Source organism: Rhipicephalus microplus, chromosome 8 (genome assembly GCF_043290135.1).
Source record: "Rhipicephalus microplus isolate Deutch F79 chromosome 8, USDA_Rmic, whole genome shotgun sequence".
NCBI classification, from domain to species: Eukaryota; Metazoa; Arthropoda; class Arachnida; order Ixodida; family Ixodidae; genus Rhipicephalus; species Rhipicephalus microplus.
This window is the reverse complement of record NC_134707.1, coordinates 122167966-122228913: the sequence shown is the minus strand read 5'-3', so window position 1 is coordinate 122228913 and position 60948 is coordinate 122167966. Positions and strand designations below refer to the sequence as shown.

The 60948-nt window shown below is 48.5% G+C and overlaps 1 long non-coding RNA gene across 1 annotated transcript; it reads left to right on the top strand.

Annotated features, from left to right (window-relative positions):
* Positions 1–1496: 1496 nt before the first annotated feature.
* Positions 1497–48469, top strand: LOC142769362 (uncharacterized). Its single transcript, XR_012885794.1, has 2 exons — positions 1497–2610; positions 44011–48469. It is a non-coding gene; the product is annotated as an uncharacterized LOC142769362 (long non-coding RNA).
* Positions 48470–60948: the final 12479 nt, after the last annotated feature.

Sequence of the window (60948 nt, the reverse complement as noted above, 5' to 3'; positions counted from 1 at the left end):
CTCAGATTTCCGTGCACGTTAAAGAACCCCAGGTGGTCGAAATTTACGGAGTCCTCCACTACAGCGTCTCTCATAAACACAGGGTGGTCTTGGGACGTTAAACCCCATATATCATTCAATCAAGTGCTTCGCGTTCTGTGGAAAGGAGTGATAGTTCGGGGGCTTACAATTGAGAACTCAGTGGTGTGCCTCATATCGTGCGCTCACGGGAAGACGACGAATGAGGCTGTAAAAGGACATATCCATGGGCAGGGCAGGCTTTGATGTAAGGAAAGCTCACAGCAAAATTATATTTGAAGAGAGGCCCAGGAAAATGAAGCAGAGTAGATGGGCAAAGAAGGTGTTGAGATATTTGGATTGCGAGAGCGTAGGCACAAAGTGGAGAAAAAAAGCTAGAAGGCTCGCCAGTAATTATACGGCTGGCATGGCAACAAGCAGTGTTAAATGGGAACAGACACAAAATTTCGCGGCCGAGGTAGCCTGTGGCGTCGATTCCCAGAAACATTCGTATAGGAGGGTTGCACGTGACGTAATTCGCTTGAGGCGCTATCGGCGTTTGCCTCTACCGCCATGTCAGTGGTCTGGTTGCGCCTTTTTTGAAGCCGCCAGCGGCCGCGAGATGTTGTGTGCGTGCCGCTATACGTACGGTACCATCGTGGTGAAAATCGACTGAGTGCTTACGCGCGTGACTTCCGAAGTCGGGCGGAACTTTGCTACGAACATAAGGTTCATCTTTGCGGCGGATATCGACCCGTTTGACTTCAGCAGCAATGAAGCTGTGTGTGATGTGAAGTGCTATTCCCGCATCGAGCTCTCGGACATTAAGGACCACCTTAATGGCGGCACAAGCTTCGCAACAAGGGACCAACTTGAAGCCTAGAAATCGATGGATACCCACTACTATGTGACTAGCGGATGGGTCCAACAGCACCGAGTTAGAGACCACAGAGACGGCCGTCGCGTCGTCGTTGGAAACGTGACTGGTCCCCTTTGTTCAGTGCTCGGACGAACAATGTTTGTCACCGCGGTGGTGTCGCTTCACGAATTCTTTGCGTGGAAAGGCCTCACCGTTTGCAAGAGCACGTGAGGTGATACAATTGGCATAGTTCGTTCGTGGTTTAGCCTAAGCCGCTTGCGATCAAAAATGATCTTTGCTGCAGGGTCCAGCGACGCGTGTCGGGCAGTTACGCACCCAGAGATCACAAACGGTCTCAATTGTAACTGATCGACGTTAGTGTGATACCACCGTTTATGTGCTTAGCTGTCCATTCTTTTAAACAGTCAGCGACGCAGTGTGCTCTCGTCAAAGCATGAGTAAACAAGAACGCACTGTGGCATATCCGCACATCGTCGCTGACTGTTTACTAAAACACCGAAGTCAGTAAACACGCCGCGCCTACCTGAATGATACCGCTGATAAGCAGTGATTTCGGACGTAGTGCGCGCGCTCGTCTCATGTTGCGTAAACAAAGCTTCATAGCACGTCGCGAAAACCTAAGTTTTTCACCAGAAAAGCAAAGCTCCATGATGTTGCATAGGTTTTGAACACTTAGCGGAAATGAAATGTTTAACACGCACGCAGTATAGTGTGTTGGTGAGCCATTCAAACCTTTTCGATTGGTGTACAATCCCCTTAGATATAGAAATACTAAAAAAAAGCCGACATTAGATGCATTCTTATCACCAGACTTCTTACTCGAGTGGTTATAGCAACCAAATACGGCACACTTCACCATTATGACCACAGAAATCTCGCACGGACGCCCGTGCGAGATTCCTGCGTCCGTGCAGACACTCCTTAGTGTACGTTCAGCGACTACTTGCCGGCGGCGGCCGAAAGAGAGACCTCAAAGATGGATACGCTGCCTCTTCGACGCTGGCGCCGTCTCGTTGGCCACGCCCCTGTGCAACCCTCCTATATCATCTGCAAAATATCTACAGCGAATATATACTCCGTTTCATAGATCAGGTGCAACGCTGTGGAAGCTATGCGGGAAGTTCGGCAAGCAAAACCTATAACTCTGTGCGTTCCGTGGTCACTCGTGCGACATCTGATTAGTGTCTGTGCACCCTGGCGTTTCTTTGTGCTCCCCTTTGGTGCGAATGGCAAACAGAAGAAAGTGGGGTGAGCAAAAAAAAAAAAAAAACGTGGGTACCGAACGACCCTGTGGTGTCCTATCCTGCACTGACACTGAAAGTCCAGGTGACCGCCTTCGTGACGTATCCAGAGTAGAGAGCCGGTATGTGACGTCACGTAAAAACAATTCTATACAGACACATAATAATAGACGTTAAACTTCGTTTTTTTTTCTAAGACGCATGATATCTTCAATTGCTTCTCGCCCTAAAAACGATAGAACAAAATAAAATTGTTCGTGGTAAGAGCATCGAACTACTTTTTGTTGCGAACGCATCGACTCCAAGAGGTCTCGCTAGTTTCCGCAACGTCGCACATGATGTGTTAAACAGATTATAGTTGGTAAGGTATTTAAAAATAATTTTGAAGTTAGCGTGAGCCCTCCACTCCATTGTGCCATTGACAACCTCGTAGGGGACCCTTTGGAGACACCCTACTTCCTTCACGTCACCACGCTGCAGGCAACAAACAAGGTATGATGGCGTCATAGCCACCACTTTTCTTTTAACGTTTTTTTTTTGTGGGTGCCGCCATTTCGCTAGCGGGTGGCCCTTTTCTGGTCTGGCAACCCATATGGCATGCGGGATGCTTGCTTTTTGCATAGAAGGTAAGCGTGCGGCTGAAGTTTTATCGTTTCTGTCTAGTTTCTACAACGTGTATTTCGACTGAAGTGATGGGGGTTCTTTAGAAAATGAGTTCATGAGACGTTCTGACCGGGTCGTTGAGGGTCAATTGTTTCGTTTTATAGTGCCGCGAACGAGTCCACCTCTGTTGCTGCACTGACTTTCAGCTTGAGGAATGCGCAGTATTTTAAGGTATTTCTCTTTCAGAATGAGCAACAACACTTCGAGAGTAGTGAATATCTTTCTTGAGCTGTAGTCATCCGCTTTTCTCACAAGATTTTATAATGCCACACCGTCGCATCGGCTACCGCTCTTGCATGAAGCTATGCGTTAGAATGTAGTGGTTCGCCTTTATTTAGTGGCACTGGTGGTTTTCCTTAACTGCGCACTAACTGTTGTCTAAATAGTTTCTAAACTCTGAAGGAGTGACTGTATCTTATTGTAGTGTTGTGCGTTTACACCAGATGGCCTTCTGAGTCATTGGACTCACAATAGATGGCGCCACTGCGCTCTTGTGTATATAAACGATACTCGCTGATTAAACTGGGTTATTGTCATGGATCGTACAGTGGTGTAGCGTGGTTACTTTCACGTGTCGCCGTGCGGCTACACGACATTCTGGCGACGAGGATGGCTTTCACGGGCATTTTCCCACCTCCTCCTTTTCTGGCCACCCCCGGCACGCCCGATGTGCCATGGGCCCGATGGTTACGACTGTTCGAAAGGTTTCTGCTGGCGTCCGGAGCGAACGAGCTACCCGCACCCTGTCGCCGAGCCTTCCTGCTGCACTGTCTTGGGACGGAAGGACAGCGCATTCTCGACGCGCTTCCATTTAGTACGACGCAAACCAAGGCAGAGACAACGAGTGCTGCACCCGGTGTCACGGCCACGCCAGATGCCGCCGCTGGAATCATCGGAACCACTGCACCTACTAGAACGCAAGACATGACCAAGGGAGCCCTACACCCACCCGACGAGTACGACGTAGCCGTTGAGATGCTTTCGAAGCATTTCGCCGCCCCTTGCAACGTCCGCCTTCAACGCCATCGATTCCAGGAGCGTCGTCAATTGCAGGGTGAGCCCATCACTGATTTCGCCGTAGCGCTTCGGGTGTTAGCAGCTCTTTGCAATTTCGCCACTCAAGCGGACGAAAACCTGTGTGAACAGTTCGTAGCAGGCGTCACGTGCCCGCGGCTACGAGAGCGATTGCTGCTGGAGGGCGATAACCTTACGTTCGATCATTCTGTCGAGGTAGCACGGCTTCGTGAGCAAAACCAGCGTGAATCCGAAGCCTTCGCCAATCCTGTGCAGCGCATTAGCAGTTGCGAGACAGCTCAGCCAGGCACGATCGACAAGATAACGGCGATAATTGCACACGCCTCCCGGGCCGTCGCCACCTCAGCTGCTCACGCGCGTACAGCGCACCTTCAGCTGATATGAATGCCGCCGCCGCTGCTGTCCCCGGGCCTAGAAATGTAAATGCCTGCGGAAACTGCGGCTCAGCACGGTGTTCGCCTACGGAATGTCCCGCGCGCGGTCGCACATGTTTTGCCTGCGGACGCCGCGGCCATTTTAAGAGAGCATGTCGCCGCTACCGTCGCGGCCGAGAAGGGTATTCTGCAGAGGTCCAGGAAATCGTTCCGGAAGAGGATGCTACCAGTGTCATTAGCATCTTGGCGGTCCGTACTGATAAGAGCACAGGCGTCTACGTGGATGTCAATGTCGCGTCAGCTACCGCGACGACACGGGTGCATACCATGAACTTTTTGGTGGACACAGGCTCGGCCGTGTCTATTACGGGTGAGCACCAATTCCAAGGCTTGTTCGCAAACGCAGTACAACTGCCAAGTTCCCATCTTACATTGCTGGATTTTTCGCGCAGGAAGATTCCCGTTCTCGGGTCATTTCACGCCATAGTCACATACAAGGGGAAAGAAGCCATTGTAACTTTTCATGTTACGCCATGTGGTACATCTCTCCTTGGCCTGGATGCTGTTCAAGCCCTTGGCCTTTGCATCATGGGAGAGGAATCGCACTGCCTGCAAATGCCCACGCAGGAATGCCAAGAGCTTCCAGCAATGAGTTCAGGCCTTCCCCAAAGCCTCAGGCATGAAAAACCCCTTGGCCCCCCCAAGTTTGGAATGCCGCCAACACTGTGGACCAAGTTTGGCCACTTGTTTTTGCCTGGCCTGGGACCTGTAAGAGGTGTGCAACACAAAGTTAAGATGAAAACTTCCATCGCGCCAGTCGCACAGAAGCTGATACCCCTACCATTTTCAGTCCGCCAGCCGGTCTTTGACGAGATTGAGAAGCTACTTGCTGCTGATGTCATTGAGAGAGTCAATGCTTCCGAGTGGGTATCGCCTATTGTAGCAGCCCGCAAAGCAGATGGTAGCATTCGACTGTGTGTCGATCTCCGGGAACCCAACAAAGCTATAGTAGCAGACAACTTCCCTTTGCCTCATTTGGGGAGCTGCGTCATGCCCTCAATGGAGCCCGCTTCTTTTCCAAGGTGGACCTGGCATCAGCCTACTACCAGGTCGTGCTGCACCCAAACAGCAGGGACCTAACTTCATTTATAACTCACGATGGCCTCTTTAGATTCAAGAGGGTCTGCTTCGGGTTGGCATCGGCACCAGCTGCGTTTCAGCAGATCATGACGAAAATTCTCGGAGGTTGCAAAGGGGTCTTATGCTACTTGGATTACATAATCATTTTTGGCAAGATGGAAGCAAACACAGGCAAAACCTGGAGCAAGTGCTGGAACGAATAGCAGAAGCTGGGCTCAAGCTCAACGAAAAATGCGTCTTCAACACGTCGGAGCTGTCGTTCTTAGGACATCGCGTCAGCGCAGAGGTATAGCACTGCTCCAGACCAAGATTGATGCAATCATCAATGCTCCTGCGCATAGAGATGCAGCCACGCTACGTTCCTTTTTGGGGCTAGTTGAATACTATTCCTAATTCGTCCCGCGACAGGCAGAGCAAGTAGAGCCAATGCGTCGTCTACTTCGCAAAGACGTGCACTTCGACTGGGATGACGCTGCGAAAGAGAGCTTCGCGGGAGTAAAAAGACTTCTAGCATCCCACAAGGTCCTCCGAATGTTTGACCCGACGCTACCTGTCATTGTAGCAACAGATGCCTCTGCGTACGGTCTCGGTGCCGTACTGCAGCAAGTGGAGGGGTCCCTTGTGCGTACTGTGGCATTTGCATCGCGGACATTAACAGAGACAGAACGAAAATACTCGGCCGGAGAGCGCGAGGCCCTTGCCTGTCTGTGGGCCTGCGAGAAGTGGCTCGTTTACTTCTGGGGTAGATCATTTACTCTACTGACGGATCACCAGGCTTTGATGGCACTGCTCTCATCCCGTAGCACAGGACAGCGGCCACTTCGTATTGCAAGGTGGACCGCACGACTGCTGCGCTACAACTTCAAAATACAGTACCGCAGTGGAGCCCACAACCAGGTAGCAGATGCCTTGTCCAGACTGCCCGTGCCAGACACAGAAGGGGGCTTCCATGTTGATAAAGAGGTTGTGTCCTTGGTTACATCATCTGTACATCGGGTAGGTAGGTAGGTATAAACTTTATTTTTCCTTTGTAAAGGAAAGGTGCAATGGAAGAGAGATGAGGAGAGATTGCTACGCTCGATAGTCCTCCGCAACCCTCTCTGCCCAACCCAGGATGGCCTCCTGGACGTCGGGTTTCAAGCTGCGCATGGCAGCCTCCCACTGCTCCTCATTACTAATTAGTTTTCGAAGGGACGGTGGAGGGGGGTGCTTAGGGCACCCCCACATGATATGATTAAGATTTGCTTTCTGTGCGGGGCAATATTTACAGGAGGAGGACGGGTAAAGAGAAGGGTACATGAGGTGAAGAATGTAAGGAGAAGGAAAGGTGTGAGTCTGCAGCTGTCGCCACAGTACTTCGCGCCTTCGTATGGATTTCGACGTTAGCGGCGGTAAGGATAAACGACCAAGGCGGTAGTGACTACAGATGTCGTGAAATGTTAAAAGGCGATCCCGCGCAGCAAACGGTGCCGTTGTCGAAACGGGGCCTGGCTCTTCCAGCGCCTGCGCCCGGAACGTAAATCCTCGGGCGCTGGCGTGAGCCGCCTCGTTACCGGCAAGGCCCGCGTGCGCGGGAGTCCATATTAAAGCCGTGTCTTGTTGCGGGGGATGGGCCAAAAGGAGGGAGAGGGCTGTTTTGGACACCCTACCCGCTCCAAAATTGTAGATGGCAGTTTTTGAATCACTAATAATAAGTGAATAATTTGGAACTGTAAGGGCCAGAGCTATGGCTGCTTCTTCCGCCTCCTCAGAAGAGGAAGCAGAAATAGAAGCAGCAGCAGATATCTGACCTAGCGAATTCACAACTGAGAGGGCGAAAAAAGGACGAGTACTGTATTCGGCAGCGTCAACGTAGAGCACTTCTTTAGAAGTAGAAAATCGTTTTTCGAGAGTTTTTGCACGCTGTCGTCGACGTTGCTCGTGGTGCACAGGGTGCATGTTTTTAGGGAGCGGCGGAATGAGTAGATTCTTGTGTATTTCACGCGGAATAGTGTGTTTGGCGTTAGTGGTTGGAGTTGGCCTGATACTGAGGGTATCGAGTATGTATCTTCCGGTCTGTGTGTTGGAAAGACGAGCATATTGTGAAGTTAAGTGTGCTTCAATAAGTTCAGTTAAGGTGTTCAATGTGCCTGTCTCCATGAGCCGTGCGGTGGACGTTCGAATGGGGACTCCGAGAGCGAATTTGTAGATTTTACGTAACAAAGTGTCTACGTTATTTTGTTCTCTTCTCAGAAGGAACAGATAAGGGAGAGAATAAGTCACTTTATTGAGGACGAAGGCTTGGATGAGGCGGAGGAGCTCTGCCTCTCGTAGCCCGCCATGCTTATTAGATATCCTGCCTATAAGGCGTAGAGTGTGGTCCACAGTTGTTTGAAGTGCTTTAATGGTGTGTGTGTTTAGTCGATTTCGTTGTATGTGTAGTCCAAGCACCCTGAGTCTGTCAACTTTAGGCACGGGTGTATTGTTCAGTGTTATTTGTATATCAGAGATGTGCTTTTCAGAGCCCCGATGGGCAGGAAGGAGGAGCAGTTCAGATTTAGTGGGTGAACAGGTCAGATTCATGTTACCCGCACAAACCACCACCCTGTCAGCAGCAGTCTGCAGAGTTTCCTGAATGTGACCATCGGAGCCGCCTGTCATCCAGAGGGTAATATCATCTGCATAAAGTGAAAATTTGAGATCTGATATGGATCTCAGCGTTCGAGCCAGCGGCATCATCGCGATGTTAAAAAGGAAAGGTGATAACACTGATCCTTGAGGTGTGCCGAAACTCCCCAAGGAGTAAGAACAAGAGTGTTCAGACCCAATGTAAATAGTTGCCGTACGGTTCGAAAGGAACGCAGATATGTAATCATGAATCTTTTTACCAACGCCTATAGCGCTCAGTTCACTCAATATGGCAGTGTGGCTGACGTTGTTAAAAGCCCCATGGAGATCGAGACTGAGAATTGCTTGAGTATCGAGGCTAGAGTTAGGGATAATGATGTCATGCTTCAGTCGAAGCATGACATCTTGACTGGAAAGGGATTTACGGAAGCCTATCATTTCGTGAGGGTATAAGTTGTGTTCTTCTATAAATTTGCTAAGGCGGTTGAGGATTACATGTTCAAGTGTTTTTCCGATGCATGAAGTGAGGGAAATCGGACGTAGGTTGGCTGTGTTTATGGGCTTACCAGGTTTTGGTATGAAAATAACTCTGGCGTCCTTCCACGCAGCCGGCAAGGTAGAAGTGTCGAAGCAGTGGTTAAAAAATTTAGTGAGGGCTATAATTGAGTTTTCATCTAAGTTGCGGAGAAGTTTATTATTGACGAGGTCAGGGCCTGGTGCAGATGAGGTGCGAAGGTTCGCAAGCGCGTGTCTAACCTCAGCCTCCGTTATGGGGCTACTGAGATCATCATTTGGTTGTCCGATATAGTCAGGTGCATCGTATCGATACGCGCTGGGTAGGTGTTTGTCGCGAAGATCATTAAAAAGAGTGTTTAAGTTACCTTTGTGCGAGTGAAGTAGTTTGTTAATGTGATGATTATTTGCGGTACGTGATATGGTAGGGTCTAATAAATGCCGCAGGAGCTGCCATGTCATCTTGCTGTCTAGGTGGCCATGCATGCTTTCGCATTTCTGGGTCCATTGTTGACAAGCAAGCTGTATGGCATAGTCCTGAATTTGCAAATCGAGTCTCGCAATTCTCAGTCTCAGTCGGCGATTATGTCGCCTCTTCTTCCAGCGTTTGAGGAGAGATTGCTTAGCTTCCCACATGTGAAGAAGTCGGGTGTCAACTATTGTAAAAGGCGTATCAGGTGGTAACATGGTGGTATGCGTTTTTGTGTCAGTGTGCAATTGCTGTACCCATTCCGAGATATCATCTATCTCAGTAGGCGCCGAGCAGTGACGGGCCTCGCGAAACTTGTTCCAGTTAATAAGGCTCAGGCGCTTGGGAGCTAAAGGTTTGTGTCGGAAGTGTATGGTAGTTTGAATAATGTAGTGGTCACTACCGAAGTTAATGTTCAGGTTGGTCCATGTGACAAAGTGAACGCGATGGCTGAGTGTAAGATCGGGAGATGTATCTTTAGCTACACTATTACCTAATCTAGTGGGCATGTCTATATTGTTGTGGAGGGTGAGGCGGTGATCCTGTATGTGAACCCACAAAGCCCTACCCTTGGGTGTAGAAACAGAGTGGCCCCATACTTGATTTGGTGCATTAAAATCACCAAGTATTAGGAGAGGGTGATGTTTCGCGGCCGCAATGGCTCGGGCAAAGAGAGTATTGAAGCGATGGTGTTTCGCCTGTGGCCTACTATAGACGTTTAATACGTATAAAGGCGATTCTTGAGTTTTACAAGGAAGGACCTCCAAAAAGTTGTGCTCCACATCGACGCCGTCGAAATTAGAGTGAGTTACCGTCAAATGTTTTTGCGTTAATATTGCAGTATCGGGAGAATTTAGAGATTTAGTTTGGTGTACACTGTAACCGGGAAAAGTTATGTTTCCGTGGGTCTCTTGTAGGGCAATGACTGCAGGGGGTTTGGGGCAGGAGGCCAAATATTGTTGAAGAGTCGCTTTCTTTTTGCGGAACCCCCTGCAGTTCCATTGCCATACTACAAAGTTCGAGCGATTAGGGTTTGCAGCCATTGTCGGGAGGGGGTGTAGGAGAGAAGGCGGGTACGGCTATATTTGGATTATTGGCCGTGACGGCCGCAATCCATGCAGTGGTCTGCTGCATTTGAGTTTGTACAAAATCTAGAAACTTGTCAAGTTTGTCATTTATGGCAGCTTGGCCCGTCTCCTGAGCTGTGAATCTGCTCTCTATGTGAGAAATCTTACTTTCAATGACGGCGAATTTCTTCTGTGTTTTATTTTCGAGGGCGTTTATCCTATCGTTAAGAGTTAGAACTGTGTCGCTGAGAGATTCTTCTTCGCGTGGTGTGGCAGGGGTTTTGCGCTTATTTGAGGGTGGCAGCTGGGAGGTGTCTCGAGGCATTGTAGTGTCCATGTCAGTAGGAGGAAGAGGTATCGTGGGTTCAACAGCAGGGGGCGATTGAGCAGGAATGAAAGATCGTGGTTCGGAATGCTGCGAAAGATTGCTAAGGGGCATTCGGGATTGTAGCTCGAGCTTTAACTTTTGAATTTCTGCCTTGAGGCTAGCGTTTTCAGCTAGAACTTTTTCTAGGCTAATGTTTTGAGATAAGGAGCAGTTAGAGGAAGCTGCCTGTGCCCAGCTTACCTTTAATGGGTTTGGCAGATGACTGGTGGAATGGGGGTTCGTTGACTGGGTCGGGAAGTCAAGTTCTTTGGGAGTCGAGTTTGGGCCCCGCCTCTTGCTCTTGCTGCGACCCCGCTGTGGGCCACGCTCTTGCGAGCGATTAAGGCTCGGTGTCCGGGATGATGGAACTTCTGAGGGCTTAGGTGTCTGGTATTTAGGTGTCTTAGTCTTGTAACGCTGTTTGCACAATGGGGAACCGGTGATGTGAGCTCCACCACACACGACACAGACGGGTTCACATTCATGGTCCATTGAGGAATCCTTCAGTCCGCACTTGTGACAGATTGCATCGGGAGTAGAGGGGCAGACATCCTGGCGATGTCCAATTTTTCGGCAACGGGTGCAGGCTTCCACCTTCAGTCGGAATGGGCGGCAGCGAAGCGTGCAGCCTTCGTAGTTGATGTAAAAAGGGACGTGCGTGCCACGGAAAACAACCAAGATGGTTTCGGTGGTGCTCAGTCGGCGAGCGGCCCCAATGGTCATGGCTGGATTACATCTTTGGAGGGTTGGAAGGATTTCCTCGTCAGCGTAATCCAGAGGGAGATGAAACCTTCCACGACAAGAATCTACAGGGTCGGCAACGTGGGTGACGACTTCGTAGGGGACTCCGTTGAACTTTAAGGTCCGGATGTTGTGGTATAAATCTGCTCGGTCCATGCTTGACGTACTCACGAGCACTGTGTGACTGGTGGGATTGACCCTGATTTGATCAGGGCTGCTGATGGGAAGTCCAACGAGCACGCCATGAGCGAGCGGCGTCGCCTCCAGCAGCGACGCCCGCTGCGACGCTGGCCGCGTCGCGCTGGGCGCCTCCACTCATACTAGGCCGGCGGTTAGGCCTAGCGCGGAAGCGGTCGAGAGTTGGTGTGATGTGTGATCCAGGGTCCAAGGACCTGAAGAGGTGGTCATAACACGGTAAGTAGCCGGAGCCAAACGTACACACGTCAGCGTTTGATCGGGATCAAGACGCTAGCCTGTACATCGGGAGAATCTTCAGGTTGCTACCGCGGAGGATGACATACTACGGCAGGTAATGCAATTTATCCAGTCATCATGGCCAACAAAGAAAAGACTTGCCGCAGAACTGACACCGTACTACGAAATACGAGACGAGCTCTCGGTAGTAGATGGGTTGCTTCTGCGCACAGAACGCGTTGTAGTGCCTGCCAAGCTAAGGGATACATTCATCAGTTAGCTCATGAGTCACACCCGGGAATTGTGAAGACTAAGCAGCGCATCAGGGAGAAGTACTGGTGGCCTTGCCCTGACAAGCATGTGGAGGCCGCCATCCGGAGTTGCAGCGCCTGTCAAGCCTCGGACAAGAGTGTAAAGAACTGGCAAGCCCCACTACAGCCTGTCCCGCTTTCTGACAGGCCTTGGGACAAAATATCAATCGACATCATGGGCCCCTTTGAACGTGCACCAGCCGACTGTCGAATTGTCATCGTGGTAGTGGACTACTTCTCCAGATGGCCAGAGATTGCGTTCTGCAGTGACATCACTTCTCGCACGATGATCAACTTTCTGCTTGCTGTCTTTGCGCGAGAGGGTTACCCAACGAAACTAGTCTCAGATTATGGCCTACAGTTTACGTCGAATGAATTCGAGTTTGCAGACAGGGGAATCAAGCATTTCTTCTCGGCAGTTTACCACCCTCAAGCCAATGGCTTAGTGGAAAGATTCAACAGGGTCTTGAAATCGTATATACAACTAGCTCTCCTAGACCACAGTTATATCAAGACCACAGTTATATAGAGTACCTGGGTATGCCTCCCAACTGTCGGCTGTACCCCTTGAAGCTGTTCACGAAGAAACGGAGACAATACAAGAACCACTGTTGGCGGACATGGAGACAGACGGGTCGGAAGGGAACGCCACAGCACGAAAACCGTCCTCGAAGGCAAAGAGCCACACGACCCAAAATATCCCAATACAGGAAGCTGCACAGTCTCCAGGGGAGTCAGCACTGCCTCCTCATACGCCAAGCCCACCACGGCCTCCACCAACGGGGAACACGACCGCAGGACTGGGTGCTGATCGTGCCGACGAACCAGAGGTCGTCCATCAGCCAGAAGAGCAGCCAATGCCCCTCCATCGCTCTACATGGGAGCGAAGACCACCAGAGAGACTCGGGGACTATGTGCAGTGACTTGTTTACAGTAGAGACTTACTATAGTTTTCTGTCACGGGTAGTGACTGTTTCTTTTCCATGCACATAATCTGTGTTCTATTATCAAGGGATGGGGTAGATGTAGTGTTGTGCGTTTACACCAGATGGCCTTCTGAGTCACTGGACTCACAATAGATGGCGCCACTGCGCTCGTGTGTATATAAACGATACTCGCTGATTAAACTGGGTTATTGTCATGAATCGTACAATGGTGTAGCGTGGTTACTTTCACGTGTTGCCGTGCCGGCTACACGACACATATTTGTTTGTTTGTTTTTACTCGTTTGTTTTTACAGGTATGTACTTGCATGCAGCTCTTACATGAAACGACGCTGACGTGCCTGGTCATCCCCTTTCTATCTTTTTTAAAGACGATAGTTCTTCTTGGGGACCTTCGACGCAAAAATTTTGGTCTGTCTGTCTGACTGTCTGCACATTTGTCTGTTCGTCCACTCTTAACAGCATAAGGTATTTGAAATGGCCCACCCCATCTACAGTGCCCACCAATATTGTTCAAGATTTAGCGTTCATACTTGTGCAATTGTCGAGTGAAAAGCAATTATTGCGCATGTCTAAGGCACCACAACAACACTTTTATAATCTGCATGGGCGTCTTTTACTAGAAAAGGCATGCATAGGTAATTTTAAGGACCGTGGCGCTTATCATGCTGCACTGACCATGCAACGCTTGCACGAACAGGCGAGTGTTTCCAGCGCTTTGCTAAAACGAGACGGTGGTGGCACCTACCCTTCGCTTTGCGTTCTACGCCTTATCAGCTCTGAGACGGGCGCGCACACCTGTCTCAGAGCCACGCGCTGCGTTTTCCGAGAAAACTGCCAGATGGCGCCCATGTCTCACGTGTGACGTGACTTGATGCGCTCGTTCACCTTCGCTGCACGCTTGAGGCACTCTAACACAGCGCCTCCAGAATACCATTCACCAATTGTCTTGCGCAGAACATCAAATAAATGTTTTGTTCACTCTCTCCACACACAAGACAATCGTCTTTCGATGACATTTGCAGATTACATGCAGATACGGGGCCATTTTCTTTAAAATTGCGATATTTGAGTGACTCTCGGTGTCGTGGTACATTGACCTGCGATAGAGAGAAATGTTACTTGGGGCTGTTTATCGGGGACATTTTGTCATCAGTGGAATAGCTGTAGGCTGCGTACCTCTCGTTAGGAGCCGAGGTGAAGCATTGGTTTGAAGTCGTTGTGGTTCGTTCGTGGTTCGGCTGAGAAGTGCTCTGAACATACCCGAGTGCCCGTGCAAGGTACACATTTTTCCCTGTTTAAATTTGAAATTCATAGAAGCCGCTGCTACTCGTCAACAGGAAAATGATGCAACTTGATGAGTCCACACTCAGAAAAACTCCGTGTCTAGTGACACACGTGGCATACTTCTTCCGACAGCAGTTTCCTTTTTCTGCAGTTGTTACTGCACCCAAAAACAGCGCCATGGCTCCCTGATGACCAATTCTTGACCTTAACAGCAATGAAGAAAAACAAAATCTGCAACTTGGCTCAATACACGGCAAATCGCTCGATAACGCCACACATATCAGCATCAAAACACACACTAAGAGCCATCGACCACATGCCAGAAAGGAGAAATGCGTTGGGGGCCAGACCGGACCTCCTCGCCCGATGCAAAGGTCTATATATAGTGGTTGGTTGCGAGTGCTTGGTCATGGCACATGCTTAGAAAGTTTTATGTTTGGCGACATTGCAGTCCCGTTTTCTATTCGAAAGTAATTCTCGATGTGGACGGTGCTGAAGTGTGTCTTAGGTCTGTGTTCCGAGAAGTTAATTCGAGCGCGAAAACTTGACACGATCACTCACACACGCACACACCCATGCATCAAACACACAGCGCTCTGTGTGTTTGATGCATGGGTGTGTGAGTGATCGTGTCAAGTTTACGCGCTCGAATGAACTTTTCGGAATGCTCTACTAACTAGCCCAACAACAAGTTCTCTTAGGTGTGTGTGCTGACGTGGTCAAGAGCTGCACACACTGGAGGTCTCTTCGGTATGGCTTGCGCTGCCTGCACTAGTTCTGAAAACTGTCACGGCTGTGCCATCGGTGGTGGGGGCGCGCAGCACCGGTTCAGAAAGTGCCAGTGCAGCCGCGACACTACAGCGCGGTGGCTACTGCCAAATTGAAGATGCAAGTGCAAGTAGAGTTCATCGAATAGCCAACGCAGCGTGTATTGATGTTGTTTACCAAAACACAGGCACGATGGCTGTCTTCATGCCGTATAAAGAAAACTGCTCGACAGCGTCCATGATTCCGACAACGTCGATCTCTACAGTGACAGAGGAGGTGTTAACGGAGTTTGTGTTGGTCCTTTGCTCGTTGTACGTGAAATTGTCAGTCATGTTCTCAGGTACGGGAACGCTGTTGGACAGTTACAATAGTGTGATTTCAAGAGCCGGTTCATACTGTCTATAATGATGATTTAGTGGTTTAGTATTCAATCCCGCAATGTCGGCCTTCTGTTCAAGTGCGTGTGAGGCCATAGAGCAAAAAAAAAAGCGAAAAATCCCGGGAATTTTTGACCAACAGAGTCCCTTTTCTTCTCGCTATATCATTATAACACACGTAAGCAAGCTCCCTTGAATACATATTTTAAAACAGTCTTTTTGAAGGTTCCTTACCGCCTCGGTTTCACACTTTCGTAGCGACGAAGTGAGCGCACAGCATGAGCTGCATCTTTGCTACGTTAACCTCTATTTCTTCAACGATTCTTACTGCAGTGGGTGGTGGATTACAACCATGGTGTATTTTTCTGCTCATGAGACACACACCTAAAAAAAAAACCTGTCAGGATAGCTGTCGATAAGACACGGTTAAATTACCCATCGTTGGCACGAGCTTGACTCAACTATTTGCACGCGCGCTCTGAACAGCGCGCAGCATTGTCTGCTCCAACCTTGGGTGGAAAAATGGGCGCACGGCATGCTGCGCCTCTCCGCCCCTCCTTTTGAGCAAGTGCAGGCCAGCAGAGAAATCTTGCAGCACTATGCTTGTGGATAGTTAGTTAGCGCTCGTGTCCTTCTTGTCTATTTGTCGTCATTCTGTTCTCACGCTCTAACTATCGTCATGTCGTACCAACTATATCCCAAACTGCCACACTACTATGCTTGGACCATGACAAAACGAGGAAGCCAGTGCAGAGCGTGCGCGCGGCACTAAATCGAGGAGAAAGGTGCTGCACTATTTGAACTGGTGCCTCCGGTGCAGCCAAATCGAAGAGACTTTATGTGGCGACAGTTCCAACTCGTTTTTGGAGCTCTCAAACCGAAACTGAAACTGGTCGATATTGAGGAGCCTGTAAATAATTATTTCTCGCATGCTGCAGCAAACGATGAGTTTAGTGATGACTAACATGCCCTCAGCAACAAATTGCAGCAGAAAGACGTGAGGCCAAAGTATTTGTGTCAGTACCCCTTTAAGCCAAAAGTCAGAGAGGCAGATATGATTTATTGGATGGCAGCGATTGAAAAGAAACCGTCTTTCAGTAACTACTGAAAGGAAAAAAAAAAAAAACGAAAGTCATCTAGTTTTTTTTTTTTCTTTGAAAGCATGTCTGAAATTTGGCAGCTGATTTTGTATTCACACTTGTAAACGCGGGCCACCCTGTGTATGTGACGTAAGGGACTACTTTTTTTTAAAAATCCCACCTTTTCCCGCTGAATGATGCAGCGTGCGCTCTCTTCTACGTGGCGACCCAACGCGACAACAGTTCAGTTTTGTGAGCTGCATACAGCGTTTTAGTCGTCGTTGACGTCAGGTCTTGCAATACTAAGCAACGAGAAAATTTGTTCGAGGCATGTCGGGTGCTCCACGCACCGGCGGGTCGAATTGCAAAAAGTAGTGCTTCCGCGCTTAGATAGCAGCTGCAATCATCGTTGAACTTGTCACTGATAGGTTCAGACGAGCTATCACAGCTCCATTCCGCGTCGCATGGCATTTACAACTTGCCTTTTGCGCTATGTTTACACCCTGGGCAGCCATGGCGGGGTGTAGCAGATCTCGTGACGTCATCGGCACCGGATTCTCATGACGTCATCTGATACTTACCACGAAGGATGGAGCAGCTTTCGGTTTCGGTTTCCGTTTTGACTCGCCGTTTGTTGTCTAATTAAAATTTTTGACGAATGCCTGGGCAAAATGAACCACCCTAGCTTTTACAGGACTGTCAGCACTATTTGAAAGCATCATTATCTCAGTGTGGTCCAACTTCACCGATACAGTAGGCTTTTCATAAAAATGTTCACCTATATTCTACTTCAAAAGTGAACGCATGTTTATTTTAAAGGTGATTGTTGTTCCTGCACGTAAAAAGAAGCCAAGCCATTCTCAGATTTGCTTCCTTAATGAAGACGTGGTCTTCTTGCAAGTTTGGACGCGTATGCCGCAAGCGCCGTAAAGCGTCCTGACAAACCCACGAAATATTTTGCCTGCTTCCTATGTGAAAATTTCTTTACGCTGTGCAGTTGCCACTTCCGGAAATACTCCCCCCAAAAAACGCTCATTGTTCCTGACGCGCAGATCGCGAGATCGAATCCCGGTGACGGCGGCCGCATTTTCGATCGACGCAAAGATACTTGTGGCCCGTTTGCTTACATAATGGAGTTCCCACAATTGACTAGAGGAGAATCTGGCACCGCAATCATTATGCGACCATGGGAATGATGGGTAGTACACGGAATCGCCTAGTCTTCGTACTTGCAGGCTGCGAATCGCACTTGTGGCTTCGTTTATTACAATGTTTCGCTTATGTTTCGATTAAAAAAAAAGGAACTGTCTTGAATTTCGTGACCCGATTTCAAATGGTAGGCCTATAAGATTAAGGTTTTCTTATAGTCGTAATGCGCTCTTTCTCGAGACGTGGCGGCGAAACCGGATTCTATGCATCGCATGGCGGCGCTGTTCGTTGCTGGCACGTTTTTGATGATTTTTAATGATAACAAAGGCAGTGAGCATAATATACAAGAAGTCACGCTAGAAACAGTGTATAAATAAAAATATTTAGGCGTACGAATAAATAACGGGGCTGAGTACCTAAGGGAGCACGAAGGATACCTAATGACTAAGGGTAACAGAAATGTAGCTGCAATGAAAAAAAATATGGCACTGTGGAAGTAAAATAGGTATGACGTTGTGAGAGATGGATTTGGAAAGGTGTCATGGCTCCAGGTTTGACGTTCGGCAATGTGGTCTTTTGCATGCAATCACGAGTTCAAGCAAGATTGGAAACTAAATAACGTGGCATAAGTAGAATTCCCTTGGGAGCTCACGGGAATACCCCATATCAGGGGGTAGGGAGACATGGGACGGACATCGTTTGAGTGCAGGGAAGCTAGCAGCAAGGTATATTTTGAGGAACGATCGAGAAAAATGGGAGAGGGACGTTAGGCTAGGAAAGTTTCAGATACTTGTACATAAAAAATGTTGATAATAAATGGAGGAAACGAACTCGAAAATTATCTAGCAAATTTTTTTATCTAACAGCAGAATACCAAGCCAAAAGGAAACATCGGTTAAGAAGAAGGTGAAGGAAACAGAGAGGGGCATGTTCAAGATTGGAATGCTTACGAAATCATCACTGGAGACCTACTGAACTTTCAAGCGGAAAATTGCAGAAGTCCATCCATCCATCCATCCGTCCGTCCGCCCACCCACCCACCCGCCCGTTCGCCCGTCCGTCCATCGATCCGTCCGTCCGTCCGTCCGTCCATCCGTCCATCCACCATCCATCCATCCATTCATCCATCCATCCATCCATCCATCCATCCATCCATCCATCCATTCATCCATCCATCCATCGTAGAGTAACTGTATGAATATACAGTTACTCTACTGGGGTGTAGCTTGCCTGCAAACAGTCTTCAAGCACAGACACACCTATTCAGACTGTTTTTTTATTGCGCGAAATGCCTTTGGTCGCACTAAACCCTTCTCATGCACGCGCGCAGGCAGTGTGCTCCGTTGGGGATAAGACTCGCTCTTGACTCAAGACAACCTTGCCGCTCGATCGCCATAAATCATTCTCAGACTTGCGGACGACTTGAAGGCGACTTGGCTCGGTGGAAGTGAGGACAAGGTTCAAGTCAGCTGCGCGGATAGCTTGAAAACGACTTCATGCGTTATTCCAAAAAGGCCACTTCTCGAATGGACGTCGCACGGAGGTTGACCGTCTTTGAGTTTCCTTGCCGCACCGCAAGCGTCGCATTTTCTGAGGCGCACTGCCTGCCGAAGATTCCTCGACCCGCTTTAGGTGACCGAGGAAGTTCGATAGAGTTGTATGACGAAGAACAATTCCACGCTTGATATAGACTGAAGAAGAACGCCGCGCGGGAGCTACTGGCAATGTTGACGCTCCGTGAAAGTTGGGACAACCGATGACAGCCTGTGCCTCTCATGTCACAGCTACTAATGACATTGAAGTTTTTACGGCGTTGGCTCATTGGAAACCGTCACCAGGAATCTCGTCTGCATTCCGCAGGCAACAGCGTGCCGTGCAGTTGTAAAAGTTACGCTACTCATTGCAAAGCACCTGTACGCAATGCTGGTGCGCTTTTCGCAACCAGCCGCACTTCCTCACTTGAGTTATGAGGAACTTTTGTGAAGTGGCACGATGCGCTGAAACTTTACTGTGTCGCATGAGGTTGCGCGTGGCATTTACGAATGCGTACTCTTGTCTTCTTGGAATGGCGAGCACTTCGGCATGCAACATTTGCGCCTGCGAGGAAACGCTTGAGCACATTCTATGCCACTGCCCAGCGTACCAGCCTGAACGACGTTTAATGAAAGCCAAGCTCTGTCGGTTGGATTCACAGCCGCTTACAGATGATAAGATCCTGGGACCTAGACCGACGGTTTCCCATACGCGCAAAGCCACGAAAGCCCTCTTGTGATTTTTGAGGACCACCATACTTCACGACCGCTTGTGAAAGAACAGCGTGAGACCGTGCTGTGTAGTCTCGAGCTGACTATTCATCCTTCTCTTTCTTACTCCTCTTCTTTCCTATCTCTTTCCTTTTTATTATACTCCCTTTCCCCTACACCAAGTGTAGGGTAGCCAACCGAGCCAAGCTTGGTTAACCTCCCTGCCTTTTTTTCTCTATTTATCTCTCTCTCTCTCTCTTTTGTGAAGTGGCTGAGTTCCCTGGCGTTACAGGATGTGTCGTCTGCACATAGGTGTGCACGCGTATTAATATCCCCGGTGGTGACGACGCTGAAGTGTTCCGTAACCGCAAAGACTATTTTTGTTTCTTCTAAAACACGACGGCATTTTCCGTCGTTTCCGTTTCTTTCGGTGCAGCTGTATGGAATTGACAAAATTTACCCAAAGCTGTGTCTGTGTGGCTCGTCTATCCTTTCGTCCCATCTAGGGCGTTGTTTCTCGATCAGATGGCATCATTCGCAGCAGGAGCGTAGCCAGGGGGTCGCACACCAGGCACGTGCCCCCCTCCTCGGATTTTTTTACGCCATGGCATAGAGAGCGAGAAAAGGCAATTTTAATGGGGAGCCCCTCCCGAAATCATAGTGTTGCCCCCCCCCCCCCTTCCAAATAAAAAATTTCTGGCTACGCGCCTGGTTCGCAGCCCAACGCTATACGAAAAATTCCACAAAAAAAGGTGCCCCTGGCACGGGTTTCCTGACCATGTCTCTCCCCTTTTACCATCATGCAGCGAGACTTTGCTGCAAGCCGCGAGACAAAATTCTGCTGAGGGCCGGCAATGTCCTAACCAACGCTTTTCCTTTTGTCCGCCAACCTCAACAAAAGATACGAATCACTTTTGTTTCCACAACATGTTGCTTTTCATTTTTTCATATATAACTGTGATAGCCCACCACAAGCATGTGCACGGGCGAATAGAAAGGCGAACACCTTGAAAATGGCGTTACCCCGCGAACCAGGTCAGCAAAAATACACGCCGTGTTGTTCGATTAAAAAAAAAAAGGCAGCATATCCATGGAGTGAATGACGGAGAGTGGGGCGAAGCATCCGTCCGTCCATTCGTTCTTGCTTCCATCCATCCATGCGTGCGTATGTGTGGCTACCCGTGCGTCCATCCGCCCATCCGTGCGTCTGTTCGTGGATCCGCACGTCCATCTGTGCATCCGTCCCTGCGTTCGTCCATGCATCAACTCCTGCGTCCGTCCATGCGTCTATCTGCCCGTGCAGCCATCCGTGCGTCCATCAATGCATCTGTCTGTGTGTGCGTTCGTCCACCTATTCAACACTCCAAGTACCACCATCTCGCATTTTGTCAACATATATTCCTATATAATATAGAGCACCGCCATCCAGCGGACATTCCAAAGACTGAACGATACGAGGCACACGCACACTTTCTTACGGCTTGCGCTTCGTCACGGTCTACTTCTCACCTTTAACCACCTCGAGTTCATGGTACATACTAGTTCACTGTATTCATGGCACTGCGACCCAACGCTCGCTAAATGTTCCTAAAAACAAAGGAGGTTACGCCCAGCGAGTATAACGTAGCAACCCTTTCTTGTCAGAAAGTGCTCAATGTATATACATGCCAATGGCTGCTAAGGGAGAATGAGAGACAGGAGAATTCGGCTTTAGTCAACGCGCAACCTGCGAATTTTTTATTGTTCAACAATGCACAGAAGAAATCTCTCACCGGCACCACCTTGGAGGTCAAAATGTAAGACTGGTTACACACTACGATTACTACTACGACTACGAGGGACGAACGGGTGCCGCTATAAGGAGCTTCGCCCCTAAAAAAAAAAAAAAGACGGAGGAACCCAGTGCGATGTTTTTTTCACTTCCACACAAGCAATCGTGGAGAAACGCGCCGCAGTATGGTGGCCACTAAAACCAGTGGGCGAAGGACGCTTTACAGAAGCGCTTGTCCCTGTCTTTCTGTCCGCGTCTAAGTATGCGCTCTCATTTGAAAACAATCATGAATCACCTACTCGCCCAATCAACCATATTGGCTTTACAGAATCAACACTACGCATCGCTGCGGTGGCGGGCACCACGTGCCATTTGTTAGCAGTAAAATTACGAAAACATGCTTGTGGCACTTTGTTCTTATAGTTATTTTGAAATGTACATTTTTTTGCTGTAACACCAGACTTACACGAACAGCTACATTATTAATCTCGCTACCAGGCGAGCAACGTGTTTCTGCATTGCAGCTCGTTCTTGACTTGACCAGGTAAGACAACATGAGCATCTATGAAACGTGATGGCGTACTTGGTCGTTTGTAAGTCTGCTGCTCGCTTCGCGCCGACTTGAAATGTTTTTTTATTATACAAAGTACAGTACACAAAGTACAGTAGACACAAGTAAGGGGCAGGGTTGGCAAAAAGGCAAATTAATGCCTGACAAGGTGCCATAACCCGTCCCAGACTATAAATCGCAAAAAAAGCAGTAATGTGCACGTAATTTAAATGTTTTAACAAAGAAGCAGCCGCATTTAAAACTTTTTATAAGAACTTATAAAAAAAACGTTAGATGGACATTTTAATAGGTACAGGCCTGTCTGCAAGACTGAGTTTATAGCAAACAAAGAACGGAGTATGTGTAGAAACCCAAATTTATCGAATAACAAACCAATTTATTAGAACTCATTAATGAAAATGCCACGAGTGTATACACTTCAATTATAAATACAACCTGTGTGATACCGCAGAAAGAGAAAAAAAATATTCTTGGAGCCCTACTAGATATGTATGTATCTTTTTTTAATGCAATTAATAAGCGGCTCTCTTGCACTATGGAGGTAATTGCGGGATGTTACTTAAGAGTTTAGGGATCATATGCGCTAGCTTTTGCGAGCCGTAGTTAGTCGTTATTATTTCACTGCAGTATGTTATGCGTCTAAAGCTGTATGTAGGTTGTCTTTGCGAATATGCATCATGAAAAGTGACTGGGTCAGATTTCAATTTATCCCATATGATCATGGCTATTTTTTTCAATTTAGGACTTACTCAAGTCAAGTCGAAGGCGCGAGCCAAGTACCATCTCTGCATTCGGAGGTCGCGCGAAATGCACAAAAAGAGCCCTCAGTTGACCTATAGGTCGGCAGTATACTGCCGACGACATATGGTGCTGCAAGTTCTCCGTGGCCCTGGCTCCTGCACAGCCTCCTGTAACCCGACGCCACTGCCAGATGGCGTCCATATCTCACGCAGCGTTTTATTACACAAGGATGAGACCAAGAGTCATGTAGTATGACCGGCTGAAGACTATTGTCTTTGGACGACCTTTGCAGTGAAGGCCACAGATACACGGCTAATTTTTTTCTATGTCTGTTTTGCCTATAGGTGCTCATAATGACGATTATTGATGCAGGTGAATGAATTTATTGCAAAACACTCCACCGTGATGCAGTTGCACCAACGGAGACAGCCGCACCTCTGGTATAAGTGTCTAGAACGTTTAATTAAATACGCAGAACTGTTGACGCACTCCCCTGTTACATGCGAAGCAGCCTATGGCGACCCTGAATATGTTGTGCGCAAGCACCTTACTGCGCACGCGCAACAGCTGGCCAAGCACGGCCAGAACTCGCTCACGCGCTTTGCCTATCTGATGGGCAGGGTAAGACGCTGTAGTCTCTCACTCTTGCACTCTCTCATTATCAGCGACAACTTTTCTTGGCACTGAAAAGAAAGCTGTGGGGATAGAACTTCTGCACATGTTGCACTACGCGATGCAGCCTGTTGCGAATGACGGCCCGATCCCGCCGAAGCCACCACTGTTGTCAACTCCGCCGGGAAGGTCACCAGCCGTTTGGTAGCGTATGTTTCTCAGCTCGCGACTGCTTCTGCGGAGAGCTGATAAGACGAGCGGACGAGACGACGGTGAGTTAAACAAGGTTTATGTACAGCATATATACAGAGGCGTTACAATTTCGGCACTGGGGCCGACAGAGACTCGAAGAGCCGAGCTCTCCTCTCTAACACATAGGTCAACTTTTCGCCTAAGACCGCCGACTCACACACATGTCGGCTCTCCGACATGGGGACTCCTCTCTCATAGGACCGCCGATCGCGACACGCCGCAGGGCTTCTTTTATTTGCACCGGGTCCAACCAAATGTCCAATCAGAAGCGCCGCTGGTCGTCAGGGCAGATTCCTCCAATGGGGCCGCCGCGCCATGCGTCAGACCACCAGACACGAGGACGCCGGCTCGCTGTCACGTGCGCTACTGACTCAATGCACGTGGGCCAGAGAGGCGCCGCGCGTGTTCACGCCGTGGAGTTGTTCGCGCCAGGCGGACTGCGGGCTGGCCTTGACCCAGATTGCCTTTTTCAGAGGCACGGACGTTTGACGAGGACTCGCTGGCATAACAAGCCCGACCCGTGCGAACGAACGAGACGCCTTTTCTATGCGCGGGTCTTCCGCATACCTTTCGCGGAACCGATCCACGTCATTAGTTGGCGAGTCGGGAACTCGCTATGCAGCACCAGCATACTTTCAGCCACAACACGCCGACTCTTGTCTACCTCACATTAACTGTGATCATAATCGATCATGATTGATTTGTGTTATATATAATAAGGTTCTCACGTGCATTTGGGGCTATAGGCTGAGATCAAGCAAGTGGACTTAAGAATGTTCGGAGGCGACCTTGTTCGTACGGGTTCATCAGAACACTCAGCACTTGGTCAACACAAACAGATGCCGCGAGAACAAATAGGGCAGCCCTCCTTGTTCTCGCCCCCATGCCTTTCTGGTCATCGAAGGGGCACTAAACGCAACTATTAAGTCAACGTTGATTGTTGAAATAGCAGTCCAGAAACATTGTAGTGTTACTTTTGTACCAAGGAATGGCTCATTTTGAAATAAAATGACTTTTTAGTTGTCCGCATTGGTTTAGAGCACTTCAAATCACCCGCCTCAAGAAGTGGACTGACTCGCATCACTGTGGCCGTGCACAACGTTGCCCGGCTTTACTGCGGGGTCGCCGACACTAGTAGACAGAACAAAAGTAGTGGAGGCCCCAGCAGCCGCGACGGCCATTTATCAATTTCCTGCCTTTGACTTCGAAATGACATACGTGTTTTGGTTCAACTGCGCCCCGCTACATGGCACAATCTGTCCAGTTTAACGACGCGAAAATTGAATTTTTGAGCCACTCGCACCGTTTCCCATGGTAACATCCGGCAGTGTTTTTTTTTTTTCACAAATCAAACAGAAACAAACAAGCAGCATTTTATTGCGTCTCGTTCTTTATTTAGTGCAGCTAGATCTATTACTAGTGATTATTGTAGGGGGTTCATCTGATATCATCGGTATCATTTTGAGAATGTCCTACTGCAGCGCATGTATTCTTGTGCATTTACCTTTCTTGGCAAGTAAGGTACTGCAATTGATAATATTGTCGTTTTAGATGTTGTCATACACAGAGGTTTCACTCAGACGTAAATTGTTATTTGATTTCCCTTGAAGCGCCATGTACGTAGTGGTTGGAACAAGTTTTTTTTTTAATTCCCTACGTAATTTATCAGTTCTTGATTATTTATTGATTGGCTATCACAATTTATCGTTTTTGAAGCTAGGCTATCAAGGCATTGTAAAACAAGGCCAAATTTTAGTGCACGCCGCGATTATCAATAGTTACCTTGTGTGCGTTTCAAGAGGTCTCCAAGTTGCGCTAAATTTACTTATAATACGAGAAATTACCAACTAGTCCGTATACTAGTTTTATAGGCTTAAATAGGTCTGCTGGCAAAACCCTATAATAGGCAGTCATCTTTTATTCGAACATTATGCAGCTCTTCCCCTGGTGAAGTTTTCGTCTTGGCAACGAACGTATTCATTGTAATCGTTGAACAAAAAGTCACTCAGCCATCGTACTCCAGAGAGACGGCTGAAGGCGCCGGGCTTGATGCCTATCTCAGCGCAACCTTCAGGAGATGAGTCGAAATCGATGTCGTAAGCGGCCACGCCAAAGGAAACGCTCGTCAAATAGCGTTTGGCGTCACACAGCTGCAGGGAAGCACGTAGGGTTAGGTCAGTTGACAAAACTGGGTTGTAACGTAGGTTTTAAAATTACAGAAACATAAATATACATATGCGCGTACTTATATAGGTGACGTCCTTAAAAATACACTAAAGCGAAATAATAAGTCTCATTTTATTGAATAATTGCTTTGTCAAAGCTCTAACGACGGTAACGTAAAAATAATAGGTTTTTTTTGGAAGAAAAAATGAAGGTCAAGTTTTTATTTTCGAACACTGTGCTAGAAGCTCGTGAGAAATTTCGAAGTATTTTTCCCGTTTTTTTTTCTGACTTGGTTCAATCAAGTTTTTCGATTCTTGTAATGTTGGGTCTACTGGCGTCTCAAAGGACGATGCGCTTCCTGTATACTGATTAAGAACTATCCTGGGAGAAAAAGATGCCGTCGAAGTCCTTTACGTCACGCCACTTAATGCAGAAATTTCGTGGTCGCCTCGCCAACCAATGTCTTTCTTTGTGCGCAATTTCACGCTCACAAGCGTCTTGTCGCGGCTAGCGTAATGATTTTAGAACCGTAGAAGAGTAATCTATTGCACACTTAAAGGTTGCGTGATGGAATCCGGGCTGCCGCGACCGCATATTTTGGAGCGAAAATGCTTGAGTTCTGTTTACTTTCATTGAGGCACACGTTTCAGAACTCTACAGGGAGGAAATTACAGGAGCCCTCATCTGCCGCATGCCTCATCATCAGATCGTCGTTTTATACGTCAAGTTCTAACAAAAAATAAAAATGAAAGTGTAAACTACTAATGAAAAATAGTGTGTTTTTTATTGGCTTATTGGCACTTGAATAGCGTAGAATTGAGGCAAAAGCCCAATCCCAATGTCTGTCTCGGCATTTATTCTTGTATTTTATTAAAATAATTGTTAAGGCTTTTGTGTCATCTAAGTTCCATATAACGATTGGGGAACCCTTGAGCTTCGCCTTGAAGAGTTGACCGCGACAGCAAAATATAGTGCGCCCTTAAACCGCTAAGTGCATACTTATTAATGTGTTCTGCACGCACGCACACACACACACACACACACACACACACACACACACGCACCGCACACACACACACACACACACACACACACACACACACACACACACACACACAGTAGATTGTACCAGCGCGCGCGCGCGAATAGTACACAGGTTTTTGATCTAAAGCAAGAATCTCATGGTGGTGGTGGTGGTAGTGGTTAGAAGATGAGAAAAGGCACCTAATTTCTGCAACCCGGTCGGGAGCACGGCGCAGTGCTTGCGCGTGGCCTCCAAGATACACGCCTCGCGCTCGCCATCTATGAGGCCATAAAGAGTCTCACAATGCCTCACAGATGGCAGCACATTATCTAGGGGTCACTGTTTGCTTGATGAACGCCTCTGGAAAGGCATGATATGTTGTTATGCCAGCGAGTCCTCGTCAAACGACCGTGCCTCTGAAAAAGGCAATCTGGGTCAAGGCCAGCCCGCCGTCTGCCCGACGCGAACATCTCAACGGCGTGAACACGCGCGGCGCCTCTCTCGCCCACGTGCATTGAGTCATCGGCGCACGTGACAGCGAGCCGGCGTTCTCGTGCCTGGTGGTCTGACGCATGGCGCGGCGACCCCCCCCCATTGGCGGAATCTGCTCAGACGACCCGCGGCGCTTCTGATTGGACACTTTGGTTGGACCCGGTGCAAATAAAAGAAGCCCTGCGGCGCGTCGCGATCGGAGATCCTAGGAGAGGAGTCCCCGTGTCGGAGTGCCGACATGTGTGTGAGTCAGCGGTTTTAGGCGAAAGGCTGACCTATGTGTTAGAGAGAGGAGCTCGGCTCTTCGAGCCTCTGCCGGCCCCAGTGCCGAAATTGTAACGCCTCTGTATATATGCTGTACATAAACCTTGTTTAACTCACCGTCGTCTCGTCCGCTCGTCTCCTCAGCTCTGCGCAGAAGCAGTCGCGAGCTGAGAAACATACGCTACCAAACGGCTGGTGACCTTCCCGGCGGGGTCGAAAGCAGTGGCGCCTCCGGGACCGCGTCGGCGTCGCCGTCTTTCGCAACAGTGGTTGGCAGCTGCGGGATCGGTCCGCCGTTTCGCAACAGTGGTGGCAGCGGTGGGATTTCGGAGGTGGCCTTCGCAACAGTGGTTGGCAGCTGCGGGATCGGCCGGCGTCAGCGACATCGATGCGGTGAGTGCCTGATGTTTTCCCCTCAGTTCACCAGACTACTCTAGCTCAGGTTGTAGTAGTTTAGAGAAGGGCTGTGTGAAGCATTAGAGTGAGCTTTGATCGTTTCAAGCAAAGTCGAAGTGCTTTGAAACCAAAGTTAATGCGGAGGGGGTAAACACGGGAGAGTGAAAAGTTGCTTGCGCGTCTTGCTAGTTGACTTATAGTGGGTACGGCAAGTAAATTGTTAACAGGGGCAAACAGCAAGAGGCTAGTGTGAACGATGGAGAACCTTAAAGTGAAGGAACTCATCGAAATTTGTGAGGAACTCGGCATTACTTTGGGCCGTGCGAAACGAAAGCAAGCGATCCTTGAGATCATGAAGGATGAGGGAGTGTCGGCTGAGGAAGTCGATGAGGCCTGGGTGGATATTAAAGCACGCCGTGAGGAGGCTGAAAGGCGAGAAGTAGAAGCTCGCGAACGTGAGGAGGCTGAAAGGCGAGAAGCTCGTGAAGAGGCTGAAAGGCGCGAAGCTCGCGAACGTGAAGAAAGGCGCGAAGCTCGCGAAAGTGAAGAAAGGCGCGAAGCTCGCGAACGTGAAGAAAGGCGAGAAGCTCGCGAACGCGAAGAAGCTGAAAGGCGCGAACGTCGCGAGGAGGCCGAGAGACAGGAGCGCCTCGAGATGAAACGAATAGAATTGGCAATCCTACAGTGTTCGCAGGCGCCTAGCGCAGCTTCTCCGACGATTCAGGTCAGCAGTATTAGAATTCGGGATCAACTGCCACCGTTCGTAGTAGGCGAGGACATGGCGAAGTATCTCGTCAAGTTTGAACACGTCTGTGAGCGAAATGCTTTGGAGCGGTCTCTTTGGGCGCAGAACCTGTTAGCTCTTCTTCCCGGCGAAGTGTCCGACGCGATAACTTGCTTGTCTAGGGAAGCGTTTGAGAGCTATGACGAGGTTAAGGAAGTGCTCTTGAGACGTTATAAGTTGTCACCTGAGGCTTTCAGGCAAAGGTTCCGGTATGCTAAAAAGGGGAATGAGTCACACGTTGACTTCGCGTTTCGTCTTAAAGCCGATTTGATTGAATGGCTCAAGGGCGAAGGTGTTTATGACGACCGCGATAAAGTGGTCGAATGCGTTGCATTGGAGCAATTCTACCGCTGCATCGAGGAGGATGTCAAACTTTGGCTGCTGGACAAACTTGGTGAAGTACAGCTGAACAAGGCAGCTGAGTTAGCTGAGGAGTATTATACTCGCCGAAAGTTGCATAGCAGGGCAGTGCGCGTTGAAAAGGATGAAAGAAAGGAGGGCTTTTCAAAGAAACCTGATCAACGGAAACCCGCTCCGCACCGTAATTTCAAAAAGGACCCGTCTCTTACGAAGGACACTGTAGAGGAAGGGAAAACAGAAGCGGAAAAATCGAGTGAGGTTTCTAAACAACGCACTGATACCACACGGGCGTTTGAATCACGGAAGCCACTAATCTGCTACAACTGCAAAAAGGAAGGGCACATCGCGATAAACTGTAAGCAAAAGTTTGCTTTTGCAACAATTAGAGAATCGGAAAAGAACATGCGGTTGTTGGAGCCGTATATCCAAGAAATTAGGGTCAATGAGAAAACGTGCCGAGCACTTAGAGACTCAGCGGCAACCATGGACGTTGTCCATCCTTCATTGGTGTCTCCGGATGACTTCACAGGAGAATGCGCGTGGATCAGGCAAGTCGCCGAGGAGCAGAGTGTTCGCTTACCAATCGCCACCGTTGTCATTGAAGGCCCGTTCGGTAAGCTTTGCACCGAAGCGGCTGTGTCTGCCGCGCTGAATGGTCGTTTTTCTTATCTTTTCTCCAACAACTCGGAGCAGCTTCTCAAAGAGCAGGGCAAATCGTTCTTCCCCAACTTAGCGTGCATGGCTCCCACGCGATCGCAAGCGCGAAAGCTTTCGCGGAAGCTTGACTTGGTTCCATGCGGTGAACTCTCAAGTGACCTTGTCGGCGGGTCGACGGAACCCCAGAAAGGAAATTTTCCGCATGAGTCATGTGAGCAGTCACGCGAGCGGCCCATCGCGGGAGCGGCCGGCGCGGTATGCGCTGGGGGAGACGACGTGGCGCCATTGAGTCAGAGCGAGAGGGTTGCAACGCTCTCGCCTGTAGCGGAAAGTTGGAGCGAGCTGCCGAGAGTTGATCGAGAGACGCTCATTCGAGGGCAGAGTGAGGATCTCTCGATTGAAGCGCTAGTGGAAAGCCAAATTGAAGCGCTCGTGGAAAGCCAGAAAAACGCGGCAAAAGTGCTGTCGAAGGAGCACTACGAGAAATCGGGGAAGAAGCGCGCTTTTGAAGTTGATAATCAGGTAATGCGGCTGCAGCCATCCAAAAGGAACAAGCTTGAGGTTGATTGGGAAGGGCCCGCCAAAGTATTATCGAAGCCTTGCGATACAAATTATGAAGTGAAATTAGGAAGGCGGCCGGACAAAATTTACAACTTGATGAAACCATGCGTTCAACATCAAGCGGTCGTAAATCTGTTGTTGAATGCTTCAGAGGAAGAGGAAGCAGAAATTTTGAGTTCTAGTGAGGTAATCGAAGGGGGATCGAAAGTAATCCGGGAGCAGATAAACCTAGAGCCTAGCTTAAGTGAAGAAGGACCTGAGAAAGAGGACCTGAGAAAGATTGTTTCCGAGTTTGGGTATGTGTTGTCGGACCGTCCCGGAGACACGACGGTGATCGAACACGATATCGAGCTAAGCGGTGAGGAGTCAATCAGTAGCAAGCCGTATCGTTGTTCCCCTGTGCAACGTCGAAAGTGTGAGCCGCTCTTGGTGCCGCATAGGTATCGTCGCCTAAAAGTGGCCGGTTACTGAAGTGGAGCATGTTGCTCCACAGCGCAACTTTGACGTTCGCTAAAGAAAAAAAAAAGGAAAGGTAAACGTTAATGCAGGTGCATTGAGCAGTGCGTTTAGTTAGTACCTTCTCAACCTTTCGGTTTCTGGCTGGCGATTCGGGGCAAAATTTTGACCTCATCACGACCTGGCCTGAGCGCTCTCGTTCAGAGTGATCTCAAGGGGCCAACTTTATGTGGTATTCTAATCCGTTACGTTGTTGTACGTGAAAAAAAAATTGAGTTGTCATTTTAGGGGTCTTTTGTCCCACATGTGCCTCTTGATGTAGAGGGAACAAAATTCCGATAGACACGTAGATAGGTATATGTTGTACTATACTTTGTCTGGTGTTCTGTCGGGTGACCGAGGGCACTTGCTTGTGTCGTGTGTTGTCTGTTGTCGAACCGTTCTTAGCAAGTTGCAGAACCATCGACAAGTGCTGAACCCGAAGATGGTCAGAAGAGACGAGTGAAGCTGGTCAGCAAGTTGTGGCGACAAGCCAGTGGAGCTGGGATCCGTCGTCAAAAATGGGATGTGTTCCCGGACCAGTCTGGAGCTGTATTCTCCCCATGGCCCTGGAGGCGAACCTGGAGGGACCAGGCGAACGAGCGCACCTGACATCCGAGCCCCGTGGAAGCAGCTCGTCTTTCCGGTGCATTGTCTGGCGGCGGGGGTGCTGTTATGCCAGCGAGTCCTCGTCAAACGACCGTGCCTCTGAAAAAGGCAATCTGGGTCAAGGCCAGCCCGCCGTCTGCCCGACGCGAACATCTCAACGGCGTGAACACGCGCGGCGCCTCTCTCGCCCACGTGCATTGAGTCATCGGCGCACGTGACAGCGAGCCGGCGTTCTCGTGCCTGGTGGTCTGACGCATGGCGCGGCGACCCCCCCATTGGCGGAATCTGCTCAGACGACCCGCGGCGCTTCTGATTGGACACTTTGGTTGGACCCGGTGCAAATAAAAGAAGCCCTGCGGCGCGTCGCGATCGGAGATCCTAGGAGAGGAGTCCCCGTGTCGGAGTGCCGACATGTGTGTGAGTCAGCGGTTTTAGGCGAAAGGCTGACCTATGTGTTAGAGAGAGGAGCTCGGCTCTTCGAGCCTCTGCCGGCCCCAGTGCCGAAATTGTAACGCCTCTGTATATATGCTGTACATAAACCTTGTTTAACTCACCGTCGTCTCGTCCGCTCGTCTCCTCAGCTCTGCGCAGAAGCAGTCGCGAGCTGAGAAACATACGCTACCAAACGGCTGGTGACCTTCCCGGCGGGGTCGAAAGCAGTGGCGCCTCCGGGACCGCGTCGGCGTCGCCGTCTTTCGCAACAGTGGTTGGCAGCTGCGGGATCGGTCCGCCGTTTCGCAACAATGTTTTCCGGTAGATAGAAATAGTTGTCCATTTTCAGAGCTCTTTATAAGTTCCTGTGTGTTTTTAGCGGCGATCGCTGCACTATGCCGGCTTCTCACGGCGTAGTTTGATGGCCTCCCTAATGCGCCCACAAACCACTGAATGGGCTCGTTTTCGTCATGAAAACTGTCGAACAAAATGCGTTAAAGAGACTCCTTCCACTACCAGGCATTTATGTAGCGCCCTTTTCCCAATCGTGGCTTTGAGGCAGAATACCTGCTTATCACCCGAACTGCCTGGGTTCAATCCTGAATGGTACCGAAAACGTTATTCTTATTTTATTTGCTTTTTCTCGTTTTTTTTGCTCACAGACGAATAATCGCTCACAACCAACGGTGCCGTAGCCGATGGTGCAATTTCTCCGACACGAGTAATCTAACGCTATCACGTTAATAAACATTGACGCCTGCGCGCAAGCAAGTTGGCGCAATTAGCCGCACACCACATCGCCACGCCCTTAACGTTACAGAGATGGTGGTGCCATCTAATGACCAATCTGCAAATGCTCCTCTCCACGCTCGGTAATTCTATGAATGACCATTGTATTTTTCCGAAAAGTAGTTGGTATACAATTTCGAGTTATTTATAATACGTGAACACACTTGTTTAAGAGTTCTACTGTGAAAATTTGAGTGTTTTAAACGTCTATAATTAGGGCTTCTCTGAAGTATTCTAATGGCAACAATGACAACGTTCCAAGATGTTAGCGCTTTGGTGGTTTTTGCTTTTTCGGCCCAACTTTTCCTCGAGAGTCAGTATATTAATTCTACGTCTCTAACGCTATCGCGTTAACAATGAGAGACACCGTGGTGGAGGGCTCTAGAGAGCTGCACCATTTGGGCTTTATTCAACATGCAATTGAATCTACGCACAAGGGTCTTTGACATATTATCTCCGCCAAAATGCACTTGCCGCTGGAGGGATTCGACCTCGGAGCAGTCGACAAGACCCGCGTAACGGATTTTGATTCGTCGTCTGATTTACCATAGATTGATGCTATGCGACAAAGCAATACTTACGCAATTACGTGCGAAACATTAAATAGGTTAATGCCTGTGACAGCTGTGAAAATAGTGCTGCGAGGTTCTTTTTTGTCAGCTCCCTGATATAGTGAATTCGACCGGGCAGGATGCGTAGTGTAATATCATTATCGGGAATTATTCTAATGGAGTATTTATTTCAGCATTAATATTACTCCTAATAATATTTACGGATATAAAGGCGATTTATTAGGTATAGTTACTATTCACGTCATTCTTTCATGAGTCAGGCAGACATGCACAAGCTGCCTTTTACTCCGTCTTGCAACGCAACGCAATGATAAGTTTAATAAAGGTAATTTTGGTTATGTGTAGTAATGGCGGAATGAATTATCGGGCTTAGTAAAGGTATTCTAATATTTGCGCAAGTCACACGTCACATTACCCTAATTGTTCAATTAGTTCAACAGTGTTGTGCACAATATTCACGTTTATACTTTTTAAATGCTGGAATTTCACTATGATTCAATAATATGTCAACGGCTCCCTTAAATACGGCCAGCGAGCGTAAACTTGTATATTCTTCAGCAAGCGGGAAACGCGGTAATAGACCGAATGAAGTTCATGCTTTTGAGTTAGTTGTAGATTGCGTGGCATGATTAATTAAAAGGTTAATACCTTACAACATCGTGCGAGATCACTTTTATTCATCTGGTATCCCGTGTGACTTTTGGATGAATAGACGAAAACGTGACTACACTGAAGTTTGTACACACCAGAATTTCGACTTTGCGTGTTCTCAATACTCATTTTTGTAGTCTGTTTTGCTTTTAGAGCAAGGGTAAATGATCACTTAATAACCAGAACATAAAAAATTGTCGCACAATTCAATGAGTAGCTCTATGGGGTGCATGAAAACGTGACAGGTAAACTCGTGTCACATGAGCTTCATCTGCGCGCAAAATCTAAAAACTTGCTGACCAGATTGCTGTGAAAGTGCTGCAGGTTGAAGAATTTACATTCAATGGCTGTATCTCAGAGTAGTTCCAAGACTTCTTGCCTACCACAGCCTTGTTTATCTAAATAGCGAGTGGGAAGACACGGACTGTCACTTACCTTCAATTTCAACGAATCTATGGAGTCGAACGTAAACGTTCTTTTCAGCTTCTCGTTGAAAAGGGCCTCGTAGTGGTAATTCTTGTTCTGCTCGAATTTCCATTTGTCTCCGGCGACGCTTGGGCAGACCTGCGGACAAGAAAGAAAAGCGTTGACTTATTTATCAATGGTCTTCGGGTGTCAGCCGCAGCAAATGGCTATGACAGTGCTGCCTGTGTGCTGGCCGACAGATGTGCACGGAAAGCAGGCACAGACGAGGAACAAGAAGGATGCGTACTTCACGCTGTCGTAGATATCTGAATTAGGAGAAATTAAGGCCACTTTGCACTATGGATTCCAAACCCGAAGAAAGTTGAGTGCTGGGCAGCCTTTCTTTGTTTTTGTTTGGTTTCCTTTTTCTGACCCACATTTCTGCCTTGAAATTCACTCGCTATGCTACACCGTCCATAGAGCTTGTTGTAAATACAGTTAATATTTTACCTTCCACTTTCGTTGATACTTGGAGTCCGGCAAAAAAAAAAAGTTATCCCGGTGCGAAAGAAGTGTGGGATAGGACCGGAATGTCGTGGTATAGCGAGAGAGAGAGTACAACTTTAGGTCAAGTACAGACGTAGAGGTTGCCTATCGCCACTAGGCCCACAACGGTACCAGAAGGTCAAGCCGAACAGCTCTGTCGCGGGTGCTAGCCATGATTTGTTGTCAAGGGTATAGGCCGGCGCAGAAGCCTATTTCACTCGTACCAGGCTCGCACTTCTAGTACCGAAGCATTTGTGCTTGTGTAGCGGCCTGCACGCAAGTGGTGCCGGTGGCACCGGAGAATTTGTATGGATAAATTTCCTTCAAGTATGGCAGAGAAAGTAAAAAAATTAAAACATGCCTAGCACAATTTGAACGCAATTTCGAGCTCAAAAGAAACATCCATTTACCTTGAAATACCTTGTAAATATTGATACAGGACTTTCGTTGAAGAGGGATAGAGGAGAAAAAAGTGAATGTGTTCTGTGCCAGGCCTGACTGCTGCCACCATCTATCATCCCGCCTGTACAATAAACATCTCTCACTGGTTAACATAATTGGTGGAGAGTTCTGGGTAACGCCTTGGAGCACCAGACAAGTACGGCGTAAGACACACCCCTGGAGCTTCGCTGGAGCCACAGACTCGCAGGACTCTTGCCGCTACCAGTCATCATGAACCCTGACGGCGAAATCCAACCAGCTGCGTTTAACACCTATATGGACACCATTACAGGTAACCGCGCCCGTTCTCTGGGAAACCTGGAGAGGACGTCGATGAATGGCTCAAGCACTATCGGCGGGTGAGTCTGTATAACCACTGGGACACTACTGGCGAGTGCAACTACGTACCACTTTTTCTTGAGGGAACCACGTTGGTGTGGTACGAGAATCATGAGCAAAATTTGACTACGTGCGTGAATTTTGTGGACGAAATCGCGAAATGTTTTGGGGATCCGACAATGAGAAAGAAGCGTGCTGAGCAGACCCTCAGCCAACGTGCTCAAGTCCCTGGGGAGCATGTAAGATGTATATTGAAGAAGTTCTCAAGCTTTGCAAGAGTGTGGACCCAGTAATGACTGATGAGGATAAGGTCAGACATCTCCTTAAGGGCAATGCGGAGGATATGTATCACTACCTTATTGGAAAGGATGACTTGCAGTCGGCCTGTGACATCATCCGACATTTCCGAACATTTTAGGCCCTTAAAGCTCGGTCCAATTCGGCAAAGTTTAGTAGACTCTCCAACGTCACAACGGTAGCAAGCATCGACGTAGTTCTCCACTCAGTGACCTGGCGTCAGTAATACGAGAAATAGTGCGCGAAGAACTTGGTCAGCGGGACGCTGCTGCGCCGTCGACAGCACATGGCCACGGTTTTTATACGCCATGCGGCCCCCCGCCGGCGTTCTTCAACGCGGCGGGCTTCGTCGACTCAAGGACGCCGGTACAGTTGCGCCGTCATGCTTATATGTCTGATACGCGAAACGACTCCGTGCAAAGGTCACCCCCGATAGGGCAGCGTGGCAAGATTATGCCGCTGACTATCTTCAGCAGCGAGTGGGGCGTGAAGCACCTGTGTGCTTTTACTGCGACGTTCGTGGACATATAGCCCACTTCTGCTCAGAGCGGCATCGGTCACTTCTGCCGCAGTACCTACGACCCCCGGCATCCTCACGACGCGCAAGTATTCGGAAAGAATATCGCTGGCCACCCAACGGCTACAACCGAACCGACTTCCAACAGACCTTCCGCAGCGATTCGCCGGCTTCTGTGCGGAGTGTGACGCCACCAGCCTCCTCCCGCCAGCGTCGGTCACCATCACCAGGTCGTCGGCGTCTCACCTCTCCTCCTCCGCCGGGGAACTATAGACGTCGCGGCCGATGGAGGTGAGGTTGCCGGACATTTTTCACTGCGTACAGATATGCCTCCACCAGTTTCCATGCTACAAAATGAGGTCAGTGTTCTTATAGATGGTGTCCTCACGTCCGCGTTAGTCGACACAGGAGCAACTGTTTCCGTCATGAGCAGAAATTTTAAGACTCGTCTTGGCAAGAAAGAGATGTTCTCTTGGAGAAGCCAGGCAACGTTTCGTGCAGTGAGTGGAGAACCGTTGCGCCCAGTGGGAGTTTGTACTGCAACTGTTAGTTTCGGCGCTAAATTGTTAAAGGCAGATTTTGCAGTTCTTCTTAATTCTACTCATGACGTTATCCTGGGGATAGACTTTTTGAAAGAATGTGGAGCCACTTTGGATTGCGCAGCTGGCGAAGTTTTACTGTTTGGTTTTTGTGAAGAGCCCACGCAATGCCAACAGACTATCGCAGTCGTTGATGATATAGTTTTACCGGCCCAATCGATAGTTCAAGTGCCTGTGGATGTTTGTGGTATCAAAGCAGATAACGTTGACGTTTAGTTCACCCAACCTAGCTGAAATGTGCGAAGAAGGATGTGGTTGTGCCGCACTGCGTGATTTCTGCAAGTAGTGGCAAAGCCTTGGTATGCGTTGTCAACTCCTCTTTCGAGCCGATTGTACCGCCTGGTGGAATGAGGCTGGCTGTGTTTGAGTTCGACGTCAGGAACAACGTTACCATTGCAGTCATTAGCAACGACAGGAAAAAGGAAAATGCGTCTAATGTGGCTTGTTCTAGTGATGACATACTAATGGATATGGTGAATAAGTCGCTATCGCCAGAAAAGAGACAAGCGTTAATTTGGATCCTCTCCAATCATACATCCGTTTTTGATTTCGCACTCAATAGCCATAGATTTCCTGCACCACCTTCACGCACTCGTCATGCGATTGATGCTGGTTCTGCCCACCCCATTCGTCAGAGACCATACAAAGTATACATTGCAAAAGGATCAAAATGTGGGCCAGTTGGTAATTCATTTTCTTCGTTCAGCGAACTGGGAGCGCAGAGAAAACACAAAGGACGAAGCGAGGAACCACACAACACGAGCGCTCAACTAACAACTGATTTATTTTCCACATCGGAAGGACATATATAAACACATGACTAAATGACCCTTTTCACGCAAAAAACTCTGGTGTCGTGGTTGAATACCTCAACACATGTGAATGCTCCGGTGTTACAGCTTTTAGTCTTGATGTAGTCGACTTATATTATTCTTTGCCGCATGATCAACTGTTAAACAGCGTAGAGCAGTGCATTGTGGAAGACAATGATGAGATATCGTTCAGGAATAGCACGGGAATTTCGACTCAGTCTTTTCTAGAAATTTTGACGTTCTATTTGAAGTCCACCTTCGTCGTATGGCTTGGGAACCTGTACATGCAAAAATCAGGTGTGTGTATAGGTTCAAGTGTGGCCCCTGTTTTAAGCCAAATCTTTCTTGGGAAGGTGGATGCAGCCTTAAGCACTAAACTTCAACCTGGCACAAAAGTATTCCGTTATGTTGACGATTATCTGATTATCATCAAGAAGTGTTCAGCAGTGGACGTTGAAAGTATGAAGGCATGCTTCGAGAAGGAAGGCATGGGCCTCCGGTTCACCTCCGAGCTTCCAAAAGATAACAAATTGCAGTTCCTAGACCTTTCCCTGTTTTTTGGTGATAAGCACCTTTGCTGGCGATATAATCCTCGTTCTGCAAAACCCGTTCTAGACTACTCTTCCGGACATTCCAAGCTTGTTAAACGCGGAATCGTAATGTCATGCTTACGTTCAGCCCTCGGAAAATGTTGCCTGCATACCTTGCAAAGTGGTTTCGTAGCACAGTTGGAATGGCTGATAGGTGCGGGATACCCTTCCTACGTAATAGCCTCAGTCTGTGAAAAGCTCTTGCGTACGGTCAAAAATAATGAAAAACGCACATGTACTTCTTCAGAGAACAAGGAAGGGAATAAGAAGCGCGCGGCAGTAATCCCCTACATTCATAAAATGGCCCATGGGTTAAAAAACGTGGGAAACCGGTTCGGTGTGCGCGTGGTTTTCTCGGCACCCAATAAATTGGCCAGTATATGTTCAATGGTGCACAGGAGGGCACATAATGCATCTAAAGGTAGAGGATGCCTCCAGAAGCACGTAACTAAGTTTGTTAAGTGCATCACCGGAGTAGTATATAAGATACCCCTTTCTTGCGGACGGATGTACATTGGCCAGACCGGCCGATGTGTGAACGTGCGTCTCAGGGAACACAGAAGCTCGTTGAAAAGTACACCTTACTCCCATTTAGCGTCACATTGCGTTTCGTGCAAGTGCCAACCTCTGTTTGAAAACACAATTGTTCTGTTCCGGCATCCTCATCAAACTACGCGCGAAATTTCTGAAGCCTATCACATTTCCAGGAATACGGACCAATGTATAAGTCATCCTTCCCTCTCACTACTTGACTGTGAATTCAGCTACCTAGATAACCCTTAGACATGTGCCTTGATTACACGCTTCGCATGCTGCCCTTCATTTCGTCATAATCTTTTTTGACATGCGCATTTTGTGTTTATATATGTCCTTCCGATGTGGAAAATAAATCAGTTGTTAGTTGAGCGCTCGTGTTGTGTGGCTCCTCGCTTCGTCCTTTGTGTTTTCTCTGCGCTCCCAGTTCGCTGAACGAAGAAAACATACAAAGTATCCCAGTCGGAGCGTAAAGTTATTGCTGAGCAGGTGGAAGAAATGCTGTCTAAGAAAGTTTGCAAGAGTCGTCTAGCCCCTGGGCAGCACCAGTTATACTTGTAGAAAAGAAGGATGGGTCTTGGAGATTCTGTGTAGATTACCGGCGGCTCAACTCACTTACAAAAAAGACGTATATCCGCTGCCCCGCATCCACGACGTTATCGATTGTTTACACCCTGCTTCGTACTTTTCTTCCGTAGACTTAAGATCGGGATATTGACAAATCACTATGCACTCTGCCGATAAAGAAGAAAACGGCTTTTATAACTCCAGATGGTTTATTTGATTTTAACGTCATGCCATTTGGTCTATGTATAACGCTCCAGCTACGTTTGAGCGCTTTATAGACACAGCTCTCCGTGGCTTAAAATGGGAAGTATGTCTTTGCTATCTTGATGACGTTGTAATCTTTGGCCACACGTTTGAAGAACACAATCGTCGACTTGATGTCGTTCTCACGTGCCTTGAGAAAGCAGCACTTACCATGAATTCCAAAAAGTGCCATTTTGGTGATCGTGAAACTAGAGTTCTTGGCCATCTCGTAGACAAACACGGCGTTCGGCCTGATCCCCACAAAATCACCGTGGTCAGCACTTTCCCTCAACCACGCTCACTACGAAAATTCAGAAGCTTCCTCGGCCTGTGTTCGTATTTTCAGAGCTGTGTTTCTAGCTTCGCCGATGTGGCTGAGCCTCTTACTCATCTGCTCAACAAAGACGTACCCTTCAAGTGGACAAAAGAGTGCGAGTCGTTTTCGCAGCTGAAGCTTCTACTCACTTCTGGGCCTATTCTTCGTCATTTCAACGCATCAGCTCCAACTGAGGTTCACAGTGACGCAAGCGGAATCGGTATCGGCACAGTATTAGTTCAGCATCATGGCGCCACCGAACATGTCATTGCCTTTACGCGAGCCGTTCTTTGAGTAAAGCTGAGCGCAATTACACTGTTACAGAGCAAGAATGTCTGACAGCTGTCTTCGCCGTGCACAAGTTTCACCCGTAAATAAATGGCCACCGATTCTCCATCATCACAGACCACCACTCACTTAGTTGGCTCACTGGTCTACGAGATCTAACTGGTAGTCTTGCACGATGGGCACTACGTTTGCAAGAATATGACTTTGATGTTTGCTGCAAGAGTGGCTGCCGTCACGCAGACGCTGACTGCCTATCGCGACTTCCCCTTCCCACGACTGAATGCGACGCTGAGAATTTAGACGACTGTCTGGCCGCTATTGACTCACGTTTTCCAGATTTGGAAGCGTTCCGTACAGAACAACGTCAAGACCGTAGACTGGCTCCTTTTTTCTCATCTGCCGTGATAAGCCGCATCAGAGCGCATTCGTCATGCAGGATGGCATTCTTTACAAGCGAAATTTCGCTGCAAAGGGGGCCTGCCTACTTTTGGTTGCCCCCAAATCATTGCAACCCAACGTGCTGCAGTCTATGCACGACGATTCACATCTGGGCATTTGGGGTTCGCCAAGACCTATCACCGAACACTTAAACGTTTCTACTGGCCCCGAATGCGTCAGGCTACAGCTAAATACGCGACCAGCTGTGAGCATTGTCAACGATACAAGAGTCCAACAAGTACACCGCCAGGATTTCTCCATCCCATACCGCCTCCATGTTTTCCCTTTGAGGTCGTCGGTATTGACTTGATGGGCCCTTTTCCACTATCTATCACTGGGAACAGCTGGATTATAGTCTGTGTAGACCACCTCACTCGGAATGTTGAAACTGCAGCAATCACAGCCGCAACAGTCGATCTCGTTTGTGACTTCCTGCTACGCTACCTCTTCCTCCGGCATGGGATGGGTCCCCTCGTGCCATCATCAGCGACCGTGGCCGGCAGTTTGTAGCCGACGTCGTGGAAGAGTTGATTCGCCGGTCTGATTCCCAGTTTCGACACACCACTTCATACCATCCACAGACCAACGGTTTTACTGAGCGTGTTAACAGGACGTTCATAAACATGCTCGCTATGTACGTTGATTCCAAGCATAAAAACTGGGACGAAGTTTTACCGTTTATGACCTACGCCTACAACAATGCGCTACAAGAAACCACCGGCTTTAGCCCGTTTTACCTTCTCTACATCCGTGAGCCACGTACTACCCTCGACACAAATCTGCCGTTTTCAGAGCAAGAAAACCCATCACTTGCAGAGACACTCTGTCGCGCAGAGGAGGCACGACGCATCGTGCGTCTCCGGACTTTGGCAGCCCAAGACCAATCAAAGGCTCGCTACGATAAGCGACATCGAAATGTGTCGTACAGCGAAGGCGATGTGGTGTGGCTGTGGACTCCAAATTGCACGAGTGGTTTGAATCAAAAGTGTCTGGCCCGCTATACAGGTCCCTTTGTCGTTTTGTCACGCCTTAGCGACGTTACGTACGTGATAACACGCCTAACATCTTCTGGCCATCGCTCCAGGAAAACTGACGTCGTACATGTCGTCCGGTTGAAGCCATACCACGCGCGACACTAACTCGCCCAGTGGACATCGTCTTCTGCAATGGGGGAAATGATACGGGACTTTCATGGAAGAGGGGTAGAGGAGAAATAAGTGAATGTATTCTGTGCCAAGCCTGACTGCTGCAACCATCTATCATCCCGTATGTACAATATACATCTCTCACCCGTAACAATATTATAGCCAGAGCCTTAATACCACTTTTGCAAGAAGCGATTGTTAAACTCACGCTGAAGGTCTCATTCCAACTTTAGGCTGTAACTTATCGCAGTCATGCACTGCTGGTGCAGTTCTGCTACACAAACACTCACGTTAGCCGGATCGTCGTAACGCGGACCGGAGAAGTCTGTGCAGTCCTCGAAGGGAAGGTAGCGACTGGGACCATCGAGAAACTTCGGTGCGTAATATCGGCCGCTGAGTCCCACCGAAATAGATAGAGGTAAACGTGGGTGCGACTGCCGCAACATTTCAAGCATCGGAAGGGTGTCATTCTGTCCACGTGAAAAAAGGAAAAGAAGTCGGTGAAAAATTGAGGCAGTCGCATTGATGTAGCGTTCATAAGTTTTCAAAGCGTTGCGTTTCTTCATCAGCGATGTCGCTCTGCAGTCAAATATGGCTTCCACTACCGCTTGGTAAACGTTTTTAAAACTTGTGGTATTTGAAACATAAGGTTTCGGCGTTGCGAAACATAGTGAAAACTTGACTAAACAAACTGATGAACGTATAAATTTTCTTCGTTGATTTAGGAAGTTGGTGAAATTAGGAAGGAAAAAAATTGGCAGATCCCCCGTACAGTGGGAATCAGTGATATGCGAAGCACGAATAAGAAAGGTTGATATGTCACTTTAAAATCAGCACACCATTACGAGGTGAAGGTATATGAGGCCGTACATGACTTCCGTGTCATGATTAACATTTTTGGATGTGTCGTTTACCCTTTTCCTTCATTCACGTCACGTGATACCAAATTTAGTAAATGTGGAGCTAGCGAAACGACCCTAAGCTCGCTATGAGCGTGGTATGTTGTCATGTTCCTAGATGACACGCGTGTCAGGGTTATCTCGTTTGCACTGGTCATATACTTTCGTGATTCATTTACGTCACGCAACACCAAATTTGGTATATCTGGAGCTACGAAAACGGCCTAGAGCGCGTTATGAAGGGCCAAATATACTCCAACGTAGCGTTGAGGCACGCGCACGCTGGGCACAGCGACATTAGTGTTAGAAAAACGCGAGCACTCTATCTCACGCCAGGCGTGAAATGCACGCCGATGCTTTACTTGGACAACACTGCGTCTCCCTCTTTTCGTGATGCCCCGCCACGGTGGTCTAGTGGCTAAGGTACTCGACTGCGGACCCGCAGGTCGCGGGATCCAATCCCGGCTGTGGCGGCTGCATTTCTGATGGAGGCGGAAATGTTGTAGGCCCGTGTACTCAGATTTGGGTGCACGTTAAAGAACCCCAGGTGGTCGAAATTTCCGGAGCCCTCCACTACGGCGTCTCTCATAATCATATGGTGGTTTCGGGACGTTAAACCCCACAAATCAATCAATCAATCTTTTCGTGATGGAGGGACACCGGATGCGCTGAAACGCGCATGCGTCAAAGCAATGCAGCGTGGCGCGCACCTGCCAGCATATATGGCAAGACCGGTGCTGGCGTGGAAACGCCGGCGTGACGCCACGAAATTAACGTCGGCGAGCGCGCGCATCGTGTGACTTTGAAGTGTATTGGCACATTGACTATGGCATGTAGTCATGCTCTCATGACACGCATCTCATGATTATCATGTTTGCATGTGTCACATACTTTCGTCATCCATTGACGTCAATTATTACCAAATTTGGCATATGTGAAGCTAGCGAAACGGTCGCGAGCGCACATGAGTGTGGCATGTAGTCATGTTGTTACATGGCACGCATGTCGTGATTATCATGTTTGGATGTGTCATTTACCTATGTCGTCCGTTCGCGTCATGTAATACCGAGTTTCGTACAGGCGAATACCGAGTTTCGTACAGTTTCGTACTTTTGAGCAGCGGCCGTAGGATTCGGACGTCTACTAAGAATCTGTTCTCTCCGCTACAGGCCGGTGCAGTCCAGGTGTCCCAGCCGAGCAGCTTTCTCCCGTGTGCAACCACGCTCGTGTCAACACGAGCCAACCTCCTGTGCCTCCCCTGTGCCTGACTGCGCCGGCGCTACGTGGCTACCAGAAGTGGCTCTCGGCGCCTGCGCTACGTGGCTACTGGAAGATCGACATCGACTCGCTATCATCGTCTTGTACGACCTTGAGCGACCTGTCATTCGCACGTGGAGCGCTACGGCGCGTGGTCACCCCTGCGCCTGCGCTGGCCTCATCGGAGGTTATATAAGGAAGTCCCCAGTGCACCCGAACCACTTTTGAGCAGCGGCCGTAGGATTCGGACGTCTACTAAGAATCTGTTCTCTCCGCTACAGGTTGGTTCTTGTACAATTACCCCCGCTCGTGTTGCATACTCACATACGGCTGCTGCTCATAAGTGTTGCCTTCTGGTTTTGCTTGCACACTATGCCTACTAACACCGAACTTGCTAAGAAAATCGAGCACCTTGAGTCCCTGCTTCATGCTAAACTTGACAATCTTGTTGATGATCTTGTGTCTAAAATATCGAAAAAATTAGAAGATCAGGGACTAGGCAATCTTTCTGCACTTGCCGATAGTGTTCGTTTCATCAATGACCAATATGATTCAGTGCGCAAATCTGTAGATGAGCTGGTGCAGTCAAACAAAACACTGAGGGCAGAAAATGACGAGTTAACCAAAAAGATTGCAGATATGGAGCAATACAGTAGGCTCAATAACATTGAAATCAAAGGTGTTCCATGTACACAAGGCGAGGACTGTGCTGTGATTTTGAAAACCATTGGACAAGTGATTGAATGTCCTATTTCATCGACAGATATTGATGCAGTTCATCGCGTCGCCAGTAAAACAGCTGATAAGTGCATCATCGCGCGCTTTTGTTCACGCGAGAAGAAAAACGAGTTCCTTCGCAAAGCGCGTAAGGCGCGACTGCGTGCTTCCCAGTTAAAACTATCCGGAAGTAATGACAATCCAGTCTTTGTCAATGAACATCTTACCATTGCCAATAAAAAGCTGTTTAGTAAAGCGCTTGTTCTAAAAAAGGAAAGGAAATGGCGGTTCCTCTGGACAGAGAATTGTCATATCAAGGCCCGCAAGACAGAGGACAGCAGGGTATTTTGGATTAATACGGAATCTGATCTCAACTTACTCACGTGACGTTGACAAATTCGGTTCGCTTTTCCCACCTCATAGCTTTCGTCGTGTATCATCATGTCATTGCTTCCTTTCGAGGAAACTAAATCCCTCCTTGCTAATTCTACTTGTTCATTGCTGCACATCAATGCGCGTAGTTTGCCAAAAAACTACGATAACATTATTGGATTCACTGACTTACTCTGTCATTCCTTTTCATTTTTATGTATTACGGAAACATGGCTAGGATCTTGTGATGGCAATCTGTACGGATTTCGATCGTTTAACTCTGAATATTGTCACCGCGATTCGGGTCGCTACGGCGGATCGGCCATATTTATATCGCCCGAGATAAAGTACAAGCGCAGGACAGACCTATCTTTGATTATTCCGAACTGTGAATCTGTATGGATCGAGGCTGCCCTCCCCTCCTCTGTTAATCTAAATGAAGTGATCATTGCATGCATTTACCGTTCTCCATCTTCATCTATTCCGCATTTTCTACATAATTTAGCTGCTGTACTCGACATTATCACCGCAGAAAATAAGCAAGTTGTTTTGGTTGGTGATATCAACATTAACCTAATGGATACAGATAACAGCACCATTATAGCATATAGTGATTGTTTCCTTGGCTTCGGGCTTGAATCCTTAATTTCATCCCCTACTCGATTTTCACCCACTGGAACAAGCACGCTCATTGACCACGTATTAAGCAATTTTTCGCCAACCCCTAGCGCAGGAGTCATTGACGTGTGCATCACTGATCATCATCCTGTCTTTGTAACTTTCGCCGTAAATCTACCTCGCCTTAACACGTGCCATTTCACGTCAACCTTCGATCAGGAAAACTTTATCAAGGCAATTAAAGGCTCTGAGTGGTCTTCCATTAGCACCTTAGAAAATCCTGAAGAAGCACTAGGCAACTTCTGCTCCCTTTTTCTTAAAGCTGTGCATGCAAACACTAAAACTGTTAAATGCAAGAAAGTATATAGGTTTCAACGTAATCCCTGGCTAACTCAAGGCTTGTTAACTAGTATGCGGAAAAAAGATAATCTCTACAGGAAAAGAAAAAAACAGCCATTTAATGTGAATTTGAGACTTAGGTATAAAAATTATAGTAAGATGTTGAATAAACTGCTGAAAAAATCAAAACGACTTTATTACGAAAAAGAATTCTGTAAAGCAAGAAATGACCCAAAGAAAAAATGGAAACTTTTCAATGACTTCTTAAACAGACCTCAGGTTAGTAATGTCATTGATAAAATTAGGTATAAACAGCAAATCTGTACTGAGTCCTCTGACATAGCTGAGTCTTTTAGTGATTACTTTTATGAAGTATACAATGATAGGCCCAAAGTATCCTCGTACACCCTTACCCGCTGTATCCATTCATTCTTTCTATTTCCTGTTACCATTGACGAAGTCTATTCTACAATCCTGAGTCTAAAAAACTGTAGCGCTGGACTAGACAATGTATCGGCGTTTCATTTAAAACTTGCTGCTCCAGACATCTCAGAAGTCCTAAGCAATATAATTAATGTCGTTTTCAAACAAGGTATATTTCCGAGCTCACTGAAAAAAGCCAAGTTAATCCCAGTATACAAAAAAGGTGATACGACAGATGTCCGTAACTACCGCCCTATTTCTATTTTGTCTTCCATCAGCAAACTTATTGAAAAATTATTTGTGAAACGTAATAATAAGTACCTCAATAAATTTAGTCTGCTAAAGCCTTGTCAATTTGGTTTCCGGGCTGGTAGTTCTACGAATTTAGCATTGCTATCATTAACCGATTTCTTGAAAACGTCCATCGACAACGGTAATTTCACAGGGTCTGTATTTCTTGATTTCACGAAAGCCTTTGATACTATTAGTCATAATATTTTATTTAGCAAATTAGAGTCCTTGGGTATCACTGGCCCATCCTTGACCTTCATAAAAAACTACCTTCTTGATCGTGAACAATCAGTCTGCATTGGGGGCGTTTATTCTAATGTTAAAATAATTAATCAAGGGGTCCCACAGGGTTCTATTCTTGGACCCTTACTGTTTTGTATCTATATTAATGATTTGCCTGACTGCCTTGGAGATTCTAAAGTTATTCTTTACGCTGATGATACGACCATTTCCATCTCGCATCAATCATTACCTACTCTGATCAATATGTTGAATAAGGAACTGACTAATGTCGTTGAATGGTGTCGCTTAAACAACTTAATTTTAAACCCGCTCAAAACTCAATTCATGGTTTTTAAAACATCACAAAAAATGCTACCTTTCATTCCACAAGTGTTCATTGACAATCATTTCATTCCTGCGTCTAACTGTGTGTGTTTTCTGGGCATAAAATTGGACCCTCATTTAAAGTTCACCAATCATATTCTTTACGTTAAACAAAAAACAGCATTTGGTATAAGATCACTCATCAAATCTCGTCCTTTTTTTTCACTTGAAGCCTTATTGTCTTTATACTTTGCCTTCATACATAGTCACATCACCTATGGCATTACATCATGGGGAAATACATATAACATTCATATTTCGTCTGTACAGCACATTCAGAATCAGGCCATGCGCATTATTACCAACAGTTCATCTTATTCTAATGCTACCCCACTCTTTCAGGCTAACTGTGTTCTTACTGTGTCTGGCTTATTTAAATTTCACTTAATCACATTTTTATATAAACAACTTAACAAACAGCTTGTGTTTGATTTAATCAATGCTAGTTTACTCACTAACACCAATAGCACTAGATTCGCCCACAGTCACAACTTCCTTTTACCTAAATGTAACACCAATTATGGCAAAATGACGTCCGCCTTCGCGGTCATCAAATTGTGGAATAACCTGCCCTATACACTAAAATCATTATCATCTTTTCATGCATTCAAACGTGATCTTAAGAACTTCATCTTGCATAACTAGGTTGACAACGATGATTACTAAACGATTCTTGGTAACCGGGCATGAAATGGGAAAGTCTTTGCAAATTTACGTTATTGCTTTTTGGCGTGATTATGTTTTACTTATATAATCTTATTAATATTGTTCTTGTGTCGCATTCTGACTGCCTGTTTTGTTTACTTGATGTTATTTTATGTAAGTTCACTGTTTATTTTTCTTTGTGTTGCGTATTTTACGTGCTGTTTTCATTAATCATTTTATTGTTATATTTAACCGAGGGTCCCCCTGCAGTCGCTTGACTTTGGGACCCTCGTCTGCATACTACACTCTACGAATTTTGTATTTTGAATGATTAAATAAACTGAACTGAACTGAACTGAACTGAAGCTAGCGAAACGGCCGTGAGCACATCATGAGCGCATCATGAGCGTGTCATGTATTCAAGCAAATAAAGGAAGTTTCAAGGAGACGATCTGGGCTATCCACACCACACAAGACATCCAATAACAAAAGCAACCACCACGATCACGTGTGAGTGTTCGTATCTATAGTGGAAACAAATCATTACCACACAGCGCTAATTGATAAATTGTAAGCACATTCCAAGCATTTGATCGTTCTCACTTGCACATACCCATCATCATCGTTCTCACTTGCACATACCCATCATCATCGTCCTCTCTCTTGGGGTGGTTCTGAGCCGAGCCAGACATCGCAGAATAAACGCTTCTGCTCGCCCTGCCTGCTCGCCGTACCTAGTCTGCCTGCGTCTTTCAGAGTGGTGGAGGTGCTGGGTACAATCGGCGACCAGATCGGAGCTCCAGGTGGGAAATGAACGTAGGAGGACGTCGGGATCTTACCCCGGCACTTCCAAACGGTCTGCGTAAAAAACAAAGCGAATAGTAATCTCTCTAGAAATTAGAATGAAATCCTTGCTAATGTGTTCCTGAAAAAAAAAACTTCGTTACATCGAGTTACCGACAAAATCGAACCCTGTGAACATCTTACGAGGAATGAAAAAATGTACAGTACAACGGGGCAATTCGTAAGATCACGTTTTGCTGCAGCGAGTGTTACTGTATAAGTTAGATAAAATGTTATGCTACACATCGCATAGTTTTAAAATGCATCATGCAACTGTAAGCCACGATGATAAATATACTCTTTGTCCCATAAACTCAGTAGCTCAGTTGTCCTGTGTTGAAGGGATGGAATCACACCAACCAACTAAAAAGATTGAAAGAAAACGATGCTTTGACTCAGATACTCAAGCCTTCTTTCCAATGAAGCCAAACGACTGTGACATGGTTTTCACCACGTGATGCAGGCACCGGACATAGGACGAGAGAAAGTTTCTTTAACGGCGATTCCCTGTTTGCCTTGTTATTCGTTTCGCGACACTCGAGAAGCAAGCGTGATTTCCCGTTCATTCCCTTCCCGACAATACTCGCATTTATACCATCAATGTTGTTTAACCATTGCTGCATGCTCCGCCAATGCATTAGACGCCTCTTTCTTTTTTGACACATCCTTCTGGTACTAGCGCAGGCACTGTCTGAAGTTGCCGGTATCTTCGATACACAAGCTTTCACCCTCTGGGCAGATCTCGTATAAAACGCCAGAAAAATCTTGACAGCATAAACCCTACATTCACAATCACTTCGGACGAACAGTGGGAAGCCATGATGCTCAGTACGTGCGTGAAAGACCAGATCTGAGCGGACCAACTGGCCGAAGACGCTGCCTGGATTCCCAACGTGGCCGCCGCCCAAAAGGGGGGCTATGCGCGACCTTTGACCCAAGCAGGGACTAATAAAGTTTCTTCCCTCTCTCCTTCGGTAGCTTGTCCGTCTTACTGACACGTGCTTGCCTCAACTTGCGTACAGACACGTGGGAACTTCGATGCCTTAGCTGCGCGAAACGTGTGAGCAGGTGTCACATGTGCGAGACACGTAAGGAATAGGAGCACATTCTTCTCTCTGCCAATGGAAGGCTGGAAGGGAGCAGGCAAACGATGTTTCAGCGCAGTATTGAACGGTACCGGTTAACCGCACGTCGGAAGGTCATCGCGAACTGTCTTCTCAGCAGCAGTCAGGTTTTCCAGATTTGCGCAAATGTGATTTGCAAGACAAAACAGTGAGGCGACCATTGAGCTCTTATGAGTGTCAGGATAGACCTACCTCTGGTTCAGGTACCTTCCAGATGCATGCTTTCCTGGAAGCGCTGGAAAACAAAGTTCGATTGTTACTTTTAACGAGAAAATTCCAAAATTGGTAGCCTGTGGTCAGCAGCCAATTCCACGATCGATTTAGTGAAGTTGACTTGATGTCTAAATGTGTCGTAAACGCTTACAAATCAGAAAGCTTGATGACACAAAACAATTGTGAACGTAGCGAAGCAAATTTTTTAGACTTGGTCTGAGGAAGCGAGAGCCCCCTTTTCACGTAATTCCATAGTGAGGTTCACCGCAGTAATCGAGATAAAGGCGCCCCTATAGGTGCAGCATGAACGTTCTCGTAGACGACATGTTCAAAACATAAGTACGCGTTTAGCAGGCAAAAACTCAGCTGCTTCTTCAGGTCGGGGATACCAAGAGGTGACTTATCCACTGGAATCTTATCAGCGTCCAGAGCAGCAGCACGTGACTTAAAGGCGAGAAAGACGAGAAGGAAGTGAACAGGGGAACCACATCAAATGAAACTATAGCCACAACTCTCTGAAAAACCAACCACTTGACATTTAGGAGCTTGCTTGACAAGCTTTTTACACTCCCCCCCCCCCCCCCCCTTCTGGCAGCAATGAGAGCATGTGCCCTTATGCGGTAATTGAAACAATGCCTAATAGATAGCGTACCGCCGTCCCAAGCGTCGCACACCACTCTCGGCGTGCGCGCTTTCTTTCTCTTCACCGCCAGCTCACGCAGTGACAGTCAACGTTACCGCCCGGTCACATCAACACCTCAGAAGCCAACGCAGCAGCGTGGTGGTCTCGAAATGCAGCAGGTGCTCAGGCTCACCCCTAGGACCCGCAGTGGCAGCCCAGATTACATAGCAGCTTTGTAATGTCTATATATTGCCACGTTTTAATTCCCAAGTTTTTGTTATCGTCCCAAAACACCACAAGATTCTCAGCGCAAACCGCGCCTGCAGTTTTCGAGAAGGTTCCGGACTGTAGTAGATCATTTCGATAAGATCACGCCCACTGTGCGAACGGTACAGATTGTTCTGGAACCTACGCCACCACCAGCAATAACGCTAGAACATTCGACGGCAAGAGTATAAATGCCGACGCGCTTCGCCGCTTGTCAGTTTTTGATCGAAGGCTGACGCTCCGTTCGCCGCTATCAGTCCGAGACTGCTATGTGTGCGAGACTGCTGCTGTAATTGGACTTTCCGTTTACTGGGCACAGGTTCGCCCAAATAAACAGTTAAATCCCAACACGAAGTCTCCTGTATTCGGCCACGTCACGACCCCCTGACATCTGGTGGAGGTGCTGCTTCGTTCATGTACCGGACGCCCCCGTCAAGCCGGGAACCCAGCCCACGTCGCGGAGAAGACACTGACGCCAACCAGGAGCAGCGAACAAGCCGCCGACAGCAAGGGCTACCACCGGAGTACGGGCTTCTACAAGACAAGGCGCGGAAGGCCAAGGCCATGACCGCGACTGCAGCGACAATGACAACCGCAGCGTCCCAGCCCACGATGGTCATGCATCAACCCAGGGAACCACCAATTTTCCATGGGTCATCGTTTGAAGACCCGGAGTCCTGGCTAAAAACACACGGCCGTGTGGCCGTCCTCAACCACTGGGACAATGACGAAAAGCTGCGTCGTGTGTTCTTCTATTTGGAAGACACCGCAAGGACCTGGCTCGAAAATCGGGAGTCCACGCTCCGAACGTGGGATGTTTTCTGCGGCGCATTCCTGCAAACGTGTCGCTCGCAAAGAGAGGGCCGCTGCTTTATTAGAGACCCGGGTTCAGCTACCAAATGAAAATGTCGCCATTTTCACAGAAGAAATGACCCGGCTATTTGTTCACGCTGACCCAGACATGCCTGAGGAGAAAAAAGTTCGTTTCCTCATGCGAGGGGTCAAGCAGGAGCTCTTCGCGGGACTGATGAGAAACCCACCGAAAACCGTCCAAGAATTTGTAGCCGAAGCGACCACTATCGAAAAGACCCTGGACATGCGCACGAGAGAGTATAATCATCGCCTGACTGCAGACTGCACTGCTGCTCAAGCCAGTAACTCCGGAGACCTGCGTGAAACGATCAGAGCGATGGTGCGGGAAGAGCTGCGCAAGCTGTTGCCTTCGGCGCAGCCTCAAGTGGATTCAATCGCCGACATTGTGCGAGAAGAAGTTCAGCAATCGCTTCAAATTCCCCACGCACCGCTGTCCGAGCCGGAAGCTATGAGCTACGCCGCTACACTGTGCACACCGCTCCTCCCCGTCTACGCCAAAACGCCGCCCCATCGCACTTCTGTCGACAGACGCCACCGCCGCCACCACCCCCACCGACGTCATACCGTTCGCCAGCGGCCCAGCGCAGTGCACCGAGGAAGACTGATGTCTGGCGCACCCCTGACCATCGCCCGCTCTGTTACCACTGCGGCGAGGCCGGACACACATACCGCTGTTGCCAGTACCGACAGATGCGACTGCGTGGCTTCGTCGTCAATGCACCGCGTTTACAGCCAGGAGAACGACCACGTGACATCACCGACTACGTGACAGGTACTCGTTGGACACCACGAAGCCCTTCGCGTTCGCCGTCGCCCAGCCGCCGCACGTCACCGCACCACCAGCAGTACTCTTGCCCGACGCGGGGCCGGTCTCCTAGCCCGTATCCGGGAAACTAAGGGCAGCAACCGGTGGAGGTGCGGTTGCTGTGCGACGTACTACCGAAGATCCTCCGACGACGACGCCGCGACGGAGCTTTCCGAACACAACGCCAACCAGGCAAAGCCCTGACGGTGAAAGCTCACTTACCGAAGGTGGCCTGACGACGCAACATGGAAGCAGCGGAACAAGCCGACGCAGCCGTGACCCGACGCCACGCCCTAACTGTAATGCGAGACGGTGAACTAGCGACCTCGACGTTCTTATCGACGGCCACAGTGTGACCACTCTCGTCGATACTGGAGCCGACTATTCTGTCCTCAGTGGATCGTTTGCCACGAAGTTGAAGAAAGTTAGGACAGCGTGGAAAGGCCCTGAAATCCGCACAGCCAGAGGTCATCTCGTAACGCCTGCAGGAATCTGCACAGCGAGTCACCATTACCGGCCGTATTTATCCTACAGACTTCGTAGTCCTACAGCGGTGCTCGAGAGATGTCATCCTTGGCATGGACTTCTTATGCCTCCATGGCGCTGTCATCAACCTAAAAGCAAAGTCGATAACGTTATCCACAGAAGAAGCACTACCGCCGCGCACGCCGTCAGGACAGCATGCCTTGAATGTGCTGGAAGAACAAGTCACCATTCCGCCTCGCTCAAGCGTCATTATTTCAGTCGGCGCTCCTAAATCACATGACTTCGAAGGCGTCGTTGAAGGCAGTCAGCATCTGTTGGTCACCCGAAATATTTGCGTCGCAAGAGGAATTGCAGAGCTGCGGGGAGGCAAAGCAACGGTTATGCTCACGAATTTCAGCAATGAGTACAAACATGTGAGCAAAGGAACAACGGTCGAATACATTGAAGAAATTGTCGAAGCCACCAGTGCTTTCACCCTCGCCGATTCCGTGGAACCTGCTCAGAGGAACCAAGCCCCTCCCATAGCTTTCAACGTCAATCCCAGACTTCCGAACGATAAGCAAGAACAGCTCAAGGCCCTGCTACTACAGTACGAAGATTGCTTTTCGTCGTCATCGAAAATTCGGCAGACCCCAATCACGAAACATCGCATCATAACCGAAGAAAATGCCAGACCACTCCGTCAGAGTCCGTACAGGGTTTCGACGCGAGAACGTGAGGCCATGAAGAGACAAGTTGATTAAATGCTGCGGGATGATATTATCGAGCCGTCCAAGAGTTCATGGGCATCCCCCGTGGTGTTAGTGAAGAAAAAGGATGGGACCCTACGTTTCTGCGTCGATTATCGCCTCCTGAACAAAATCACAAGAAAGGACGTGTATCCTCTCCCGCGAATAGACGACGCACTTGATCGGCTCCATAACGCCAAGTACTTTTCGTCAATGGAACTCAAGACTGGCTATTGGCAAATCGAAGTCGACGAAAGAGACCGAGAGAAGACGGCGTTTATAACACCGGACGACCTCTTCGAGTTTAAGGTGATGCCCTTCGGCCTTTGCTCAGCGCCTGCAACTTTTCAACGCGTTATGGATACAGTACTGGCAGGATTGAGGTGGCAGACTTGCCTTGTGTACTTGGACGACGTCGTAGTGCTTTCCTCGAGTTTCGACGAGCATCTTCGGCGCCTTGAAGCTGTACTTCAAGCCATCAAGACTTCCGGACTCACACTGAAGCCAGAAAAGTGCAGATTTGCGCATGAGGAGCTCTCGTTTCTGGGGCACGTTATCAGCAAGTCTGGAGTTCGTCCCAATCCACGGAAAACAGCCGCCATCGCCGACTTCCCGCCGCCCACTGACAAGAAAGCTGTGCGCCGATTTCTGGGCCTGTGCGCCTGTTATAGGCGGTTCGTGAAAAACTTCGCCCGCATCGCCGATCCTCTCACAAACCTCACCAAGGCCGACGTGGAGTTCAAGTGGGAAACGCCACAGGAACACGCTTTCCAGGAGCTTAAACATCGCCTCCAGACGCCTTCGTTACTTGCCCATTTCGACGAATTAGCCGAGACAGAAATACATACAGACGCAAGCAGCGTAGGTCTTGGCGCCGTTCTTGTGCAGAGGGCTGACGGACTTGAAAGGGTTATTAGTTACGCCAGCCGATCGCTATCCAAAGCAGAAGCAAATTATTCCACAACAGAAAAGGAGTGCCTCGCCATCATGGAGTGCCTCGCCATCATCTGAGATACGTCGAAATTTCGCCCCTACCTCTACGGCAGGCCCTTCAAAGTTGTGACCGACCACCACGCCTTGTGTTGGCTAGCCACCTTGAAGGACCCTTCAGGTCGCTTCGCACGATGGAGCCTGAGACTTCAAGAATATGACATTACTGTCATTTACAAGTCCGGCAAAAAACACTCCGACGCCGACTGTCTCTCTCGTGCGCCTGTCGGCCAACCGCTACCGGACGACCCGGAGGACGACTACTTCTTGGGAACGATAACTACCGACGACTTCGCTAAACGACAGCGGGACGACCCGGAACTTAAGGCCCTAATAGAATACCTCGAAGGCAGGACCGCCGAAGTCCCGAAGGTATTCAAGCGCGCACTTGCGTTGTTCTTTCTACGAAACGGTCTTCTACAAAAGCAAAACTTTTCACCGCTTCGAGCCAAGTACCTCCTTGTGGTGCCTTCAGCTCTGCGACCAGAACTCCTGCAGGCCCTGCACGACGATCCGACGGCAGGGCACCTCGGTGTTTCTCGCATACTCGCGAGGATACAAGAAACGTACTACTGGCCACGTCTTACCACCGACGTCACTCGTTATGTGAGGACATGCCGGGACTGTCAGGTCAGCGACGCAAGACACCGCCGACAAGGCCACCGGGACTTCTGCTGCCAATTGATCTACCTTGCCGACTTTCCAGCAGATTGGTATGGACCTACTGGGGCCGTTCCCGACGTCGGCTTTCGGAAACAAGTGGATCGTGGTAGCTACCGACTACCTCACCCGCTACGCCGAGACAAAAGCCCTGCCAAAAGGCAATGCATCGAGGTAGCTAAGTTCTTCGTCGAAAATATCGTCCTACGTCACGGCGCCCTGGAGGTCCTTATCACCGACAGAGGAACGGCATTCACTGCTGACTTAACTCAAGCGATCTTGGCATACAGCCAAACAAACCACCGCCGGACGACAGCGTACCACCCACAGACCAACGGCCTCACAGAGCGGCTTAACAAGACGATCGCCGACATGCTGTCAATGTACGTCGATGTCGAACACAAGACGTGGGACGCCATTCTTCCGTATGTGACCTTCGCATACAACATGGCGGTGCAGGAGACGACGCAGATATCTCCATACAAATTGGTCTACGGAAGGAGCCCGGCAACGACGCTCGATGCCATGTTACCCAACGTCACCGACGAAGAAAACCTCGATGTGAGCGAGTACCTTCAACGCGCCGAAGAAGCCCGACAACTTGCGCGTCTCCGTATCAAGAATCAACAGACGACCGACAGCCACCGTTACAACCTTCGACGACGCTTCGGAATACCAGCCCGGGGAACGTGTTTGGGTGTGGACGCCAATACGCCGACGTGGACCAAGTGAAAAGCTTCTGCGACGGTACTTCGGACCGTACAGGGTGGTTCGACGTCTCGGCCAACTTGATTACGAGGTTGTCCCCGACGGCATCACGAACTCTCAACGACGCCGATCGCGACCTGAAGTCGTCCATGTCGCGCGCCTCAAGCCGTTTCATGCACGTTAACAAACTGAAACAGTGGTTTTTTTGTATTATTGTTGTATTGTAATTTATTCATTGTACTTTCTTGCATTATTATTGTACCTTCATCTTTAGTTAAAGCATCGGGACGATGCCTTTTTTCAGAGGGGGGCAATGCCCCGTTCCATTTCACAAGTTTTTGTTATCGTTCCGAAACACCACACGATTCTCGGCGCAAACCGCACCTGCTGGTTTCGAGAAGGTTCCGGACTGTAGTAGATCATTTCGATAAGATCACGCCCACTGTGCGAACGGTACAGATCGTTCTGGAACCTACGCCACCGCCAGCGATAACGCTAGAACATTCGACGGCAAGGGTATAAATGCCGACGCGCTACGCCGCTTGTCAATTGTTGATCGAAGGCCGGCGCTGCGTTCGCCGCTATCAGTCCGAGGCTGCTATCTGTGCAAGACTGATGCTGTAATTAGACTTTCCCTTTACCGGGCACAGGCTCGCCCAAATAAACAGTTAAATCCCAACACGAAGTTTTCTGTCTTTGGCCACGTCACGACCCCGTGACAATATCACGCATGTTATGTGTATGAGAGATTTGCTGGTTACCTGGTGAGACAGGAAAATGGAAGTTGTAACAGGAACGCCAATAACTGATGAAGAGCTTAATGAGGGTTCATGGTCACATACTGCGTTGGCCATGCAACGCCGATGCCGCCGTCCTGATCTCGAGCACAGCTCAGACTCGGCCGACAATGTGACCACCGACACCCAACGCGGCGAGCCGACTCCTTGCCGTGTACGGCCACCGCCCGCTCCAAAGCGACGCCCACTTCCACCGTTACCGCAGGAAGACTACAAAATAGTCCCGTGACCACAGGATTCATTACACCTAGCCGATCTGGGACCAGCCCGCCTCTCTGAAGCCTTATGCGCCGTTGGCGGATTCAACTCACCCGCAGTCTTTCACACCGACCACATGCGCATTCACCCGACCAACAACACTATCACTGTAAGCACGCCTGATGTGAACCGTGCAATGGCTTGCCTGAAGATTACCCAAGTGAAAACTGCCGACCAATCCTGTGACATGGCTGTGTATGCCCCTGCACCCGACAACTTGGTTAGAGGCATAATATTCAATGCGCACAGCCTCGAAAGTGATGACCAGATTTTCAACGAGCTTCGCGCCCGCAATCCAACTATCGACATCGTAAGCGCTCGGTGACTGAGAAAGACCAGACATTTCGTCTTAACCATCGCTGGTCATACCCTACCCAAGCATTTTCGCTACCTTGCTTTCACGCTCTTGATATTCCCCTTCAGAGGACGGGTAGAGACATGCTTCAATTGCAGACAAACTGGTCACAGGACCGACGTGTGTCCGAAGCCAAAACAAGATAACTGTCATCGTTGTGGCGAAAGCCACCCAAAACCTACTACCGACAGCAATGAACCGACAGCAAAACTACCGACAGCAATGAACTCACTTTCCCGGCGCAATGCGTCGTTTGTAAAGGCGGCCACCTAACCGGCAGTCGCAACTGTAAATACCGATTCCTGAAAAGGAAGCTTCCAGGAAGTGACAAGAGCACCGACAAAGCAACTCAGCACCTTTCCGACTCCCAGACCGAGGGTACTACTACCGACAATAAGAACTGTCAAGAATCTTTCGCGCCACTTAGGGAAAGGAAAACCAGTGCTACCGGACCTGACAACAGTGCCCGCTCCCGATCCCTGCCAAGGACCCGGGATCACCACAACAGGCTTCCGGTCATCCCACATGAAAGGAGTGTTGCTTGGCAGACGGACAAGCAGCGACAGCCGCAGACACAACCCTTCGAAAACCAACAAGTGAGGGAGTTGGCAGAACAGGGCAAACTATTGCAAGAACGATTGGCAGCCACTAATAATAAAATTAAACAATCGGAACGCAAACAAGCACCCGCTAGCGCCACTATTACGAACAGTACCGAACAGATCGTGGCCTGTGCCGCGCAAAATGAAAACACTGCCACAATGGACGTAGACGCAGTCAGAGGCACGAAACTTAAGGCTGCCGAACCAACAGCCGTAATTACCACCACCGACCCGAATGTCTCACAAATCAATGATCGAATTGAAAGGCTAGAAATTCTATTCGACGAAATGTCTAGGGAGGAAACAACTAAAAACCAACAGCTCACTGAGAGCATCGGTGCCCTTGGTATGGCTCTCGCTAACCTTACAGCTCCCTCAGATTCGCTTCCCGCTCTGACCGAGAGCACAGCTGCGGCCGGCGTAATCACTTCACAGACAGCGTCCTCAACTCTCACGCAGCCCACTGCTCACAAAAGTGTCAAAATGCTTTCGACCCCATCTGTCAGGGGAACGCCATATTCACGAAAAGATGGCCAACACGACTACCGCGCACTTTTGGCAGTGGAATTGGAGGAGCTACCGCAACGAACGGGCAGCTTTACAATTTCACCTCCAATCCACCGACCAGTCCCCTGATATAATTGCGTTACAGGAGACAGGATATCCTGCGAAACTGTCTGGATATCCTGCATTCAACGAATTTTCCACTGCTGATAAGCAACCGGCTACTACCATACTGGTGCAAGGCAATCTCACGGCAATCCAACATGACTCGCAATATCCAGAGATAGCTCACACTTTCGTAGAACATCTTCCCCACAAACGCTCAGATAGCAGTGTATACGTTTTAAATTTGTACAGTCCACCCAGAGATACTAGTACCCACGTTGCCTCACTTCTAAGAAAAGTTAGCAGAATAGCGGGTCACTCACGGCTGATAATAATTTGTGACTTTAATGCCAAACATACTGAATGGGGCTACCCCAAATGTGACCGCAAGGGCACTAAACTATGGGAAACGATTAAGGACTTGGGTCTTACATTACTCACGCTCCTCGACCGACCGACCAACCAGGATTGGGAATAGCCTAGGAATGGCTGAATACTCGGGAAATACTTACCATGAGCTAGATCTAGATATAAACGAGGCGGAAATACGTGCTGTTTTGAATAGTATTCGTAAAACGACTTTCCCAGAAGATGATCAAATTTCCAACAAAATATTGCGTAACCTAGACGATAAGTCTATTACGGCAATTACTGACCTTATGAACAAACATTGGTCGTCTGGGCCACTACCGCCAAGTTGGAAACATGCTCAAGTAATATTTATTCCCAAGCCGGGCAAGACATTGAGTCTGGAAAATTTTCGGCCTATTTCCCTTACATTATGTTTAGGGAAATCAATGGAGCATGCGATTCTACGACGACTAACAGCTCATGCAGAGTCGAGGGACCTGCTACCCCCCACTTCGGTGGGATTCCGCTAACAATTATCCACACAGGATATAATGCTGCTACTTCACAATGATATATTAAATCCTTGACACACAGCGGCTACCAGGGCCATCCTGGGCCTGGCTATTACTAAAGCCTTTGATAATGTGTACCATGCTGCTTTGCTTGACAACTTGGTCCAAATGAACGTCGGCAGTCGCACTTACAAATATTTCAAAATTTTTCTGCATGAACGCACGGCTTAACTAACCATTGGTGACCTAAAAAGTGACAAAATCACCCTTGGAACACGGGGCACTCCACAACGAGCCGTGTTATCACCATTTCTCTTCAATATTACGATGCGTGGCCTGCCCCTTCTCTTGGATCGAATCCCTCACATTAGGCACTCATAGTATGCTGATGATAATATCATATGAACCTGCACAGGCTCAGATGGGCAAATCTGTGACGCGTTGCAAACAGCCACCGACACTGTGCAAGTGTACGTAAAGAAAGTGGGCCTTAGTTGTTCTCCCAACGAATCCGAGCTCTAAGTAATCAGAACCAAAAACAAGAAGGATGGCCCCTACAGTGAAGCGCGCTCCACAATTGATATCATAGTAAATGAGAACGTTGTCCCCACTGTTCGCGCAATCAGGGTTTTAGGAATGCTCATCCAGCTTAACACTCATAACACAGAAGCTCTCAATACCTTACAGACATCCGTACAGCAAACGACTTGGCTTCTAACGAGAGTGGCAACAAAAATCAGGAAATGAAGGATTCCGACTTATGCAAGTTAATCCACGCTTTTGTAATTAGTCGAGCCACCTACTCGTTCCCCTACTACCAACTCAGAAAGAAGGATGTAGAAAAAGTAAACACCTTAATTATACAAACATATAAACGTGCCCTAGGACTTCCCAGATACGCAAGCACAGAAAAACTACTGCGCCTTGGTATCCACAACACAGTGGAGAAACTAATAGAAGGGCATTTAACGGCTAAAGAAGAAAGGCTTTCACTAACAAAAGCAGGCTAGCACATACTCAACCGTCTCGGACGACG